The 72,089-nt window shown below is 34.3% G+C and overlaps 1 protein-coding gene across 1 annotated transcript; it reads left to right on the plus strand.

Moving 5' to 3' along the window:
- Positions 1-462: 462 nt before the first annotated feature.
- LOC142973849 (cyclic GMP-AMP phosphodiesterase SMPDL3A-like) lies at positions 463-53,909 on the plus strand. Its single transcript, XM_076115870.1, has 10 exons — positions 463-637; positions 44,204-44,339; positions 46,643-46,708; positions 47,226-47,379; positions 47,857-48,062; positions 49,180-49,346; positions 50,063-50,261; positions 51,981-52,090; positions 52,330-52,502; positions 53,059-53,909. Exons 2-10 carry the CDS (start codon positions 44,270-44,272, stop codon positions 53,267-53,269), a joined length of 1,356 nt encoding a protein of 451 aa, XP_075971985.1. The 5' UTR covers positions 463-637; positions 44,204-44,269; the 3' UTR covers positions 53,270-53,909.
- The last annotated feature ends 18,180 nt before the right edge of the window (positions 53,910-72,089 follow it).

Genomic DNA, 72,089 nt, shown 5'->3' on the forward strand with positions numbered 1-72,089 from the left:
ACGTCATAGTAACTTCAGTACACACACTCCTAAAAAATGTTAAGAATGTACAGTTCCCAGTTATTTGTATCTCAACAATGCGAGTCAGATTAAATATTCTGGGTAAAAATGTATGCCGCATTTATTCCTAAAAGCAGTCGGTCTTATTACCTACTACGGTATTGATTTCCCAGGTACCAACGTACTCTTACAAACAAATATAACAAAGCAAATACGTATCCTGAACAAAAAATACCAATATAATTGTCCTTTGTACCAAAGCGAAATAATACGAAACTAACCACTCACACAGCGATCGCAAAAATATCAATTTACAAAATACCTTCGTATACTCGTACATATTTATTAGTCAACTCAGATTACAAGAAATGTCCTCCCAATCCGAATATATCACGGAGCGACAGCCTATTCCCGCGTCGCACTTCGCACCTGAAAACCGGACAGGCACTCGCCGTCCGACCGCCGAGCTGAACGGACGTCGCCACGAATATAACCGATCTTACCCGAACGCGATCGGCCGCGAGTGCGTGAATTTTGAATCGACGGTGTTTATGTTCCAATTCCGTGATTTGTGACTTTTTTTATTGTCCTGGAATTTTGTTCAGAGAACATGCATAGCCGATGGAAGGCACCAAACGTGAGTTTTTTCACCTCATAGGATATTTTTTTTACGTGTTTTACCTCATTAATGTTCCGTGTTATTGCGAGTTCGGAACGTTACAATAATGGTTTTTGTGCTTTCTTCATAGCCAGTAATCTGCGTAACCACAAGGTTGTTTCGCAATATTGTCAAATCGTGAAAGGAATATCATATAACGCTACTTTACTTGAATAATGGAACAATCATACGTAAGGATTTATTATACGTGCTCGTAGTTGCTACGGCGTAGAGGTGCTACGGAACTACTGTGGAGGAAAAATGTAAAAACTATTTTCTAACACATCCTTCTATAATAATCTTTTCATACATTTTGTACGAGCGTTGCCAAGGTTCTTTTAACCGTTTGGCGTAAAGTAAGGTAATAAATGAAAGGGAATATTTGTTCGTTTAAATTAGTAACAACAGAATTAAATTCCCAATTTATTTTCCTTTTAATCACCTGGGATACAAAAAGGCAACTAATACAAAAAACGTCGGAAATATATTCGGGCACATGACAATGATGAATTGTGTAATTATCTCCGACATTTTTAGGGTATTTAAGCGGGTTAGGCATTTAAACGATTCGGGTATGTTGCTCTGAATTTTTTTACTTCCAAGCAATTAACTAGAGCAGGTTGATTAGGGTTGTATACGTGAAAAAAAAATGATTACTTTGGAGAACCCTTTTTAGGCTTCTTGGGTTATCTGAAAGGAATCCCTCCATTAAAATTACATTACTTTTTTGCTGAAGAATAATTTCAGGGGTGATTTTGGAATAAAAGGAAAATGTTCGGTGTTCGCTGTCCTTTTCTGTGTTCATTGAATTGGAAGATGACATCTTTTTTCATGTTTCAATTCGACGTTATAAGTGATTTGGATTATTGTTTTGGTGCTCATGCCTTGATTAGGATAAGGTTAAGCTATATGTGATGAGGTTTGTTTTTGGATTTGTAATTCTAACTAAGGTTCTTAGTAAGTTTGACTATGATTCTTGAAGTGGTGTGTTTTTAGAATAGGGGCAGAAGGTTTTACTTTTGTTATCCGGTCTCCTGTTCTGTGCATTGCTACAATGGACTTAAACGATTTTTATAAAAATCTTATTTTAATCTGTTAGGTACAATTAAAATAATTCTTAGGATTTGGCTACTAGGAAATTTGGTACAGGAATTTCATTTCAGTATTGAATACAAGTACTATTCCAAGACAATGGAACTTATTTAAACATTTTTTTCCTTAATCAACTTTTAACAGGAATTACAAATGTAAATTATTGAACAGCCAAAAACACTCGTTTACAGTCCTTAGAAGATTAAATTTACATTTTAAATACGACAATGTCTACACAATTATTCACTCATTTACATACTAATATTATATGAGAAATGTTATGCTAAGTGCCACACTTATACATCGATTTGGAAGCTCTTTGAAAAGAAAATGTTTTGTGGCCGAATGCGGTTAACTACTTGATTTGATAGAGCCTTAAGAGACAACACGGCTGCCTAATTTGGCATACACTATGACATTTTAAACTACTGATGATAATATTATCCAATAACAGTGTTTGTTTAAAATGATATAATCAATGTCACATTCAGTATTCTTTGCTGCCTCTGTGGTTCGGTCCGTAGTGTATTTTACTGCTGATTGTGAGGTCTCGGATTTAGTTCCCCGGGCGGGCAAAGTACTATTATTGGTCTTTTCCATTTATTGATATTTCTCACTATTAGAGTTTGGTAATGTGCCCGGTAAATGACAATTCGCTGGCCATCTATTGCATGTGCCTCACATTGTTAATCGAGATACGTGAGTGTATTACAACTTTGCTAACCCCTTAGCGCTGATATTTTGTATGTATGATGACGTAGACCCATCCTGTTGTATCTTCAAGAGCATATTATTTATTTTATTTATTTATTTAAACTTTATATACAGAGCTGTATAAAGGCGGACTTAATGCCAGGAGCATTTTCTGCCAGTCTACCTTAGGGTGATGCAGAGATTGTTGTGAAGGTTTTTTATTTCTTCTATCTATTCGGTCAGGGAAAAGTCTTTTCGCATTATAGTATGTATGAACTTGTTATAAAATCTATTTGGCTTCAAGAATCACAAATGAGTACACGGTTCATTGGGTTTCTTTCAGTGTGCTTGTGAGGTAACCAAATATCAAGCTTTTTTGTGCAGAGAAAAGATTTAATTGCAAGTTCATACATACTATAATGCGGAAATACTTTTTCCTCGACCTAATATAATATCAATGTCAATCAATAGTATTTACTCAAAATAATAACTTCAGTCGCATTCAGTATTAAAATGTCACATCATTATCTTCACAATGTCACATAATATCTCGTATCAAAATCTTCGCAACACATTCTGACAAACATTACTATAATAAACTGCCAGCCCATTATTCGTGTATTGCTATCTATAATCCGTTAATCGTCTCCACTCCTACACAAAATGATAGCCCGTTCTATTCATAGTAACACTTTCAGATATGAACTATGAACTTTGAATATGTTTGTATCGATTATCTACTAAGGATTATCTAGATAATCTGAGCATTACATAACGTGTTATCTTAGCTTAAGTAAGTGCTTCGAGGGTGTATTTTAAGTGAATATAATATTGGAATATTTAGCTCATTAACGTCAGTCAAATAGACGGGAATTTTCAATGTAAAATGTACTGGGGATAGACGTTGAATATTCTATACGAGGCTTTAAGAAAGCAAACTTTACGGGTATAAAAAACCTCTCATACATATACTACGTAAGTCTTTCAAGATAACAGCCATTCTTGGTATTAACAAAAAATACATATCAATTTTATATTGAACTAATAAAAAATACATTGAATACGAAATTATTGCGAGCAATAAACACTGTTTCTTTTAATTTAGCTGTAACCTGACAATAATCTATTTTTACAAGTATTCCTATAGAAATAACGATCTAAAATATTACAAGAATGCTGACACTAAGATCAATGGAATCAGGAATGACAATATCAGAAAATGGACCAAGATCCCAGAGCTGCCAGACCTACGTCATTTTAGCAAAGCTGAAATTTTGAGGATTGTTAGTATAAAGGGTCTGTTAAGAGGTATGCACATCCACTACCTTGAAAGCGGGGCCGTTTCTGAGGTAGCGCGGAGTGAAGGTGCGTAAATAACGACCCAACCTACGTCATAGTAGCAAAGTTGGTTTTCAGATATGTTTTTAATGATATTATGTAGAATTAAAATTGACTATTGCCAGACCGTTTCCCGGGGCCGTTACTTCTGCCAGACGTCTTAAATGTTTCAAAAAAGTAGGTAAACTACGTTATAGTTACAAGCGTTAATTTTATATGTTATTTTAGGTACAATTTTAAGACCCTTTGTATGCGGACAGACCAATCCGAAGGGCCATTCGTCCCCTAGACGCCTTTAAACTTTCCCTATGAGTGCGAGAGTGTGCGTATGCCCAATGGAAAATATGGAAAATCGTAATTTTAGTTTAATAGGGAATTAGTGTGTGACATAATCATTGTGTAAATGTGTATCTATAGTACAAATTTGTGTATCCACTCACTGCAGTGCTATTCAATAACAGTTTCCGCTGGGACTACGTCATCCCAGCGGTACTTTTTTTTCCATGTGGACGCAGAAGAAAGCAAATACATGAACAAATTAGTGTGAATTTGTGCGTAAATGTGTATGTTAAAATGAAATTTGTGCAACATAAAACTGCGAAGATATTCAAGTTTCCGCTGCGCTGACGTTTGGACATTTGCTGGAAATCATATAAAACGGTTTGATTGTATTTTCATATTCTATTTTCACACACATTATAAACAAATTGAAAGCAGCGTGCATAAAAATATACAACTCTACACTGAACCGTTTTATATAATTTCTAGCAAATGGCCAAACGTCAGCGCAGCGGAAACTGGAATATCTTCGCAGTTTTATGTTGCACAAATTTCATTTTAACATACACATTTACGCACAAATTCACACTAATTTGTTCATATATTTGCTTTCTTCTGCGTCCACATGGAAAAAAAAGTACCGCTGGGATGACGTAGTCCCAGCGGAAACTGTTATTGAATAGCACTGCAGTGGGTGGATACACAAATTTGTACTATAGATACACATTTACACAATGATTATGTTACACACTAATTCCCTATTAAACTAAAATTACGATTTTCCATATTTTCCATACGCACACTCTCGCACTCATAGGGAAAGTTTAAAGGCGTCTAGGGGACGAATGGCCCTTCGGATTGGTCTGTCCGCATACAAAGGGTCTTAAAATTGTACCTAAAATAACATATAAAATTAACGCTTGTAACTATAACGTAGTTTACCTAATTTTTTGAAACATTTAAGTATCTGGCAGAAGTAACGGCCCCGGGAAACGGTCTGGCAATAGTCAATTTTAATTCTACATAATATCATTAAAAACATATCTGAAAACCAACTTTGCTACTATGACGTAGGTTGGGTCGTTATTTACGCACCTTCACTCCGCGCTACCTCAGAAACGGCCCCGCTTTCAAGGTAGTGGATGTGCATACCTCTTAACAGACCCTTTATACTAACAATCCTCAAAATTTCAGCTTTGCTAAAATGACGTAGGTCTGGCAGCTCTGGGATCTTACTCTAAAAGATTTTATCAAAAGTTCGAAAACGTCACCGTATGCATGAAAGTTGAGGAACCGCCGTTTGTCATAGCAGAGAAAGATGCCAAAAGAGAAGACGCATAACGGTTATATAGATTTCAAGGTTTGTGCCTAAGAGATCAATGGAATATACGCAATGAAGCATACGCATTAAGCAAACAGTTTTTAAATCTCCAAGAATTATTAACAAAAACTGTTGTGTCAAGAGTCCTCAACCTAATAGTGTATTATGTGTAAACTTTGAGTACATTGTAAAGTAACCAAAGAAATAAACCAGGACAATAGTGTAAAACAATTTTAAGTCAATATTATAGATGAGTATATACAATGCTATCTATGTTCCGTTTCTACCGATAAACGGTTTATGAAGCCGATTGTGAAAGCCAGTTTGTTATATATTTAGACCACACACTGTATTTTGTGTTAAGCATCTTAAAGAGCTCTTATCCAATGCATTTACCGATCGGTTAACGATTAGCGAGGCTTAACAGCCTGCGACGTTAGTCTCTGCGGATAGATGATCGTTTAGTAGTGTTTAAGTGAGGCTGCGTACTTTAGAGTGTATATAAAAACAAGTTGAATATACTTACGTTACTAAAAAGTATGATAGTTTCATAAATATTAATATATTATGACCATATTTGATGAATATTGAACAGGTATGGGGCAAAATTGATTTTTGCATTGCAAAATAGTGAAATTTACGATTATATTATGTTTTTCTGAGGTCCACAATAATTTTAAGCCAATCGTTGTTTTACCTTGACGTGTTGTCGTTAACCGTCATTTAACTTTTATGCAAATTACTTCGATAACGTATTAAAAATGCGTTTAGTCGACTTTCAATTCATAGTTTAAGTGATACTAGATAATATATTTTGTAATGTTGTATAAAATACATATATTATGTACGACATTGTACGATTTATATAATGAAAAATACTGACAATAAATAAAATACACCGAACTTTGTATTAATGTTACATAACACCTAAACAAGTTACCCGCGCCGCGCGAATTCTATTACCATTTTTACACGACAAAAAACAAAATAGCTATATTTTATTCTGTGTAACACGTTAGACATAATAAAAGCAAACAAATTCAGATTTATGTGTGATATCCCCGCGTGTCAGTCGAAACAAAAAGTTCTGCCGCCTACCAAACTTTGGTCCTGTAAGTGTAATTTCATTTCTCTACCAACTTTAGTATTGAATTTTCTCCCAAGCTTGTTCCCGTTAGATTTTCTTATGTTGGCACAATCATTTTCATTGTTTACTTTGTTATGTTGGTAATGGTACGTTATGATCTCTGAAGTTTGATGTTTTGTACATCGTACGGTTCGTGTATTAAAGTTTTGTGTAAAGATGCTCAGAGTTTGTTTGTGCATACATTTGATGGGAAGTTTCGAACTTGAATTGATTTAGATAATGTGAAGTTCGGATTATGTAATATGTGAAAAGATGTTTGGCTTTGTAAAATTAGCTGCTGCCTGCTACATCCATGATATCATAGCTTTCTGTACAAAAAAAACTATTCATAATTTCAGAAATAAATAATTGCTTTACAGGTACAATTGAAATTGAAAATACAAGACTTACCTATCTTCCACAATATTTCAAAATAAACTTGCTCAATTATGGAATTTCATTGCGCGTATAATATTTCACGATAGCCAGACAATTACGTACTTATTAGTGGTTTTATTCTGTTTCTCTCATTTCTTTCTCGTGGTTAGTGGTCGATAACGTTCAGACTGCATTCATTCTTCTTTCTTTTTTGTATTGTGATTCATGAATAAATGGTTAAAATCGTATTATAGTTGTTGTTACAGTTTATAATTAGTGTATATAAGGTTTTGAGTAATTTCCTAACAAAAGATATCGCAGCAGTCAGAATATAATATATTATTTTTTTATTGAATATTTATTTTGATGTTCTAGAATCTAGTGTTTGCACCCGTGTTTTTTCAAATACAGCGAATAAAATTATGAGCGGATGTTTCCACCAATAAAAAATCAACGTCATGCTCGGGCTTACTAAATTATTTTTAAAAATTGAAATGCATTAGGGCCTTAGGCAAAAATGGTTTTTGGATTTCCATTTCCAGGTCGCGCGAAATCATAATTGGATTTTAGTGTTAAAAGTATCGGTAAAATTGTTCGTCCGTTGATGCGTGTAAAATAAAGTAGTGAACAATTTCGTGCACATTTTTTGGTATTGAAAAAATTGTTGATACTATTTTGCGAAATTAAATTTTAATCAGCTTTGTAGAATAATTTTAAAATAATCCAGGAAAAGATAACTTTAATCTGTATCCTTTTACATATTTTTTTCCGTTTTTCAATATTATAGTGTACACTTTTCAGAATAATTAGGTAATCAATACGGGGTATCCAATTTAAACACAGCCAAGGTTATTTCCTTAAAACCGTCATGCCCGGCAACTAGCAACCATTCTCGAACATGACGCTGAACACAGCCTACTTAGGCTTGTCATTCCAATTATTTCACTCCACTTTCTCAAAACCTACGACTTTTACAAGGCATCCTTTGATTACGGCGAAATTACTTTGTATTTCAGGCTTAATTAGTTTTCTATTACAAATAGGCAAGGAAAATAAATTGTTCCCTTTTGTGAGGAACCCTAATTGGTTATTGGAGGGGACTCTCGTCGAGAATAAACTGAACGAGTGATTGGGTTTTCAGGAGATCTTATCGGGTTGATAGAGGATTAAAAGTGTATAAAGACTAGGGTTTGAGTCATGTAAATTTAGATTTACTTAGAGTATCTTTGGTTTGATGTTTTTTTGTCGTAGCTTTTGTTGCTTAAAGAAAACTTGTGAAACTTTTTTTAAGTTTATATCAGAATTTTTGGAACACTGTTGTGTATCTGTATAATGGGAAATGTTTATGAGATTTTTGGAACATTTTGTAAGGTTTTAAATATTCATAAGACTTAAATTTTTATTTAACATGTACATATATAAAGCAATCAATATAATTTTTGCGATAGATAAACTGGCATCAGAAATCATCATCATTTGAAATACGTTTTTCGCCGTTTAGAAATACAAATAAATTAAGTACGATTATTTTAGTTTTAAAACCAAATATTTTTCAATCATCGTAGCTTAAATCCCATAGCCATGTTTTCCATATAACACATATCTGTTATTAATTTGCGGTCACAACCGCTAATATTATTGTAAATGAATACGTTATTACATTGACCACTGAAAATACGGCTGTATACAATAAATTAATTATGCAAGGTTTAGTTAATAGAGATTAGGACTTTGATATGTTATAATTAACCAGTGTCGAGAATTGTTTACTTGAATTAAATTTTCATCGTAATTGACATAATATTGTGAATGATTTATTGCATATTTGACGTTTGTTTTCATATGATGATACCAATACTGAGTCAAGTATAACATAGTTATATATAAAGTTGTTCATAGGTTTTTTTAGACTACTCAGTGAAAGCCTGCTGTTAGCTCGTTGTGCTGTGTGAGCGACGAACGCAATACGATGCGATACATTTCCGCACAATGTCATAGAAAAAGCCCTACCTCATAAACTTGTGCCCTTAAAAGGCTGTCAGCAACGGATCTTCAAGATTCTGAATAATAGTAAGTAATTAAGTGAACTATAGCTACCGTTTATTCAAAACTGTTATTGTATTGCATTTGTTTTAACAATAGAACTAATAAGAAAACGGGTTATTTATCCTACTAATATTATAAACGCAAAAGTTTGTTAGTATGTATGGATGTTTGTTACTGTTTCACGCAAGGTTTCCACGCGGACGAAGTCGTGGGCAGCCTTTAGTACGTTATACTTTTATCATAAAAAATTAATAATTGTCTTAAGCATTCAACTAGGTTTAATAAAACGTCTAAAACCGTACAAGAACAATGACACTTCATTTGTTTAAGTCGGTACACCCTTGTATCGCATTACATCTGTTACAAATGTAATAAAATAAACACGACGGATTATTTGTAAATGTCTTTAGTACTTTATTGTACTTTTCTTGAACAATCTAGGGATTTGTTTAGGTTATTCTAGTGTTTAATAAATGGCTGGTATAAGTTTTAGTAATTAATTGTTTTAGTACCTAGTGTAGAAAAATAAACGTTTGTCAAAATTTACAATGAAAGTAAATCTTAAGTGTTATATTTAAAGTATTAGTTACAATGATTAATCTACTACTACATGATAGAATAAAATGGAAGATTTGTAATAATTCCATGAAGAATGAACCCTTTTAAGGTGAATTCCATAAATAACGAACACAACGTCCCATCCAACCTGGAAACGATTATTTGAGTACCCTAGGATGATTTGTTTTAAGCTACAATCCGCAAGCCTGAATTACCTATGATACCTATTTGAGTACCCTAGGATGATTTGTTTTAAGCTACAATCCGCAACTGGTTGTAAACGTCACTAAGACCACTCAAACCACTGCATTTCGTAGGCTGCCTAAAAGAAAAAAAAAACACGTTTCGTGTGTTTCTTACTACAACAGTAGCGCGATTTTGTACAGTCGGTACTGTGGAGTATCGAAATTTTGACATTCAGAAAATGTACTGACAAAATATTTCCTACGACGTCCGACAGAGGCGCTGATCAGATTTTCATACAAAATTTTTCGATGACACGTCGGTTGTCGGTAGTCGATAGTAGTAGAGAATCGAGCTGCTGCACTTGTTATAAAATTGGTAGCGTGATTCAAATAAATGTATTCTAAATTCCTGCTCCACATTCGTAAAACATAATGTAATAGAGAGTAATAAAAAAAAAGGATTTCGTTTTCGAGATTTCGATTTGAAAGGACAAAAGTAGTGGCCCCACTGGTCTGTGCGATAGCACTCACAGTTCCCTAAACCATGCTAATGGCGATGCATCCATCTTAATTTAATTTAATTTGACGCCTCTATTAAACTTGGAAGGCACTGGCTCTGTTCCCGTAATATAAGGTATAACACTATTCTTACTCTGCTGGCAAGTGATGAAAAGCAAGTCTATTTTTTTGTTTTTATTGAACATTGGAAATATAAAACTAACCAGTTACTATCAAACTAGGTGATATCCTTTAATGAACTTAAAAGCTAGAGCCTTGAGTCTAAACTTTATAAATCACAGCGCAAAATTAAATACTTTTAGCAAGCGTATTGTGGGAATCAGTCTATCAGTTCACAACTAATGCAGTACATTACTACTTTGACGTGACATCTATCTAATGTCATCAATCACATATACGCAGATACATGTCGACGCCCCCAAGGAATAAACCGGTATTATACTATTACCGACTTTTTATTGTTATTACATTTTCGGTATCTATGGGTGTGAATACACCTATACAATTTTTTTCAGATTTTTTCTCCCAAAATTTTCAATGATTTCCGTTATGACATGTTTGTTCCATGGATTCTTTTTTATTTTTATTTACGTGAAAAATACCGCTCTACCTTATTACAAATTAAATTATATGCCCAAATTTCGGTAAAGAAATATTACTGTAAAATATTCCCTAAAATCTTCTGGCTAACGCGATTACGGGTTTATTCTCGTAAATTTTTAGGCCGACATTTTCGGTAATACTCTATTACAGTAATCATTTGAGACCTTAAGATATGTATTGGCGTTAACTGGCCCGCGCTCGACGAATCAAGAACATGTCGCTACATGTAATGCACATTACTCACACCGAGACAAATACAGGGCGTACGCGATAACTGTTACAATTATTTACACTTCTATGGTTATTAATTTTTCACCGTAATAAGTCGGTAACTGAATATTACAATCACCCTCTGTAATGTAAAAACACGTTCGATAATTCAGTAAACTTATATTATGTCTATGATTTTTAAGAAATTCACAAGAATAACTCGGTAAGTAAACATTGCTGGAATAATATTAATAAGTGAAGATCCTAATATATCATTACCTTTAAAAGTGTTTGAAACCATTTTCGGTATTATGTATTTTGGCGATTTACTAATCCTGTGTATATACAATAATTTCACAGGTTATGTTTAACTATTAGAAAAAAAATTAGCTTTCCCTCCATATGACAATGTTGTCATAATTACCTTTTATAGAAAAGTTATACCTGAAAAACACTAAAACATTTCTCCTGTAAAATTAGATTTTTGCGATTACCGGTTTATTCCTTGGGGGCGTCGATGTGTATCAATCACATGAATCTAAGAGCAAAAACAATGTACACCATAGTAGTTTCCAAATAGTTGTCAACAGAGATACACAAGAGCCTCCCAGGACTCTACTGGTCAATGCTCCATTCAAAATAGCCGTTAATTGCTTCGTACTAAGAAGTCTCAGTACTATTAAAACAGAAAATGGAACCCAGTCTCAGTATAAAATAGCCACACGTTTAAAAAAGCTGGGACTTAAATCTCTTCGCCACAAACGGTGACCACACATTAGCTTGGAGCAATAAATCCGGGACAGACAGAGCCAACGTTGTCTTACCCGCAATGAATTTAAAGGCAAGACAAATAGACACTGCCACTGATTCACACACTGTTTGTTTTGTTAAGAAAATATCAGCGAATTTATAAGAGCTGTTTTGTACTATTCATACTTAGGTGGTTTCAATTAGGTGTACTTGCGAAGGTCTAGTCTGTTACTCGATTAGACTACTACAGTTTTGAGACTCGCCAGTTAGACGGTCTCCATAGCACAGCGATTAAAGTGGTCGTCGTGCCAATTATAATACCATTGCTTCGGTAGGTAGGAAACTCGATTCCTACAGGGTACAAATGTTTATACGATCAGCGAATAACTACATTTTGGGTCTTGTTCCATAATATGTAAACTTTTATTTTTAGAATGCATTTTTAAGCTAAGACCTTTAAGAGTCTTGTAGTTTTGGCATTCTCTTTCTTGAAAAAAAAACTGCCTGAACATTAAAGTACGAATTGCATGATATTTAAAGCTCCCCTCAAACTTATCGAAGTACTTAATACCACATTATAAAATTGAAGACCATCCAAACTCGAACCAAATTGAAACAGTTTACAAACTAAATAGTTCTATGACTAATTTAACATAAAACAACTATCGCTCCACTCAAGATAAACCAAGTTTAAACCTAAGTTTTAAATGATAAACTGTTACCTAACTAAAGGTCTAGTGGTAACTAGTTTGGAGTTTAGTCTCTAAGGTTTATTATTAAGTGCGTTAAGGCACTTGAAGCTTATCACCGTGAATACAAAGAGCTTTTAACTTGGTTAACCTCGTTTTGATAGGCTAGGTTTAGTTATGTAATACATAGGCTATAGTTTACTAATACCTGACCTCAAAATTATGTATAGAACTAACATTTCAACCGGTAGAATTGGACTGACCGATTAAAATAAATTGCAATGATGAAACGCTATATACTTTTAATTTGTACAACACTTGTATTAAAATAAAGAGAATCATTTTATTTGAGCAGAAATGTATGAAATACACACATGCTTTGTCATTTACACTGTTAATCTCGCGTGATGGGGGAAATCCTTTTGCCATATCTCAGGCTTGTTACTTTACTCTGTGCTACTATTGTCTATATTTCAATATGAATTGACCTGGGACCTTGACCCGGGAAGAGAAACTGAGCCCTCGTGATCAGCAGTTGTGTACCCTAACAAGATAGTAATAGACGTTCATAGCATTCATGGTCCTACTGCAATTCGTAAAGTGTTTTGTCAATCATCTTTGTTTAAGGACTTAAAGCACTTTGAAGAATGGTCAAGTCGGTAGAGTTTGAATTTGACATTTATACTTAATTTATTCAGTTTATATATACAGAAAAAAGCCAAAAAGAAAATTAATATTACAAAGGAAGACTCACAGATTTTGACAACAACTGAACAAAAACTTTTATTATGAGAATACATTAAACATGTAATGAAGTGACCTTTCCAAACTTTTTGTAAATATACTTGACATTTGAAGTTTTGTAGTGAAATAATTCTCTTTTTAATATTGATCTTCTGAGCCAGTTTTGCGTAATTCATATTTATATTACTCATACCTGTGAAGTGTATACTTATCTCTCCCTCCCCTCTCTTTTTCTGTCACTGTCTATGCTCACATATGGCAGTGGGATCAGCCTTGCTAATCTTTCTCCTCTACTTTGCTCTATCTTGGACATCGTCTTCGGAAACCTCACAGTCACTCAAGTCTTTCTGCATAACAGGTAAAAAAAACTAGTAGTATTGCAAACTTCTATGCTATTTCCTCTTTAAAAATTATTACTTTAACAAAAATATGACAGAAATGCATCTGTTACGTCTTATTTTCCTCGAAAGAAAAGAGATATATCCATAAATCCTCATTGCAGTTCCATATAATAGGTGGTGACTGGCGAATCTATTCCCATTACTTGTCTTGTTCATTACCTTCCCAAAGAGACGCAACAATTTATAATGTCTCATTAAAGAGGTAAACAAATCACATTTTTCAAGGGATTCGTCTCAATTTGTGTGAAAATATCTACGAAAGGCAAAAGGTTGTACTACAAAGATCCTTTATTGCAAATTGGCTGTGAAATTGGGGCATGTATACATTTGAATGTTCGCGTATATGCAATGTTGATTCCTTTTATTTGGTATTTTGTCGAATATATGGTGTTTTGATATTTCTGCGAAGGCTCATTCAAATGTAATGATGTGAATCCTTAAGCCAATGTTTTATCATTATTATTTATTTGAATGTACTGTTCTTTTAAAGACTTGTTCTGTAGAAAAGTTAATTTTGAAATATATATGAATTTTGATATGACATATCCAGGGCACATCACCATTTTAATTTTCAGTCTTGTTTGTTAACTGTTTCAGGCTTTGTATTTTACTGTTTTTTTTCTTTTTTTCCAAAACATTCGTCGACTATTGAACAAATATAAAAGCCATTTTATACACCTACCGACTATCGACAGTGCAAATGTACAAAAAAGCACTACTGCTGTAAAATATCAGATTACTTAAAGCTAAAGCATCTACATACACACGTCACACCTGTTATATCTGAAAGTGTAAGCAGAGGTGTATGAAAATATGTCCACGTTTCACCATTTACTATCTCAAATCTCTATCCGTATCTTATGACCAAGATATACTAAACACATATTCCATTCAGCTACTACTATCTTCGTCATATGCACCAAAAGACATCCACTATATATACACCTCTATCGCAGAATTTCCACAGAGCTCAGATCTTTAGTTTCAATAGTATAGGGCAACTATAACCACCTCTTATTACAGACTCTACTTCCTTTCTATGTCTGTATGTATGTATGTATGTATGTATGCTACAGAAGGGCCTTTGTAATCGTCCACGTAGCCAGTAGGTACGGCTGTAATACGGCCCTGTATTTGAGTCATTTGTGGCGAAACGTTCGGGTTTCGGTCTTAGTTGAACATCGCTCCGAATCAAAGCGATTGATTGACAATCTTTGTACGTGGGGGGCGTTTTTTAAAAGTGTTCTGGAGTTTGGAGGTAGACTTATTTAGTTTAATTCTGGGGTCAAATGCTGACTTACCTTTTTCATGGTTTTTTATTAGTACTTTTATATTTATTGCTTCGAACGTTAAAATTACCTTAATTCTAATTTCTAGGGCTAGTTCAGACTTTTTTTCCCAAACATAAAGCAATTATTGTCATTTTATTTTGCCACGTCTGCCCTAAAAAAATACAATAATATTGTTTCACTGAACAAAGTCAAGTTTAAATAATAAATTATCAAAATAAAAAGAAGCACTTCTCGTGTACATTTGAAATGCGAAATGTTTTTACTTTCCAATCCAAAACACCCATTGTTTCACCAAAACGCTAACTTAAAACAAAAACCTTTCTTAAAAAACGCCCCAAAGGTTATATTTTTCTTGGGAAAAAATTCAAGAGAAATCCTAATTAAATATGCAAAAATAACGACAATGGCCGCTGGGACCCTTACAATGACAGTTGAAGCGTTTAGTGTAATCTTCCTTAGAAGGTCTAAAACGAGGATAATATAATATAATGGACCTCGGGGTGTTTTGGCCAAAATACCCAAATGCTCTAATGAAATAGGCTTTGGGTACCTAGGTTTAGGTCGTAACATTACTTATGTGTTTAGAATAGATTAGTGTTGTGATAGTGTTTGGTAACTGACGTTTAGTTTTTTTGAAACTAAAATATAATGTTTCTTTTAGTATTTTTTTATTTTTTTTATTATAAGGCGTTACTGAAATAAAGAATTTTATAAATACAAGATAATTTAAAAATATATATATATATCAAGCTAATGTGTAACTAACATGAGATTATAATCTTTAATACACGTTGCTATAAATATGATACAAATATGACTACTTTAATTCATATACGGTAGAAAATATTTAATAAATATCCTAGCAGATACATATATGATACTGTTTACAAAGCTTGTTACTAGTTAAAATACGATCGTAATACCCAACATTAGCAAAATAATTATACCAAACAATTCGAAATAATCCTTTGTAGTTAACATAAACTACGTTCATTACTCTAAAACTCATTTATACAACAAAATGTCCTGTAAAGCGATTCGTATTCAAATAACAAATCTCAAGATATATCCAACATTCATGCGAGAGCATCGTCGTCTAAACCCGTTTCATTTATTAATCCGAAACAAGATATTTCATTAAACACGAAACAAATAAAACGTTTTATTTCAAAGAACAACAACTTAATTAGTTTCTATAAAAGTTTAAAATTAAAACAGAAAACGGTCCGCTACGTATTAAACTCGTAGAGGGCTACGGTGCTACGGCGTAGCATTGCTACGAAGTGTACTTAGTAACTTTGTAATGCGCTTACAACCGGAACTCAAATAGCTTGTAACCGGTTCAAATGAAAAACCGCTGCTAAACTATAAATTAAATTGTAGAGTCGGTTTTTTCTTCTACCGTAAACATCGTTATTACCGTTTTTTCTGGTTTGAAAGAAAAATAGAGTTGCTGTGAAGTTTTAAGAGAGTTCGTTAGCTAATAAGACTAAGTATTGTTTCGTTGTTTTTAATGTAGAGTACATAATTACTGCAAAGCCTCGGTGGTTTCACTGTTACAAAGATTTTTTAGTATTTAAGTTTGACTTACAAAAGTAACACGGTGCTATTCACTTACAGTGCTTAATTAAAATAATGTTGGGCATAAGTTTATACAAAGTTATAAAAAGATTGTTTTGAACGTTACTATTGTATATAAAATCACCTAGTAACTAATTTTAAAATAATATATAGCAGCATGAAAAATACGTTTAGAACCTTAAATTGTTTATACACTTTCGCTAAATTAAATAATATAACGTACTGAACAATAGAAAATGGAATTAATAGGGAATTCACTTGACGCTAAAGTTATTATGAAAACATACCCGTATATTACACAACATCAAATAATTGAAAACCTACCTTCATAAGAAAATAATTTCATCTTAAAACATTCCCAACTCTACCTATTTCCATATGATTGGGGTTCAAACGAGAAAGCTTCAAGGTACTTGAACAAGAAATACAGACTCTACCCAATAAGAGAGCCTAAGTAATCAATATTTACCCCTGAACGCCGTAAAAAGGGGCCAAGCTCTACCAAAACATGTCTCTATTTGTAGCGGTGTAAAAGTTTCGTATGGGGTAGAGTGTTGTAGTAAAGTATGGCTTATTTCCGTTCAAACACCCGCTGTGAGAGCAATAGATTGCAGTCTCTATGTAGAGTTTGAGAATACCGATTCTTTTATATAAGTTTATGTTTTGGTTATGTAATATAGCAGTATATAATTCACATTTTTGTTCAAGAGAATTTGGTAAGGTTATTATTTCATTAGTCTTGTATTGATTCAAGTGATTTTAAAGTCTATTCGGTTTTCAGGTTGAGTTAAATCTTACTGTTTTATGATGTAAAACATAGTTAAACTTAACAGTTTAGTCCTAAAAGTGTAACAGACTAACTAACAAACTTTCGTATGCAATATGTTATTACGTTATTGTAATTTTTTTTGCCTCTACTTTTAAAAAGCAACCAAAGTATTATGAAAAACAATTTCACATTACACACAGGATGTTCAAAATAGGTCACGTTTACAATTCACCTCACACCTTCGCAACAATGGGTATTAAGAGATAATAGGCAAATAACATAATCGTACCCAATTTACATACAAACAAACCGAAGCATTTACTTTTGTGTATTTTTTCATGCTTTTGCTGAAACGTGGTGGACATATGTATAAAAAGTGCGTGAAGCGTGACCAAGAGGTTCTGTATAGTTATTTTACAATTGACGATCAGTTTTATTTATAGTTGTATCCTTCGTACTTTTAAAATAACAATGTGTTCGTTTCATAATTTGATAAAGAATCATCTTCATGTTTTGAAAGCTTATGTTTAAAAGGAAATCGATTGAAAAATTTTTTGCATCTAATGAAGTAAAAAAAATACTATGGACTAGTATAAATTGTACTCGAGATATTTGTATGTATTAATAAAGAATTTTCAAATACACATATTCTTTTAAATCATAAAGTTACACGTTACTCGTAACCAAAAATACTAGATACATTACTAACATCTGTTTCAATTTCAATACAAATACAGATCCCTAAAAATACACGGAATATTACGAGCAGTACTAGGAAAGGGTTCGTGTAATAAAATATATATTTATCGCCCTAAAAACCTGAACATAAATATAAGTGTCAAAAGCAGTACTGAAAAGAATTTCAGGATTTAAAGAATTTTTATGTAAATATGGTAATTATTTATGCTATATTCAACAGAAAGGTCGGGACAATATTTTGTAAACGGGGTATGATCTCAAGTAACAAGTCGAGTTTTTTACAGAAATTGAAATACAATGTTGAATTTTTTGGCGAATTAAAACAAGGAAAAGACGTTTCTTGGAATCTTGACTGTGTTTCAGGATGTAGTAGCAGCTGCCTTCGTGCAATTTCTCATAACAAAAATCATATTTGCTTTACAAAATATAGCGATATTTGTTAGAATAACCTATTGTCATACAATAATAAGTGTTACCTCAGATGGCTAACGTCAACGGACAATTCATCTTAAAATAGAGCAAAACAGTTTCACAACAAGTGACTATACGTAAAGGTCAAACATTTCACTTAAAACTTCAAACGGTCCAGTAACAGTTTTCCGTGCTATTTTTAACTTAAATCAGGAAAAGACATACCTACGCATTATCCCTCCAAAAATAATTAAGTTACATAAACTCGTACGACGTTCAAACGTTACATAACAAAGTATATACCTTTCTCATCAAACAAAAAGAAAAATCGAGGAACCCCTTATTAATCCCTTTAATCGAGTTCTTTATTCCTACATACATCCTTTTGCGAAGAAAAGTATACCTTCCAAAGGTATTCAGAGGATTTGTATCTCGCATAAAACGAAGTAATAAGCTTGATATATGAATGTTATAAAATGATAGTTCCGCTGCTGAAAGGGTGAATTGAAATATGAATATGGAAGTGTTTTGTTTGAAATTATTTGGTTATGTTTGTTGCTGTGAACTTTGAAGGTCGTGACCTTAGTTCTTTAGAGTAAGTATTCTATGTCGCGGCCAATCTTACGCTTGTTGCAACTTAAGTATTTATGTTTGGTTATTGACAGTATTTTGTAATAGTTTCTGTTTCATTTTTTTTCTGTTGTAAATAACTAAAATATCACACTACACGCATTTTTAATGTGACTGATATAACTTAAAAGTACATGCCGCTTTTCACAATCCCAAACAGCAGTTGTTAGTTTGTTTCAAATTCAGATTCAAATTCCCTCTTTTTACTTCTACCGCTTACGATATAAGATTTAACTTGATTGAAATCTTTACCACATTTGGTACATTTTTGATCGATGGTAGATAAAGTTAATTAATCGATATTCGATTGATCATCAATAAATAGCCTCCATCAATTTGTTAGGTAAAACTTTAAGTTAAAGTTTTAACCTTCAATAAAATAGTGATAGATTCCCACAATTTGCGTTTAAACCTATATAGAAACGGGACTACTAGTATCACATTATACATTTGTAGTACTCCAAATAGTTTCTAGGAATAATTCGATCCACATTGAACAGGTATTATTTGGAATTGACAGTTCACTATTAGCTGATCCCAAATATTTTACGCGGAAACATTCAGTTCAAATGAGCACCATATTCTACTTGCAACAGTACATCGAGCGATTCTGGGTATAAGCGTTTAGAATAACTGTAGAGGCACTCGATATGATATAGTAGGTAGTGTTACTATGATATAGTCATGAGAATAAAAGTAATAAACAGCGTAGTTTGACAGTGTATTGACCCATAATTTTTCATATTTTAGAAGGTAGGACGGGTTAAAAATTGCTTTTAAATATGGCAACCATTATTTGTCTTGAAAGTTTTCAATATATGCAACTTTTTTTGTCTGAAATAACAAGGCATCATAATGCAGGCACAGATTAGACACTCCATAGAAATATCTATGGAGTGTCAAATGTAAATTACTATAAAAAGCAACAAATCTGATTACACTTTTATAATTTAATAATAATCTACATAAAGTAAAGCCAAATTTTATTAGCTGTTTGTATAATACCTGGGTTTCTTTGTCAAGTCATACCACTCCACCTACATTCTACATATTTACAAAACTTCATACTATTTTGAATACATAGCAGTCCATTAAAGCGCAACTTTGACACACGTCCATAAAGCTTTGAGCAATAAAACCTTAGTTTCTGAAGTAAAACAACGGCCTGTATAGTTTTAGTTGTGCCGTGATTTTTCGCTTGGGACCTTGGCCGACCCCTCAGATTTGTGAGGTCGTTTACTCACAAACTGAAGTCGGAAAGTTCCAAGTTCTGTTCCCCTTTTAATGTTGTCTTATGAGTTTAGTGCAAGGTAGAGTTTTATCTGAGGGTAGAAGAAAAACAATAAGGTGGGTAATTATCTCGTTAGAAGATTAAGAGTTTTCTGCTATTTCAACAGCCACAAACTTAGTTTTAAAAGAGTATTTAAGTACTTCTTCAGTGTTGTTTGCTTAGATTATTGTTACCCCACAGATAAGCTATTTTTACTTTTATAGTAACATTGAATTACATACATACAACATAGGTTATGTTTGGGATATTTCTTTTAATGAGCCTTATTAGTAAACCTCTTTTTCACCCCAAGCGAAATTCCGAACGAAAAAATATTATGTATATTTTCAGTACGAGATGAACATATTTGTTTGTTTATATGTACATTAATCTCTAGAACTACTGGATTTGAAAATAATATATTTTGATTACTGTTATTTGTTTTCGCGAAGAAAGATGTTGAAGGCTTCTTCACCTTACGCGACGACTTTCTAAAGTGGAGAAACTATTTTTTTTCCAGAGTGGAGAAGTTACTGTTACAATTAAAAAACGATTGGAGAAAATCTCTAGAACTGTTGATTTTGAAAATATATTTCTATGTTTGATACCCACATCTAAAACGAAAGCTATAGAGCTACTATACAACATCCCAAGACTTACGAGAGTGGACTTACCAAATTAAACGCAAGTAAAACCCCAGCAACAATCAGTAACAATTAAAATCCGAACCGAAATATTTCAACCAGAAAAACTAAATTAAATTTGCTTTAACTTCAAGTTGCAATGAAGTGCTTTCAAATAAAACGTTGAAGCAGCCAGGTCAGGCTCTTAACAAATTTCGCAGTTTTTAGTCTATTAATCTGAAATCAGCAATGGCATCCAATGTGGCAATGCTGCCAGCTTTTTGGACTGGCTCCAACTGGCAACGGATTGCAACCACCTCTATGATTAATTGTTGTTTAATTTCATTCATATTTGTGTAGGGTGTACTTTGTTCTACCAAGTATGATTTAAGAATAGAAATTAATGAGATTTTTTATAATTTTCGTGAAATTAAGAACCAATAATTTCCCCTTTCTTCTACTTGGGTATTCGTTCTTTGCGATCTGTCAGGTAGTGATTAGATCTAGGCAATTGGCGTAGCTTACCACTTGTTGGGTTACCTTATCATTTTTATTTACAAAATATTATTATTGGATGATAGAAATATAAGAGCCAGAAAGTATAAAAATAAATAATAGAGGTTTGAAACTTTATTAAGATAATTTTAATTAGAACCAGAAAAGGTCTAAAAACCGAACAATAATTAATTACATTCCACAAAACTGGAGACCGGCCTTAGTACCTAAAAACGTAGACAAAATAAGTCAATGACCTGCCAAAAGACTTAAAGCCTACTATCGGCTCCAGTGAACACAAAAGCTAGATTAATTGCCGTACATTGACAAATTAGTAAGTAAACATTCCCCTTGAATTCCTCATACAATTTTTCAAACACTAATTAAGAAGAAACAGTAATTTGGCTTGTGTTCAACACCCTGTCATTACTAAGTTTCACCGCGGAACAACTTTACAACTTAACTCAACGGCAAATAGTTTAAATTCGAGTGACAAGGAAAATTAGGTTAATTATTATTAGGTGACCCTCTATTGTGAGGTTAGAGAGTAAGGCGCCTGCCACACGTACAAACATCATTGCTGTTTTGTTTGCGAAGACCGAATTCAACTCGTGTTTTTATTATTGTGGATGAAGTAATGTACCAATGTGCCGTCGTTTCGTCATTTACAATATTAGTGAATGTAATAAGGACTATTAAGAAGATTATAAAAAAAGTTACTAAGGCCCAATACTCTGCCGAACCTAGGAATTGAAACCAAAATAATATAGTGAGCAGTTCTACTATCGCCTAGTCCACACAAAAATTGCATGTAGTTGCTTAAGTATATCGTGTGCACATTTAATCCCTGAAGAAGATCTACAATTCAATTAACCGAAGCTTTGAAGGGTATTTTAAAGCCTAAACGATCAATGATATCGCACAATATTATTGGCTCCTTAGAGCTTATACTGTGCAATATTTTCGTCAGTTTAATCACAAAGTCCTACTCTTAGTTTAAAGGCGGCCTAACAAACGAAACTGTGGTTAAGGTTGTATTTGTTGAAGCTGCTTTACAACCTTTTATTTGTAAGGTATTTTAAGAGTTTTAATTAAGGAATAATGCCACTAGTTTATGGACAATAAAACTTAGGAGTAACTAGTTTCGTTTATTTTACTTTTATGTGACGTTATTACTTTTATTTCATCTTTAAAGTTTAAACGTAATTGTGTGGTCGTTAACTGGTTGGCTTTAAAAGCATTTTGAAATGAAAATAGTAAACAGTAAAAAATATTGCTCTATCGAGTTTTAAAAGCTTATTGTTGGCTCTGGGAAGTAATATTATGCAACTGGTAATTAGAATATGTTATAGGAAGTTAGTCATATTTTGTGATCGATTTCGATAATGTTGCAATTAGAAGTTAATATTTGTATCGTTTGGTATACCATTTAATACGATTCTACTTTGCTGTAAAAACAGGAAATAGACGTTACTGAACGACTCCAAGTAGTAAATAATGTCATTTTGTTTGTACAGTTTTTCTCGACAAACTTGACATGAAAAATAAAAAAAACATTAATTTAGACTCACGTTATATTAGAGAAAGAAAACATAGTCATTGAATTAACGCAAACATTTCAAAACACAACTAAATTTAACTACACAACGACACAATATCTCATTTTCACAACACCCTCTATATATGTATGTAGGTATGCATGTATGAATGTATGTATGTATTATTATCACAACCACTCGCAATCTTAGGACACAGGAAATGGGGAGACGGTCTCATACCATTCAAAGGCAGGATCTATGTAATAACGTGTTGTGACAACGCGTTATGTGAATAATGAGTTTGTAACGTTAATACTTCAAGTACAAATTGAAATATAATATACAAGGAAGTTGATAACATTACGATGGTCCGTAGTTTAGACTAGTGTTTCCGAACATAAATATATATATATATTTTTTTTTTATATTCGCTTAGCCTTTTGTTCCAAACTATGTTGGAGTCGGCTTCCAGTCTCACCGGATGCAGCTGGATACCAGTGTTTTACATGGAGCGACTGCCTATCTGACCTCCACAACCCAGTTACTTGGGTATTAACACGATACCCTTCGGTAAGACTGGTTGTCAGACTTTCAAGCTTCTGACTACTGTTAACGACTGTCAAAGATCTTCGAAAATGGCAGCCGGGACCCACAATTTAACGTGCCTTCCGAAACACGGAGGAACTCGATATGTATAAGATGGTCACCCATCCACGGAACAACCTCGGCAAGCGTAGCTTAACCTAAGAGATCGATCCGTGCGGCTGTTGTAAACTAAGCCACGAGCTCCTCATGTTTCCGAACATAAATATTTTATTTAATTTGATGTATCAATTTGATCAACTTGTGCGGTCGTCCTTTATGTTCACGTTAATTTTTTTTTCTTTAAACTCTCATGATTCGAATCTCAGTTATAATCTTTAATTAATTAATTTCTAACTAAAGACTAACTAAATTTCAATCTCCTATACCTAAACAAAAGAAACATTCCCATTTATCAGTCTACTCTCATTCTTAGAACCTTTGCGGGTTAAGTATATTGAAATATTTCAGATGGTTAACAACAAACTTATTACATGGTTAACAACAAACGCATGCCTCTTATTGTCAGTCTTTCCAACACAATCCGTCAAATATCTGCAAGCAATAAAACCGAGAACAACACGAGTTTTTACAACAAAATTGAAACAAAGCATGAATCGTGAAAAAATCAAAACCTTATTTACACGAACAACGTCACCCTTACGAAAATTAATTTTTATAATTTAACTTTTCAAAGGCGAAATATGACGCTGAAAAATTGTAGCTTATATTTTTGTTCAGCCATTTTTCAGCTCCCCTCCTGAAAAATGTCCAAATAACAAAATTAATTCAACGTTCCCCGGCCGAGATTAAATTAAATCGTTTCCTTGCTCGCCCCTACGACTAGTCCCTTTAATACGCATTGTACCGATGAGAATTCATTCTGTTTTTGTCAGTTTTCGTGTTCTTACAAAAGATGTAATAGTATTTCTCTGCGGGGCTCGGCTTTGTAAACATACGGTGGATCAGTAGACACGTGACGGCTTGTGACGTTTGGAAATGTATTGCCATGTGTATAATTTTATCCAAACTGAGGTCGATCTTTGATTTTAAGAGCGAAAATCTGATAACGGATAAGTGTTCTTTTACAAATCTTTTCTTTAAAAATACATCTTAATTTAGCGAAATTATAACCACCTAGTGATTATTTACACCGCTAAAAAATTTTAAATGTTTTTACGTTAGATGTTCATCAACTCTATCAAAATGCTTTTGAAGCTATTGTAAAAGGTGAACTCGTTACATAAACATTTATTAGTAATATCTTTCCTCATCGTACCGATATAATGTAAAACTATATAATATTTTACGTGTTGCACAAAATGTTAAATCAAAGAGTTTTAAACGTTTTCACGTATACTGTTGGAACAATTCCAAGACTTAAAATACTATTTAAAATACAATGCAATTACATTGATTGTGGTGTACTTTTTAATAACGTACGTAGAATTTCGAAATAATGTTTAATTTGTGTAACGGGACTTGAGCAGAAACAACTAAGTAAATACATCATTACCAGTTTTATGTGGTCAAATTAGTGCTTTTGCTTTTTAACCCATATTTTTCGATGCAAAATGTGATTCTTCATATTTTTTGCAACTTAATGCTATCTTATTGTAATATCTTGTTTTATGAATCTCTACATCTCTGTAAGTCTAATTACACAGCGTTCTGGACGCTTTATTTAGACACTGAAGTAAGATATAAATGTATTCACTTTCATCATATTACTAACTAGCTGACCCGCGCAACTTTGCTTGCGTCACATAAGAGAGCATGGGTCAATTTTTTTCCCCGTTTTTGTAACATTTTTCCTTGCTACTCCGCTCCTATTGGTTGTAGCGCAATGATATATAGCCTATAGCCTTCTTCAATAAATAGGCTATCTAACATTGAAAGAATTTTTCAAATCGGATCAGTAGTTCCTGAGATTAGCGCGTTCAAACAAACAATTAAACAAACAAACTCTTCAGCTTTATAATAATAGTATAGATTAGTATAGATAATAACTTACTAACGAACGAACGAATACGATACGATACAAATTCACGGACAGAATCTAGTCTAGGTATAATATAATAAAATTGTGTTAACTTCATCAAAATATTTTTGTTCTAAATAATATCTAGTAAAATATACGCTAGATATTTTATTTGTAGTCTGCGTTTATTTTCTTTATTATAATTTTATAAGCGTTGCTAGATCTTATTACAATTTATTATAACATTTAATTATAATACATTGTTCATTTACTGCCCATCGTAGCGTTTAGAAAAAAGGCTTTTGAGATAGTTTCATGTTTATATCGTGCTATAAATTAAGCACATACCCGACCCATATTTTAATTAATTTTGTGAAGCATATTTTCTGAAAACTAGGCTTGAGCCCTTGAAGTTTTCACGGAGAAATTATTCAGAAAATATATTATTATAAAGAATTACAAAGATTATATATGAACATAAATCAATTTAATGTGATAGAAAAAGATATTATTCACTCAGTTTATTTAGTTAATTCGATTTTATAATTAAAACACAATAAACCAGTAACGATTCTTAAATTAAACATGAACTGAGGTGATATTATGACAGTATAAGTCACAATCTACATAGAAACATTTTCGAACTTCATTTCTTTCTACAACACAAACTACTGTCCTTTTCACAACAGTCCGAAGGGACACATAGTAGGGACCTTAGTACTAAATACACAATGACAAATTCCAGTGTCGAAATGATTGATGAGCTTCGGATATTAAGACCCAAGACGCCATTCACAAATGTTTGCTGAAAGTAAAAAGGTAAAATTGAAGTAGGCAGGTCGACAAAGTTGTAAGAATGTTAAAGAAGAAAATAACTAGGTTTGTACTTACGAACAAGATACATAGGATCACCGTTATAGTCGAAGGTGTAGGCAGAGAACAGAGTAGAGGTGTACAAAATACGCCCGTGCTTCACCGGGATGACAGGGTGCAAGTTTTGCTACCAAACTCCCGGCTACTATTGACACAAATTAGAAAAGACCGTATAACACTTTTCCCGATTTGTAGGTTCATTTTAGCCCTAGACTTTGAGATCAGCAGTCACATAATATATATTATACACCCACACAGATACACTTATTAAGGAATGACTAGACTTGGCGATGAGATTAGTTGTGACGATTTCCTTGACAAATTGTACCTCAATTAGTTCAACCGTTTACAATGGAAGAAGGACAAACAAACACACTTACATTTAAGTATAGATGTTTTAATCATCCGTTCAAGCCTTAACTTTCGATTTTTGTTTTTTTGTTTCTCGAAAAAATATAATCATAGCACTTAAACCTGGCAACAAGTGTTCTACAAACCCTTAAAGCTCTTAAAACCCTTAAAGCTCTTACGTAAATTGGCATACAATAATCTCGCACTGCTATTAATTATCTTACTTCGAAATAATTCAAAAACAAAATAAGCATGCAACCGGCATATTTACCTTGGTAATTAACATATATCATGGCGAATCCATTCATAAATTGTACCGGGACATGTGTATATTGTCCTGCGATAAACAGTTATGATACATGGACGTGTTGTTCGCAAGTTTGTAACGATGCTAATTATTTTATGGACTTATTAGACGAGGTAATGAGAGTATTAAGTTTAAGTAGGTTAGGAGGGTCGAGAATGTGTGTGATGGTCAAAGAAGAGGAAGTTATATGCATAGATGAGATTATTTTTTTATATAGGCACTGGTGCACCCTTGATTCCTGTTGTTGTTGTTTTTTTTTAATTAGTTATAATTATACAAATAGTTTGAACTGAGAACGATTTCAGACAGTAATTTATTTTAGTAATTATATTGTTTTTTACGTATCATACCAATATTGTATGATACGTAAAAATATAATATACCAATATAATAACATAAAACCTGTTTCATAATTTGTAACGATATGATGACTGGATAGTTCAACCGGTATAGAAAAAACTGTCATATTTACATTGAAAATATAATAAGGATACATAGGCACTATAGTAACTTAACATTTAGAAAAAATCATTTATACGTAATAATTGTTCTGTGGTCTATAATTTTTCAAATAAACAATACCCCAATTTTAAATACACATACTAACGCAACGTTTTTCACACAAACACACGCTTGTGTATTCACCAAAACAAAACCAGTTCCTCGCAATAGCATTACATATTAATTTATTTCCTTAGCGCGCCTACACAGATAGCCTCCCGTATGTTTTAATAAAACATCATAGTTGCAGCACTTTTTAGCGCTTGAAGGCTTACACTAACATACAAACTTTTTATATAGTAATATAATCAATGATGGTTTTCCATTGACCTTTATAGTATAGTAATGTATCCGTACTATACTAATATTATAAATACGAAAGTAACTCTGCCTGTCTGTCGGTTACTCAAACACGCCTAAACAACTCGACCAAATAAAATTGGGTACGGACATATTTTGATACCCGAGAAAGGATATAGGCTACTTTATACCCCGAAAACTGTGAAAATAACACAAAATAACGCTATGGGAAAATTCAGGTGGCGGACGAAGTCGCGAGTAAAAGCTAGTCTTATATAAAGAATTAAAGGTTCACGAACGCCTACTCCATTTATTATAGTGCTAAACACTTAAGATATTAAATATATTTAAACCATTAATGTCCCACTGCTGGGCAAGGGTCTCCATAGGGTGTAATGTGGCACGGGTTAGGTCTTGAGTATAAATATGAAAGGAGAAAACAAGCAAAACATAGTTTTCAGATCATTTCAGGCAGCCTTGTCAGATAGCTGCGCTATTTCTACTAAAGTATTTTAACGGTGATTTTGATGTTTCAGTTCAAAATCAAAAGTTCGAAAAGTGTACATATTTCTTTGCCCTTGACTGTACATACCTACATAATGCTTGTTCAACATTCTTAAGGATACATTGTCTTTTTAAGATGTTCGCATAATATTTCGCTTAAAAAATTCTTATCCGGATTTTTTATCCGGTTTTTTGCCAAGATGTTATGCATTTGTCCGTGTTTTTATCGTTAGGGCAGCGTTTTTGTTTAAAAATGCCGTTTGCTGTACCTTATTTGCTTAACGAGGGCTGTTTTATTATTTTTGGTTGTCTTAAGGAGTGTTGAATATTTTGGGACTGTAACCAAAATATTGCTTTTCATGGAAGGAACAGTGAAATTTTTATTCGGAAAATTTTTATTTCGAAGGATGGGAAAGGATTTAATATGACTTGTTTTTCAAAATGTATGTCTGTTCTAATATTGAGTAGAGTTTAACCTCAATGTCAGTTGGTAGGAGCTAACTATTTTTTAAATAAATTTTATCAGTATTTCACATGTTTACACTTTCAAGGATATTTCTAGTTTTACTTTTTACTTTACTCTTTAGACGTATTCAAGACAAAATTTACACTTTTGGCGTCATCTCGCACAAACGTTGTATCCTAAAAGATTTTTCCGATTTTCCCGTAATCTTGCAAAACATGGCGTCATAATAAATAGCATAGAATTTGAATCGCATAATACAAGTACGTTTTGAAGCACAAAAAGTACAGACAAACACATCAAGCTTTCGCAACGATGATAGGGGAGCAATAACAGAACATTTTTTGCACAAAAAATTTCACATTCCGGTGGTTCGGAAAAAATAACGACATTTTTATGTTGATCGTAAAAGATTTAACCCGTAGTCGACTTAAAAGCGTCATCAATGCAGTACTTGAGCGATAAGCCATTAAGGCCCTAATGGGTATGCTAATAAGGTTGAGAATCGATCATCCTAATTTTATTCTTAATGGTGAAGCTTAGTGACTTCATAGCTGGCTTTAAGGGTGGTTTTGGCACCCGATGAGAAGCTTAAGTCAAAATTTAAATCGTGGAAACTAAATTTGCATATAGAGTTTTGTTCTGGCATATGTGAGTTCACGGTGTGTTAGTTACGGAATATATAAAAGTGGAATTTTACATTGCTCTTAGGCCGTTTTCATATGATATTGTGTAAAACTGCAGTGCGGCGCGGTAGAGGAATGATAATAACGTTACGACGACGTGTTTCCGTGCTTGCGTAATGTCTTCTAAGTCTTTTAGTTATTTTTATATTTTCTCTCCATCTGTTTTGTTTACGAGTAGGCTTAAGTCTCTTTTGCTTGTAATTGGAGATGTTTCATTTGAATTCGTACTTGTTATGTCATTATTTTGAGAGCAACACAGTAAACATAAGCTTACATTTGCTCACGACGTTAATGTATTGTCGATTTCTATGTTTCTAATGGTTTATTAGAAACAATCGTACGTGTTACTTAATAATAATAGTTAAGCCGTTAATATATGACGATAGATCTATACTCTGGTGTATAAATACATTTTGTCAAAGTTAAATTCAAATATGCATTGTCAAATAAGCATTTTTTTCGAAATTAAGAAGGCACGTTATCAAAACATCGACATTGTTACCAATAATACCAATTAATTTACCAATTTCGATTTATTTGTGACAGCCTTTCCTTTATTATTTCCCTTTTAAAGACAACTCCCGCTCATTTGCTCTTGCGTCTCGGGAACTTTTGCAAACATACAAACAAATTACACTATCACCTAACCACAATTATTTTACCGTATTGGACTCGTACTCACGTACTCCCATGCACTGGTACTGACGTGGCAACCAGCTGAACACAAAAACACATTCAATAATAAGGCAGCTTTATACCAGGAAAGTATCTGTAGTTTGAGAGTCTCACATAGTATGTAGTCAATTATCAACAAAACACTAGTATTAGTTTGACCTATTTGCAATGTTTCATCTGAAATTCGGTTAATAACATTTCAATTCGATGCCAATGCAATAGCTTACGCTTTGACTTGTTAACTCAATACAGAAGATAGAATACGATGTATTGTTTCAAACGTGAGATCATGGCTTTGTGGTACTATAAACCTGTTAATAATATAAAGGGGATAAATATTTACAACATATTTATAAGACTACTATAAACAAAAGTATCTCTTCTTAATGTATACAGTTATTATTTAAGAAACGAAGTGAGATATTTTTTTCTACTAGAGGTATACTAATATGTCTTTAACGGAAATATTGTATTTATATAATAATTGGTCTCATTTTCGTGCAAGCTTGATCTTTTAATACAAATGCTAAGTAAATGCTTGTGTCTTTATTGCAGCTATTTTTGGATCTTTTACTTTTATTTTTTTAAACGGGATGCTTGTGACATGGACAATTTAGAGAAAACTTGAACTGCATAAATCGTGAATGGTTGAAAAGTTGATTTTGGAGTTCCAAAATTTGTCAAAATATAATATGAACATCTCATTTCGTAATACGACAGGTATGATGCTATTTTCACATTCTTAACATCAACGTAAATAACATGATCCCCGTTACAAAATTTGCAAGGGATAATTCAATCCGCGAGCGAAATCATAAATAAGGTAAAATTAAATAAAAATTCAATATCCTTTGCATGTAGGACCGTACCTGTATCCTTTTAAATTAACTTGATAAACTTGAGACGTCTAGTTCGTTGAAAATTGAGTTTTTATATGAAAGCTTATGAACTTATGTATATGTATTACATGCATCAATACAATTTATTATAATATATTTTATTTATTCAAGTATTATTATTATGTTATTTTTAAACGATTACATTCTATAAATATCTTAAGCGTATAGAAAATTTGTACTATATTTGTTGTAACCGTTTCTGTGTTCTATTTGAATCGATTGCTAATATACAGGCCTCAGGTTCAATACCGATAAATAATAATTAATAACGAACTATTAAGTAACTAATAACTAAACGCCTTTGATTCTTCTTTTGAAAAACAACGCTTAAGTCAGATATATGGCAACTGTTTATAAACTCAACAAGGTAACAAACATGGTACATGTAAATTTCATAAATAAACCTACAAAAATACAAATTGTAATAAAAAAGTCTTTGTATAAAACCTAAAAAACACACTGCAGCGTGCTGTCAACTTTACATTCCTCTCTTTGCATTCCTCAACATTTATGAGTCCATTCATTCAGGGTCCGGCTACAAATGCCTTTCATATTCTTAGTGCACTTTCTGTGAGTGTACCGGGTCTTTAGGTCGAGATATTGTTGTAGTTTTGGTAGTATTTAAAGCAAAGTTTTTATACATTTTGGTAATTTATAAGTTTATGTACGTTTTTGCCGTTCCTTTGCGAAATTTATTAAGGTTTCAAGGGTGCAACCACTGAGATAACTAAGACTATAGAAATGTATTAAAACTCGGTTTGCTTTCGCGGGTAAAAATAATACTAAGGATACTGAAGAATTTACTTGAAATACAAAAAGTCTAATTATTATTAGAGGATACAGAAACGGTATTAACAGTCGAATTTAAAAAGACATTTCAACTTTTAAACAATCTGCAATCGCAGCCTCTATCTCTTTCCTTAAAATAAAGTAGCTAAAAACAATCGGAAATCCCATCAATTCTTAATACCTTCACGTTCGTAAAAATAAACTCAAATTAATAGCCATTCCTGTGACCACGGGTAAGCGGTTAAAAATAATAAATCAATACAGTGTTCCGGGAACGGTGTGTGACCTGTATATTAATTTGTTCAAATACAAGATCAAATTATATTTTTTTCGGCCCTCGGTTCGCACGTGTTTTGATGGCGTAAATGCGTGCGCCCTTTTACTAAGGGTTGTTGGTTTGTGATATTGGGTCTACGGTGTTATATTTTTTTGGTATTTTCAGCTACGTGAACTGTTATGGAGTTAAGGTATCGATTTGCTTGTTGTAACGTTTGTTGTAGCGTAAATATTATTTAAACGCTGAAGAGATTTTAGCAGTTTCAATAGTTAGTATAAATATATATTTTCATTATTGATAACAACCTAACAATTCAAGTAATTAAGATATTATTTTCAAAATAAGTCGAAATTGCGAAGATTTATACAGAAGTAAAACACTATCTGACAAAAACAACGTTTTACTAAACTTCACAAACTAATAGTAAACAAATTTCTAGGTTTTTACTTATCTTACTATCTGTAATAAGCAATTTTGATACAATAATTCAAAACCAAATCAAGTAAAAAAAGAATCATTAATAAATATTTATAATACATTTTCTTTTGTGAAAACATTCCTCAGATTATGTAAACAAGACAAAATGAATATAACACTTTTATCTATTAGCTAGCCCTCCTTGAGACTTTACTTTTTTACGATTATTTTGAAAGCGCCTAAAGGGATCCCTTTTTGGAGTGGTGAAAGTTTTAAGAGTTGGGCGTTGAAACAACATTATCTCGCGCTAAAAGGCCCGTCGTTACCACATCTGGACATGGAGTTTTGACAAGAAAAGGTTTGTTGAACTTGGTTTCACTGCCGACGTAAACCGTGTTAGTCTATTTGAACTTATGGTTTGTTTATTTGAGGTGTAGTGAGTGAGTGCCTTTGAAAAAAGATAATAGGAATACAGGTTTACTAGGGATATAATTTTACTTTTGATACTCCGCTTGTTTCAATAAAAATATTGTCCATCATTTCCAACTAAATGAGCATTTAAAATTAAAAACCTTGGCTTATAATCTTTGGCCCTTTTTTGTGATAATTTAAACAAATACAGTCAAAATTATTTGTGTGCATCTGTTATTGAAGTATCCAAATATAAACCTGTACAACAAAATTACTTAAGACAAGAACTTAGACAATTTACACTCTTTTCAAATTTAATTTAGCCTATCAGACACCCCACAAAATAGATAGTTTCACGCACCCATCAGCACAAATTAAGCACATATAAGTGCAGCATTAAATACCACGTAGTAACCTCAGTGAGTAACCCCAATTCCATTCAACAGTGAACGACAAATATGCAGTATTGTACAAAGCTCCCTTCACTTTCTCCCGCACAAGCCCAGCTTAAATAATAAATGACTTGGACGCGAGCACACCTGGGACTCAACCGGACTCACTGAAATAATGTCCATGTTTATTTTTACGTCGACATTAAGTCCCCTAAGATTAGTGGTGAGATTCGTTCTGTTCTTTGGACAGTCTAGGTTCTTTTAAGCGTGGCTGCTGATTTGAATTGATAGCAATGAGACAAAAGATAGTTTATCCTAAAACCTAATAGAATTCGTAAAATATCGTATATTTGAAAGTTCTTTTTCTTTTGCTTGTGTATATCTGTTTCTTGTTCTCTTGTTTATACTTCAACCGCTGAACCGATTTTTATTTTGATATGAATGTAATCAAAGTTCCGAATAAAAATGAGCACATAAAAAATACGGAAACATATACACGAACAGTTGAGCAGGTAGTTAGTCTAAATGGAAATATTTTCTTTCACTAAAAATATAAACGGCAGTTAAGTATTCTCATTCTACTCTAATAAGAAGTTTGTGTTGACACTTATATGGAAAGTGCTGCACTACTAGCATATTAAACTAAACCCGCAGTAAAACTGATTTTCAAATTTCAAACATAAGATATTCGAGACAGCGCCATCGCAGATACAGAATTTAATATAAGTCTTATATAAAGATTTATGAAGATAATACAGATTTTCTTAGAAAAATAATCCACGGTGTTTTTAAAAGGATCCGTGACAGGATTAAAACAAAAGGAACGTTGGAAGCTTCGAGAAAACGATGTTTACGAGTTGTTGAGTTTTAATGGAATACTGTTTGTTCCTAGAAACGACATTACTAGTAGGAAATGTTATAAACTTTATATACGTGAAGAACTACTGCTAACGATAATCGGAAAACTTTGAGAGGTCTCCGAAGGAAATTGAAGTGATATTCAATATTTAATTAGAAATTATTGCTTATTTTATTATTCTTGATCTTTTTGGCCTTAGTGGTCAATTACATTTGTACGAGTAGAAGACAATTGCGTAAGATCATGTTGCCTTATTAGTGGCCAAACGTGTGCAATTAATAAAATCAATAAATCAAATCATTTATTAATTTAGGTCAAATATTGACACTTATGATAGTCGTTACAATTACTGAATCTATTACTAGCTCGAAAAGGCAATACACACAACCCTCTTAATGAAACGCTATTTCATCAGGACTGGCTTCAGTCTTTGGGTGCATAAAATTTTAATTACACTTTAATATCTATACAAAATTCAATATATCTATATATAAAAGAATCAAACCCAGAAACGCTCACTTAAGTGACTAACATTTCACCCACTGCCAACAGCCATAAATTACGCAAAAAAAATAGTGCGATGAAAAATTATAATAGAGTTCTAAAAGAATCCAACTATCATAATATTAACTTAACACAAACTGTTCCACAAAGTTTCAACAGCACTGAAATAAAGAGTCAGCCACTTATTAGTTGAAGTTTTTTGTGAGTAAATTGTGCAGAGTAAGTAGTTAAAACAATAGAGCACTCGAGCGGAAAATTGTAAGCCCTCTGCATGTTGTTTATCTTACTATTTCTTATTTAAATGCTGTATTTTAAATGAATTTTGCCGGGATAGTTGGCAATTTATTTTGCGAATTTAATTCTGTGGAAGAAATATAACATTTCGTTCTGATGATTTTAGCTTATAAATGGTTTTATATTGTTAATTATTCGAAATGGGATTTAAAATAAAAAATGAATAGCTTGACGCTGAAAATATTACTATAATTCAGTGCAGTATTTATATACTTACCAAAATATAATTATTATGCATTCTTGTGTTCCAAGTCTTTAGTATTTTTGTGTTTCAATGTAACCTTTGCAATAACCCGTTAACAAAAAACCCATTTTCAATAACCCCTACATAACCCAGATACAAAAATACCACGACATTAATGAGTAACTTAATACGAAGCTAGGTATTCGTGATAGGTCGACTATTAATGTATAACTATCCTTATTTGTAGGAAAATCAATGAACAACCCTTGTTAGTACGTGATAATTGTTTGTATTGGAGTGGTGGTGCTCTAGTTTAGAATTGGTGGATAATTCTTACTATACTATCGTGGAAAATGGTTTAAATGATTTTAGTAAAACCACTTTTTAATTGCAAGCATTTTGTCTTGAAAATCCTTTTTGCTGGCGTGTCTTCCTTCCTTTTTTATTTTTTTTATTAATAAGACAAAAAAATTAAGACTAAATGGCTTTTTATCTTTTACCTTATAGATTTCGATAACATCAAGTCCACAGAATAATATAGCTTTATCAAGGTAGACAAAATCGCCATCAATATTATTCATCATAACTAATTAACTCACGAAACCTAGTTTTAACCAAAATTTACTACCACGAATCATTTTTTAACTTACTGAAATGTATTTATTTTATTTTAAAATGACCTTATTTGTGCCAAGCTCCAATCATTCTCATACTGGAAAGTTATAGAACTAGTTTCAATTTATTAATATCACTAAAATAACTATTCAAAATTAAATAAGAGACTTAAGACATTAATGTAATTTATCAATTTCAACTAACAAAAGTAGTAGAAGCAAACCGCGTGATAATTAACACTATTCAGTATAAAAATTGAATTGAAAGTCTTAATGAAAGAGTCTATTGTTAACATTTCTTTTAAACAAAGTACTCGATCCGTTTGAAAGAAATATTCTTTTTGACCATCCAATTAAAAGTTGCTGACCTATTCACGGGGTTTTACAGTGGGTTGTTACGGGTTATAGTCGGGTTATAGTTTTGAATAGTGGTTAGTTAAATGGCAATGGTTTTTGTGTTTGCTACCTGTTGAAACTGTTTTGATTTGATTTCTTTGTCTTCATAGTTTGCGGAAGAACAGAATTTGTTTCAGACTTAATTATCCATATTTTTTTATAACTGTGTGAATAAGTTTTAAACTAAAATAAATAGCACGGATGATTAAATTGATTGCATTTTAATGCAAAATTAAACTTTTTCAAAATTGCATAATAAATGGTGAGTTACATTTACCTCTACTCTATATCTATGTAACAGAACAGTAACTTGAAGTAAACTATTCTCATATAATTCAAATCAAATATTGGACACTGACACTAAAACTGATACCAAATTCGCCAATACAATCACAAAATCAGCGTAACAATATATCATCAACCTCTCACTCCTTCACTCTCATTTCATAACACATACCGATTTATTTACAACTCAAAGGCAAAAGCATCGCATTTAAACAAAGCACACAGAACATAACTCTTCTCGACTGTACAGAATCGACCTACATTACCGAGTGTACTAGGTACAGTTAACAAAAAAACTCATTTGCACTCAAACACACTACAACTGCTGTACGACGAGCGTCAATCTCTCAGAACAACGATCGGTATGTTTTGTTTAAGTTATAAGAGGTAGCGGGAGCGATTTTGAATATGATTATGAAACAATACTTTTGAGGGCCTTATGAGGATATGTCGTATGCTGGGCGTTTTAAATATTTTTTCTCATTAAATACTGAACTATGGCCCTCAATCTTTGGATCATGAAAATCTGTCTAAAGTTTGATTTAATGACTTATGACATTCAGGTATTTATCTGACTGTCTCTTACACAGCTTTTGACAAAAATCAAATAAAAACATATCTTTTTGAACAAAATTGTATGCAACAAATTCATGACTTTCAATGACATATTAAAGTTCGAACTATCTTTATTCTCCATTCGGTATATACTCTACTTGTGTAAGAAACTATTATCACTAATTCGTTTCAAACATCGTAATATTCCCCGCTGATCTCTCATCACTTAAACGGTAGGAAAACTTCTAGTGGCTCCAGTAACTCGCTTCGAGTGCCCATTTGTCCGTCACTGACCGTTACAAGTGCCTACCGAGTGTTGTCCCGTATATTTGTTTAGTTAGGGCCCACATAAACATAGCAACAACTTAATTGCATCTGTTAACACCGAAGAACCCCTAAAATAATTACTTTTTATTGTTATAAAGACAACTACCGCACTAAGAATTATTGCTCTAGTGTTGCCTTTTACAAATATACAAACAACGGGCAAAAAGTACACCAAGAAACAATTGTTCCGTATGGGAATCGAACCCACGACCTCCCGACGCAATGGCAGCAGCGCGGCGACCTAAACCACTACTTTTATTTTAATGTGTCGATTATTGCCCTTATGGGTGGTTTTAAGTACCGTAATTGTATGAACTTTATGGAGTATATTGCAAAAGGTTATTGTGGTCTTGTTAGTAGTGTTTATGGATTATTGCACTAGAACGTTGAAAGAGTTTCTTACTTTTAATGTTCCTAAGAGACCGATATTACCTCCAGTCGGCAAACCTTGTAGTAAATAACAGTCACAATTGAAAAGTAGAATGTTATGGGATGATTTTGACATTCTCTGCTGTTTAGTATTCCTGCGGACATTCTAAAATATCAATGAAACAGATCTATGAATTAAATTGTGGTAAAATATCCTCATATTTTAAACTGATTCTTTAAAGCTATTTTGATTGTAAAGGAAAGCAGCAGTGCTTTTAGATAAAAAATATCTCTAACCAACCATTAGAAATAAAAAAACAACACGTTTTTGTTTCATTAATCAAACCTAAAACAACTTGGAACGTTATACGTTACAGTTTTCAAAATATTCCTAAATATAAAGCTACTAAAACACTACATCGTAACATTCACACGATGTTACACAGAAATTAGCGTTCTAACGCTAAGTTGCATCAAACGGCAGCTTGTTTGTAAACTACTTACGACGCGAAGGTATGTAACCCAATTACTTTAGACGTGTCCGAACGTACAAACAACTCTTGTAGATTGAAATAAGCTGCACCGATTTCTGTTAACTTTGGCCTCTTGCTTTTGAGCTATTGATAGGAAAAAGAGATTGCCTTTTGGGCTTAATATCTATAGGTATAGTACACAACCTTTTGCGTCCCGGTTGTTTTTATATATTTTAACAATGTTTTCTTAAAATTAAATATATAGTTGCCAAAGTCCAGTTTCATTGCCAGCCCTTTCATTTTGTAAATTTTCGTACGATATATTAGTTCATGTGATAATTTATCGTCATCTCGTAATTTACTATTCATTTACCTCTCATTGCTAAGAATTATGATACGTTTGAATAAGAAATTCTTTATTTATTTTACTTGCTAAATTTCAAGTTGCACACTAAAACGGTAAGTGGTTTTTAATACACGTTTAATCCTTAACGTAAAATAAAGCTCAAGAGAACAAAATACTGCACCGCGTGGGTGTGCACTTACCTTTATAGTCATTTAAGTAATTAAGACATTTTAGTAGAGCCCTTTCAGGTGTTATGCTTAATGAAAATATCTCGTTTCTGTGTAAAATTGTGCGTAGGTATGAAAGGAAAATATTTAATTAACAGATGTAATACTTGAAATTTTGAGAGAATGGTATAGTTCAAAATGGTGACTAGGAAACGAAATACTGTAGAGTTTATAATCTAGGCTGTAATATTGAAATAATTATTTGAATATGGAAGAATTTTCTTCTTACATCAACTTTATCCTCAGCCTTACATTACATTAGCCTTCAAGTTTAACTGAAAGATTGGTAAATACTCATTTTCAAGATCTTTAAATAAGAAAATCCTATCTCTAAAAACTGTCGGTTCAAACTAAGAAATTGCGCTGGGAGTGACAAGAACGACGATTTTTAAATCACACAAAGATTTTTCATCATTAAATAGTTTAAACCATTAAAATCAATAAACAGACAATGAAAAATACATTATAACCTGGCACTAATCATAAAAAAGATTAACTTAAACTTAACACAGTTCTGAAATTCCCCTACAAAATCGCTTAGCCTCACAAGCCTAGATTGTCGCCAGTACCGAACCGAGTTAATTCAAACATGTCTTAGCCAGCACAGAACTAAATAGATCAATAGCTCTCGAGTAAAGTTCAAGCGAACATATCCCTCGGTAACTTGACATTCATGGCTGAATGGATTTTGTGTATTGATTGTGTTTGTATCGCTATAGGTATGAACCCGAAATATGTCAATACCAAGAAATATACATATATCACAATGATCACAATGATGTATTCTATACTAGCTGACCCGCGCAACTTCGCTTGCGTCACATAAGAGAGAATGGGCCAAAATGTTTCCCGTTTTTGTAACGTAGCGTTTCGTAGCGTAATGATATATAGCCTATAGCCTTCCTCGATAAATGGACTATCTAACACTGAAAGATTTTTTTCAAATCGGACCAGTAGTTCCTGAGATTAGCGCGTTCAAACAAACAAACAAAATCTTCAGCTTTATAATATTGAGAAACGGAATTGATATTATCACGATCCCTAAACTTCTTACGATTCATCAAACTGTAGCTCGTTTTTCTAAATGAGTACTACAAGGTATCGACGAGACTGATATTATAAAAAATGTTTCCTTTAAAATAAGCTGGGGTCGCTGCTCGATACAACCTTTCGACGGATTTAGTCTGTTGTCGATAGTTAATAGTGGTATGAATTACAAAACTTTATCGTGCAAGGAACGCTAATTTAGTAACGAATCAATTTTTATATATGACAAATTAGGCATTTAGATTTTTACCAACATCACTTAATAGTATTATTACTGCCTTACATTGAAATGTTGCTTCTCACCAATCACTGTAGCGATGTTAACAATGTTTACTGGTCTTAGAATTTATTCACAAACCAATAAGAACCCTCTATACTAACTTAGAAAACTTGTTTTGTAACTTAAAGTAAAAAAGTAGGTAAACCATCAAAACCCCTTCTTCGACCTACTGACACAGAAACAGGTCAATGCCCTCTTATTTAAAATTCTGTCACCAAAAGAAACCCAAATCACTCTGTAAAACCTACGTCAGAATACAACATTAGCTATGGGATACCCTTTTTGGATTTTCGAAAAAGGGACTGCATTTCTGTCTAGCTTCGTTTTGGATCAATTATGTTTTAAATTATAAAAGACGTATCTCGCTTGCATAAAAATGTGTTTTATAGCATTGTTTTTTGGGAACATAGAATATGCTATCAAGAAAATACGAATGTGTTTGATCAGTCTATACGTATGCCTTTATATGTAGGCTGTAAAACCTGTAGTTGTATTCACTGAAGCAAATTCAAATAACCAATTTTATCTCAAAATCCCTGATCTTTGCCTAACCCTATGGAAAAAATGCGTGATTATATGTGTATCTATTTTCTAAAAGGCTATTTAAATGTATCTAAAAGGCTAAACTGTTAATACCATAATCTTTAACAAAGTAACATAAAAAAGTGGCCTTCAGAGGCCTCATACATCGTCCCAATACCCCAACAAATCAACTGTCATTTTTCTCTCTTTCCTGTCGTTATAGTTTCAAAACACATTCATTTTTGTTGACACGGCTTTGAAAAAATGTTTAGATCCTAACCCGATAAGTTATAGCGGTTGTCATCCTAATATTTATTTATATTATTTTGTTTAGGATTTGATATATATACGGTCAGTTTTGTTGTCAAAGTTTACATGAAATAGATGGAGATTTAGTTGATATAAATGTGATTTTTTTGGAGATATTCTAAAACTTGAAATGTGATGGTGACTGTGTGCAACGGCATAACACGGGTTTTAGGTTTGATTCCTATTGTGAGGCTGTGAGCATGTAAATGAGCTTTCAGTTTTCATTTCAAATGTTCTCAATCAAATGATTGTGTTGATTGCGATTTTACCGGCTAAATGAGCTACCAAATATGTTGCAAAGCGCCACACTCAAGTATGGCTCAACCCGTTCAAAAAGTGAAGAATAAAATCGTCAAGAAAGCTGCGCGGGTCCGTTAATTCATAATAAAATAAAAACATGACCAACATCACAAATTAACGCCAAAAATGTAAGCTCGAATTCTTAAAGAAAAACATTTTCTACAAGTTCAAGGACTCCCAATACTACTAGTAATTTACTCAACAAATTTATTTCCAAGAACTTATAACTTACTAAACATTGTTAGTTAACTTCAACGGCCAAATGCCTATAAAATATAACCTTAATGTTTTCCTCAACGTAAGTGTAAACGACAAACGTTCTCGATTGCGGAAATAAAACCGGAGATGGCTGGTGAAACCGAATTTCAGTTTCAAAACGTTAGAAATGTGAGGAAAAGACATCGATTTTCATATCGAAAAAATATTTTATAAAATATACATATGGATAGTTTTTTCTGTTGTAATTATTGTTTCGAATACACAAGAACTAAAATAGCTCAAATGCTGGATAGTAAAACAATTTTTTTTTTATTATACAGTTATTTTTAATGCGTAAACTTAAATATTGCTGGATACGAAAAGGATCAAGCAGACCTAATCTTAATTTACTATTTAACCAAAAAATAACGCTAAATTTGACAAGGCAAACCTTATTTATATGCACTGTAGTTTTGTAAAAAAAAAACAATTTAATAACCAACTATTTGCATAAAAAACCTTAGTCGAGGAAAGATCAGGTATTTGATATGTACAAAACATAGAAAACTGACATGATGTAAACGATAGCTCAGGAAGTAGCACAAATACATCTTTGTGTCAAACGTAAACAATGATCATCAACCCCTGACCATCGATAAACGGACCACCATAACTCCTGAACTGCGAAGATAAGCCCAAATACATCACAACGGCTGCATAAACTTCATAACACACACATTTTGCTATTACTACCATGACAGTAAGGGTGCTTCCACATCCAAGTCTAGTCGGGCCGGCATTGTCGGGTTGGCAGTATTTGTCGAATAACAAGTCTGATCTAAAGCAATTATTACTTGCATACATTTATAAAACATGCCTGATTCCTAAAACGGCAGGCAGTGACCAAACAACGCCACTATAATCTCTGAAAACTTGCATTGATTAATGAATTATAATATATTATCACAGTTGTTCTTTATCATTCAGCATGCCTGTAACGTCCTCATTTAATCAACACAAGTAAGCCGATCGGCATAAGTCGGCAGTTGCCAATGTGTGCCAAATGTGTGTGAGTGCGGCAGAAGTATTTGATTCTTGAACATGCATCTACATTCAATTTCACAGCCCGGCTTTGCCGATTAATGCTAGCCCACTATGTGAAGCAACCTTAAACGCAAAGGGACAGCCTCTTGACAAAATTAATGCATCTACGTAAATTAATTAAAAGGCAGCCCTACGTGCTCCCTTAAGAAGCGTGAAGGGTTAAGAGGAGGTTACAAGGGTTTGTTTAAGATACGACAAGGCTGCTACTTATGTTTACTGCCGTTAGATTGTTTTGTATTTGTACTGGACCCGGTTTTAGGGTACGTGGAATTATGGAGTTTGTTATGTGAGGAAAAATAGGTGCTGTGCTGTAAAAATGATGAGGGTTTTTCGGTACTTAGTTGTTTTATGGTTTCGTTTATTATACTTACATTTTTTAGCATTTATTTCATTATATGTAAGATATTAGTTCCGAATAAATTTGAGTAAGCCAACATCTTGAATTCAATAATATAAATCACGGGAGCAATTGAATACAAACATTAATTGAATTTAGTAAAAATACGAATTTAACCCGTCTCTGTCCCACTACTAGGCAGGGGAGAATAAAAAAGGGTGTCGGAATAAGAGAAGGGGGTGAGCCCCTAAGTCAGCGTATCAAAATACGACAAAAAAATCAATCGGCACGTTTTTGCTCCGAACAAAAACAAATCCATAATCTTTGTCCAAATCAACAACTCAAAGAATAAACAGGAAAGCAAAATGTATCACATAAGAAATGTATCTAAGTTCATTGAACCAAAAATAAACCACGGTTCGCGCTTAACCGGAATTTTTCCAGCTGTTCAAATAAGAGTAAGTCGACCGAACACTGTTGACTTTTACCACAGTTACTTTGTAAATACATAGTTCAGTTTCTATTAAAATAGAAAAAATATCTGAATGTATTTTGTTTTTCTACGTTCTATTTATTTTGTCGGCGCCTTTGTTTTACAACGATTAGAATGCTTCAAGGTAGAATTGTATTGTTTTTTCTTTTCTTTTGAATTGAAGATCTAGGTCTTCTTTATTTAGACGTAAATGTCATTTTGTTGTTTTATACTACGCCTTTTTTCTCGAACAAGTGAAAACCTACGCATTGTAACAAGTACAACATAAAAATTTCATTAACTGTGTTCTACATTTGCTCGTACCTGAAACAATGTTATATAAGTACAGCCTTGCCTGAGGTAAAACAAAAGCTACCGTGTCTTTAAAAAAAGAAAAGGAGACTGCAAGAATGCAAAACTGCCAGAAACACTAGCAAAAAGTGATAAAAAAGTGTGATATTCAAATAATCAAAAAGCTAATAAACGTTGATAATATTTCGAATGACAGCCATTGGTCCCAAATACGGTGTTCTCACTCATTCCAATAACGACTCTTATAAAACTTGAATTGACTGCAAATTGACGAGCGCTAGAGCTACAGCTTGTGCTACCGTAACTAGACAACTGATAACCCATAGCTAAATTCTTATAAATACATACTTTTATAGATACATTTACAACCAGGCTCTGAACAAATAGTCGTGCTCGTCACACAAATATTTTTCCCGGGTGGAATTCGAACCCAACACAGTCTGCACCACGGCTAATGCAGCACGGTGACCACGTTAATCACTGAGTCAGACGTGCAGTTTATATTATACCAGTCCTAAGTAACTTGATACTTTAGTCATCGAGAATATTGCATGTCAAACTAATAATGTAATTTTGTCCTCAGACGCCGTGATGGAGGAAATGAACCAGAGCCACATAGTGCAGTGCCGGCGTCATGTAACTTTTTAATATGAATCTACGTAACTTCGTCGTGTACATCACTAGCCTGCTGTGGCTGAATCTTACTGACGCTAAGATAGGTAAGTTTTAAAACTATTAAACAAACATTTTGTAACTTTAAGGTTGATTCAATTTGCTGAAATAATAATAGTTATATTATTAACTAATATAACTTTTATCAGTTATCAAAATGCTTTTGTGTTCATTCTATATTATAAAGTGTTTTTAAAGATTACACGTTTAATTTTATTACTAAAAAAACTATAGTAAATACTATGTAACATTTCGATTACATAGAATGTACACAAATATAATTTGCCCAGTAAAAAAAACGGAATCATTGTTCTAGATCTACATTTCTCAATTTGGGTCGTTTATATCCGAAACCTACAAAAAATATTATTACAGCACTTAAACATAAAACCTGACTCAGTAAGCTATCTTTTTCCAAACGGATTCGTAAAGACTGACTTTGTATTCATCCCTTCAAAGCAAAACGTTCTCGCCCTTGAACGAGAGCTTCAATTAAACTCATTCAATAAAATTAATCGACTTCATTTTTTGTCCAAAGTTTGATTGGTGTCACTTGGAGCAAATAAATTGAATAAATTTTTGACGTTTTCAGCTCGAATTTGAAATGAAAATTAATTTATTATTTTAACCTTGGATGAAATGAAATACTAGATTAGGATTATTGTAAACGAGTTCAAAGGAATGGATGAATAAGATAGTAAAAGATTGATAAATATTATGATAAATACCAAGATAGTGATGTATATAGTTATTAAAAAATACTTATGGTTTATGGTACAGTGTACCTGTAGCATAAAGACCGACGAAAGGTTGAGGTTAACGGCGAGCGTATTTAGCCGAAAGCCAGAAGTTACCAGTGTTTTCAAGCTTAGGCTCAAAATTTTCAAGACGCTAGTTTCTAAGATGTGTCGTAAAAAGCTTGTAACATTCGTCTAGAGCAGTTGAAAATGTATTGAAATGTTAAATAAATATTCATTCTTGATAGCAACTTCGTTACATAAGTTCCAAAAAATAAGTCGAATTCATCCCAGCATTTATCCCGATCTTATGATAGACAAATAACTTGCAATTTATAAAACAAAAACACACTACAAAACAGAGAAGGCTCACTTCGTTTCTCAAAATAGCGGAGTCCATATTACTTAACATCAACATCGTACAAAGTGTCAGTTCTATCGATCAATACATCCATTCAATCTATTTAGCTTGTCAGTTTTCTATTCTCATGTGACGCGAAAATCCTTGAGATGATCACTTATGTAACTGTGTGGAATATTGTTTGTTTTGTCTAAGATATTGACTATAATTTTTTTGTCACACACAATCTTTATATTCCAAACTAAGCAGAGCTGTGCTTTGGTAACTAAATAACAGATAAACATACTTATTTACTTTTAAATTCAAACTTATATGTATAGATAATTAACAACCAGGCTCAGAACAGATTCTTGTGCTCATCATGCAAATATTTCTCACGGGTGGCATTCGAACCCACGACTCGATTTTGCAATACAAGCCGTGGTTTCTCCTATATACATTTTTGTTTAATAACTAACTTCTGCTCCCACTTTCGTAAGGATAGAAAGGTTTTACTTAAGTAATAAGAGTTGAGTAATAATTAAGATTATAATATACCCCTGTGCTAAATTTCATCAAAATATACGTAGTAGTTTTCCAACTCACACTTGGCCAGCGGTGTAGACTCAAGGTCTAATCCTCTCTCATTCCGAGAGGAGACCTTTGCCCAACATTAATTGGCTTAATTTATTTTTCAATTGTAGTTTTAGTATGAAAGAATTACACTAATATGTGTTTCTCTATGTAGTCGAATACAAGTAGAGTAGTCGCAGACTGCCCGAGTAGTAATGTTAAAACATTAATAATATTCTAAGATACTCAATCAATCCAGATTATCGTACCCACATCTCAATAGCTCGATTGATAGGTCTTACACACAAACTAATCAATCTAAATCTCAGCCTAACAATTCATACACATTGCAATACGCTATAATTTCAAGGCTCCTACTAATACCTTGTTGTATCAGACGTTTATATAATCTCTTAGAATAGATACCTGCTAAATATAGGCATCGTCTCATGTTTAAATGTCATAAAGGTTAAGACCGCCTCAAATAAACTTAAAACCACCTTATGCGAACGTAGGCGCTTACCCTCTTAATATAATTCTTTAATCGCGTCTTAAAATACACTCCAGTGACGCCGTACTCCGCCAACACCGCAAGGAAGAATAAACCTGTCCGGAAACCAAAAAATATTATCGCAAACTTCGCAGCGGAAGTTTTTCCGTTAAAAAACTATGAAAAAACTCAACTATGATTTTGTTTCAGGGTACTTTTGGCACATCACAGATCTTCATTATGACCCGTTTCACAACTCCCCGGAGCTACATAGAGGTACTTTATTCGTGCACCCCATTATTTTATATGTTGACGACTTTATTATTTTTGCGCAAACTAACGTATTGAAGCAATAAAAATTCATAAAACATGCGCTAGTGTTCATAATTGTGAATTATTTTGGTCGTATACACAGTAATTCATTTACAACAACGCTCTTTTATTTATAGTCACCGTTGTTGGTACATAATGAAATATCCTGAGAATTAATAACTGCTATTTTGGGAATAAGCTCTAATTATAACGGGCGGAGGATATTGGTGTAATTAAGTAGTTAAGAATTAATTAGAGAGGAACTTTTCGAGTGATATATCGCATTGATATTTTAAATTACGAACAGAATACAGTGTTGTTTCTTTCGTTAGCTACTTTAATTGAATGAAACTCATTTCTTTTACTATGTAAATATTCATTCTTGTAAAGAAATGTTTTTAATGAATTTTATAGCAAAGAGATTCAGTTAGTCTCCTATAAATTCAACCAATATTTTTAAAGTTTTTTTTAATGCTATTAGGGTGTCGACACAACCGCGGGAACAACGAACACAGTCATCGCAACGGTCGACATCGGGACCACACGTGCGACAGCTCCTGGCCCCTGATACAAAGCGCGGCCGCTCTCATGGCTGAGCGGCACCCAGACACCTTGGAGTTCGTTCTATGGACTGGGTAAGACTACATGCGTATTACGTATCTCAGTTGACAACTAGTGCACGCCAACTTGATGTTCACTATTCAGCAGCGCTGCTGTGACGTAATCTGTTAATCACTATAATCTAGGGGAAAAAACGATGTACGTTACAATAGGTGCAGATAGCCCCCAAAACAGAATTTAAATAATATAGTAATTTAAATAATTAGAATAAGGCAAGCAAATAATATAATTATCTTTGAACAACAGTATCCTTTTGAGTTGACTTAATTATGTAGCCTCTAGGATTTGCTAAAATGCTGATCGATTGCCGTTAGTGACACGGTAACTAAACACTGTTGCTTGCCGCAATTATTTTATGTTCAGATACCTTGGATTTCTAACCATAATACTACGATGCTTTGCTATAAGTTGTACGTGATCGTGGTCCCTCCAAATTTTCATAATAATATTTCACATTATTTCAAATCAATATTTTCTTTTTCTTCTAACAGGGACATACTCTCCTCATCCATGGAGCATCTAAGCGAGGAAATAAAACTGGAGGCGGTGCGAAACGTCACAGAACTACTGAGCAGAACATTTAGCAGTCAGTTCGTGTTTCCAGCGCTGGGTCACAATGACCCGCCGCCTTCTAAGAAACTGGTAGAAATGTGGATGCAGTGGCTACCTACAGAAGCGCTGCAGACATTTGAAACTGGTAAGTTGACGTGCAAAAAACTATGAAGTGAGGTTTCTGATTTCAGTAAGACGATTTTAGACAGTCAATACCTACTATCGACTAGAATATCTAGAGTTGAAGATATAAAATGTACCCGAATATAATTGCCACGGCTCCCGCTAAAGGCACTAATCAGGTCTTTATACAAAAGTAACCAGCGGCTTATATTTAATATATTATTATAGTAGTTGTAGCAAATCGTGCTGCTGATGTTACAGAAGCTATTTCATGCTGTTCTTATAAACCTATTTATTCCTATTGAGGAATCGGTTTCCAAATACTACAGTATTTTGTTAAACCACAATAATACAATTTGGGACGGTTCTGGGAATACCTTTTTTGATCTATTTTTACAGTCACTGTTTTATCTAGTTTGATCCAAGTGCGTATTCTTCTTGGGCCCTTTTGAATATAAATCTTCTGCAAGAGAAGAAATAGTTTAGGTTAGCACACAAAATGAGGAACGTGGATCAAAAATGGCCAGCCGACTGTCCACCCTTTCAGGGTCTGCCAGTTGACCAGTGCCGATAAAAGTGAAACATGCATGAGTTTTGGAATAATGGTATATGGCCATATTTTTCGGCTAGCCATATTTGACCCAGGTACCTTACACAACAAAATTGCCCGTAATTAGTGAAATAGACATCACGCTGTTCACAGAATCGTGACAACATACCATTCCAAACAGTTTCATTTGTTTGAATGTTTAACTAGACCGTTTACACGGATTAATTATAGCCATTTCGTGAGGTGCCTATATGGCATGTGACTAAATCATATTTTACAAGTGGCAAAATTTCAACAACCGGGATATTAATTCACACCTTGGTTGACCCATTTGCTTTTTATGATATTACTGATTTTTGTATTGACGATGTACAGTTTTGCAAATCGATTTTTTTTTTACTAGTGACAGTACAACTGTTTAAAAGTAACTGTCTATTAAACTATAGGTCTAGTTAAAGTAACAGCTAGTCAATGAAAATAACTCATAATTCCATCTAATAAGCTAATTAATAGATATTTAAAAGTGGTGAAATCAGGCCTTTTTTATCTTATATTATCGATTAGTATTAACATAAAGCTTATTTTCCAGGAGGATATTACACGATAGAGCAATCCCATAGTAGATTGAGGATCGTAGTACTGAACAGTGTGCTCTGGGCGGGCGGGGCAGCAAGGACTGATGGGCCCCACAGAGGAAGGGCCCAGTGGGAGTGGCTGGAGCAAGTGCTTAGTAAAGCAAGGAGAAGAAATGAAATGGTAAGTCAATACTCTATCATGATGATTAGAGACTTTATTAAACGTGACCGTTATATGTAACTGAAACCGGTACAGTCAACTGTGGCATCTTTACTTGGTCACTTTACTTATATACTATTCAATTACAAATATGAATGTTTAATTACAAATATGAATGTAATACTAAGAATGTTTAGTGCTTCAAATATAATTGATCCATAACCCTAACTGCCATTTTATTGACTGACACTTCATAGGTATTGGAAAACGTAAAATCCAAAGTGCGACTGTAAAATATTTAATAAAAGTCATTCGAACAGAGATTGAGAATCGGAATAAATAATTGTATTACTTTTTAGGGGACTGTTATTCTTCTTATGTGTCTGAAATGAGATTGTGAGGATTAAAGGTCCTTAAATTACAATAGTTGGTCGCAACTTGCCATTTAATATAAAACATGTATTTCTTAAACATACATTCTGTAGATTGCTCTAAATGCAAAAAAAAATACAAAAGCTTAAAATGATATAAATATAACGTAGTTTCATATCATAATATAAAATCGTCGTGTAACAATTTTTTTATGAAACATCCATGCATTATAGTTTCTGTCGTAGGAAAATCCTTACAAAGTTTCAAATACGTACATTTGCTTTTGGAATCGCTTAAAAACTAGTACTTTAGGTTGAATGACTAACAACATACGAGGTTTTTAAACCATCATTACATTTTCCTAGGTATACCTAGTAGCTCACGCGGGCCCAGGGGTGGAAGAACGTCACAACGCCGGCAGTTCCTCCGCGGCCGGTGGAGGGGAGCTCACTCCCACGGCTAATGGCAGGCTAGTGCACGTCATCAGAGCGTTCAGCGATGTGATCGCTGGACAATTCTACGGGCACCGACATGCTGACACTTTCAGACTTATTTATAGTGAAGGTTGGTTTCTTTACTATTGTATAAACTAGTATTAAATGAAAGTTTCTTTGCAGTGCCTTTGATTTGTTAGGATCTTCCTAATAAATATTGGGTGACATGGTAATGATTCGTAATTTTCTCTAGCTTTTTGAGATCCTGGATTAGACCTGTGGTTTAGGTACTTTTTCTAAATCAGCCTCTACGTATCTAATCCCACATAATTAAGAAATAGTCGGATTTTTTTATTGTTTAGCTTTGTGCACGTAGTAATTTAAGTCTAGAAATGCAAAAGAGTCTTTTAGGTGAAAACTTTTTCTAAACGGAAATAACCTATACAATTGTAGTACTGATGTGATAATTTCCGTAAACATGTAGCTGCGTTAAATGCCGCATAATATTCATTTGATTGAACCCATATTTTATTTCGTTGCAAAAGTTTTAACGTGTAGGACTGTAAAATTGAAAAATAAACTAACGTAACACTAGAATATGTAAAACTATCCAGTTTACGTTCCAACAAAATTCAGTCACAACTAGCTTTGAATCCGTAACATAAAAATACCAGTGAATTCTTTCGCATTTCATCTGACAAACTCATACGAAATCAAAACAAAAAACCGTTCTGCAGTTCCTAGTAAACCATTGTGATGTAAAAGATATGAATAACATTCTTTTGTGCTGTTTAAAAACATGATTTTTATCTTATTTCTGTTAGTCACTTTACAAAATCTCATTTTTATACAACCAGTTCTGGGAAGAACCGGCCTTTTAAGTTTATAATAAAAACTGTTTTTTCACAATGATAAGCTTGACAGCGTTTAGTTGGAGAAAAAAAACTATTTTAGTAGCAAATATTTAGTTTTATAAAGCGACTTTGTATCAACTCGAGTTTGAAATTAACAAAAGACTTTTATGAAAATTGTACGTTTTATACCTTTTAAAACATATTGTTAGTTCGGGTAACTAATATATTTTATTAGAAAACTTTTTGAGATTTGTAAATCTGTTCATGTTTTGTATAAACTCAAGCATTTTATTCGAGTAACGATATGATCATTACACGGCGTAACTTAAGATTGGTTACTTGGTTCTTTTGAAAATCCTAAAACATTTTAATAGAAACTACAAAATATTACTATTAGACAATATTAAGTGCCGAGGGTTGTCTTTAAAATGCTTTTGATTATTGACTAAAATTACTTAAAAAATACACAATTCCGGAAATTCACAAGCTTAGTTACGATTCATAGGTCACTCAATTTTTATTCCAAGCGGCAAACGTGATACGCGGCTACCGACCACTTTCCCAATGCACTGTACGTGCAGCGATTACGTAATTATTCACACTAACGTAATAAATCGTATCAAATGTATTCTAGTAGAACTAGCCAGTGGAGGACACGGATTTACTCTAATAATCTAGGACATTCTAGAACTATGGAAAAAAATGGAAAAAAAGATGTATTAACCAGATTTTCTAAACGGCAACCAAAATCAATTCAAATTTAAAATATCTTTCTATAAACTTTGTCCAAAGTATTTGAAATAATTATATAATCTTTCGGTCATTTCGGAAAAGCATTACTGATAATATCAGAAGGAAAGGACATGACCTTATTAATAGGTCCACTTATGAACTAAAGCTTATATCAGCGACTCTGCCGCATTTTCTTTTATCTTTGTGTATATTACATATATAATATTATTATAACGATGTTAATACGAGTTTTTCTCTCCTAGGTCGGCCAGTATCATGGGCGCTGCTTGCTCCATCAGTAACGCCTAGAGGTGCTGGCAGCACCTCAAATCCAGGATTGAGACTATACAAATTCGACTCTAATAATGGAAAGGTAAGGTCCTATTTTGATTTTTTCCCCTTCTACTTATCAATACCTACTTTTCTTAATACTTACTTCCTGCTGTCGAGAAATGTTGTCTGAAAATTTGATCAGCGCCTCTAGCAGACATAAGGAACTACTGTTCCTGTACATTTTAACTGTCAAACTCTCGATACTCGATAGTACCGACTGTACAGAATCGCGCTACGGTATTTCTCTATTAGTTATTTTATCAAGTTTTCTTGTTCTAGGTTTTGGATTACACACAGTATTACTTAGATGTAACTAATACTAGAGGGGAAACCCATTGGTCTATTGAGTACAATCTTACTCAATACTATGGACTGAGAGAAGTGAGTGCTGTTTCACTAGATGCTTTGGCAGAGAGGATACGGAACCACCATGATCGCGGTGTGTTTGCCAAGTAAGTATTATTAGTTTAGTATTTTTAATACTTAATACTGGTACTAACTATCGATGCTAGTGACCTTAATATGAAACTTCGAACTGTGAAATAGTCCAATAAGTTTTTCTCAATCAGGCAAACATATTAAGTTCCAATCATAACTTGAGATCGCAGAATATTTAACAAAAGATAGTAAAATAGGTTCTCGTCGTTTTGGCCATGTTCCATCATCAGTTTAAAAAATGATATTGTCATAAAATCAGATTAATTTTCAAACTCCCACTAAATCGGAAATTTTCATACAGCCTTTGACACTTTTGTCTGAGGAGTATCGTGACCGCTTCGATTGTCGAAGCAGATTTATTTTCTTTTATAAAACGGTATTTGAGGTGCACCACAAAACAATAGAATATTATTAACTTGCATCTGCCTTTGTTTTTCATTGATTCGTGACCCATTTCTTTTGACGCTCACTTCAAAAGGTTTTTTTCAAACTGAGAATTTGTTTTGTTTTCATTCCTTTGTTTCTGAATCTAACTTGTTTATTTGAAGTAAATAACGTGTTTTTATACAGGTATTTATCAGCGTTGCGAGTTCGGCATGGAGCTGACGTGTCAGAATGTGATTCAGCATGTGTGCACGTCCACTTTTGTGCAATCACTCGCGCAGACTACCACGAGTTTCGCTCTTGTGTCCGCAACCCTGCGTCGGCGCTAGCGTCGCGCGCCGCTCACAATTCCGCCGCCATATTACTTTACGCCATCTTAATTTTAGTGACGTCATAATTTATTTGCAGTGTAGTACCGAACTTTAAGTGTAAATATAACCTTTGTCATCTGATTAGTTTGTAACTGATGTAAATGTAAATTATAATAGGAACTATCTGGATTTTTGTAGCAGAAAATATAAGGGTTACGTCATATAGAAGCTGTTTTAGAAGCGTGAAGTATCTATGAGTTTTATATTTGCATTATTTGAATATGAAACATTCATAAGAAATTAGGATGAACAGTGAAATATCGTGCCAGCGTCGGAGCGGAACGGCTTCTATATGACGTTGCCTTTATTTTTCTTTCGTTTTGCATTCGTTCAAACATCGCATCATAACAGAATTCCGAAATCATATTGTTTGTGACAAACATAAATCATAGAACATTTTCGTAATTTATTTTACTTTGAAAGTGACAAGATTAATTTGAAAACTTTGCTAAAGGCTATCATTTGTTACACCTGAGTTTTTGTTGTTATTGTAAAATAAATTATCAGACGCTTTAATTTGTATGATAGTAAAGATTATAAATCATTATTGAGTGTAACTAGACATTGTTTGTGATCTTCGTCGCTAATTTGATTGTGATATAATTAACATTTTTGTATATAATGATAAGTGAACTGAATCCGTGTAAGTAAATAAAAATTGAAATATTTGGGAATTACTTATTTTTATTTTCCTTTTTTGCTCCCAATCTCAGTTCCGACTACCTAAATTACAAATAAACCACTTATTTGTATTCATGTTCCAGGACTTCTACCTAGAACTAGTTTTGTCAAAAACGGTAGTTTTAACAAAAGTAGCAAAAATGTTCTATTAAAATGAACCCTTCACACTTTGAAAAAACAATGTTTACAGGTCGTTTTTAGGTCCTAAGCTTCGAAATACATGTCTATCTAAGCTACCAACCTGTATTATATACCAAATTATATCCAGGGTATTAATCTAGGTTAAGAGATAATCACACACACATATACAGTAGATAAACAGCAAACTTCCATTATATTGACAAACACGAAGTTAGCAATTCGATACATTCGATCAACATTCTCTGTAGGCATCTAGTCAAACAAAACAGTAATTGTTCACGGCTAAATGTAGACATGCTTTATATAAAGTTCATGCATATACTAGGGTACCATCCGTGGTGTATATAATTTATTTAAACAGCAAGTACTTAAAAACCAGAAGCAATATAAATATTGTACTATACTATATAATACTATATAATATTATAAAGCTGAACAGTTTTTTGTTTGTTTGAACGCGCTAATCTCAGTAACTACTGGTCCGATTTGAAAAATTCTTTCAGTGTTAGATAGCCCATTTATCGAGGAAGGCTTTAGGTTATATATCATCACGCTACGACCAATAGGAGCATAGCACCAGTGTAAAATGTTACAAAAACAGGAAAAATCATGGCTCTCATATGTGACGCAAGCGAAGCTGCACGGGTCAGCTAGTAAAAGATAAAATTTCCAACACAAAAACAGCCCTTTTCGACTATTGACAAATTTTATAATAAACTGATCAGCGCCCCTAGCGTGTTCTGTAGGAACTATTTTACAAGCAATTTTAAATTTCAAACGTCTGCTAGTATCGATGGAATAAAATCTCGCCTCAGAATACAAAAAATGCTTCGATTTCAGATGTTTAAGTATATTATTTGTTCCGGGAACCGCACCCGCAAAACCCAGCAATGTAGGGCTGACCATTGATTCGCTATTTAAACAATTTATATTTTTCTAAGAAAGTGTATAATTTCTAAGATTTCAGACTTGCGTATTGTTTATTTTAAGACCAAATGTTATAGCTCTTTCTGCGGTTTTACACGTCAAATAATGACGTGTTAAGCCACCACCCATTTGTACCATGATGATTCATTAATTTTATTATATTTCTACATCTACAAATAAAAGTAAACATAAACATTAACAGGTAATACTACCCCAAGGTTTACGCAAACCATTCCGAGTCTCAAAGCTCTCAAAGCATAAAAACTGAAAGTCATACCATAAACACGAACGCTAAAGGTAGAAACATCCCATCCCATTGTAATAACACACAAAAATATTCGCATTCCTATAAATGCCTACATTATTGAACCTTCCAATATCCTTCCAATAACCGAACTCAACATTCATATCCTCGTATTCATACGAATATTTCTAAGGACCGTCCTAGTATTACTAATCTTTAGGGGTGGCCCTAAAACGGCCGAGAAAAATGGGTCATCTGTACCTTTCCTTGAAAGCCTTCACGACCAAAATACCTTGAGCCCCACGGCTCAGTTTTCCTACGAACAATTCCACTGGCATATGATAAAACGGGGGTCGATGTAAATTGGTCGTGAATACGTAGTTTATACCGTATGAATACGTCTCGATGTACGGAAGGGTTAAGTTCGCGTAGAAAAAGTAGTAAAATGGTAGTAAGCATTTATGTGTTGAGAAAAGAGGCATGAAAGGGGAGCGTTACTTCGTAGACCTTTTGTCGTGTTGAGTGACATTTGATGTGTGTAATGTATAATGAACATTTTGTATGGTAAACAAGGCAGCTCGCTTGTCTCCGGGCGAGAGTACAGTACTATGTATGGAGGAAGTGGAATTTTTAGGTGTGTTATTATGTCAATGCAAATGTAGCTTTTTATGACGGGGGAAATTTCGTGGAAATATATTTCTTCCTTATGATAATGGAGACCAGGTAAGGCTGACAGAAGTTGTCTGTTAACTTTTTTTGAATAAATGTTATATAATAACTTGAACGGATTAAAATGGCAATGATAATGATTGTAACTACTGAAAGAACATAAACCCAAAAAATCTAGTATAGTTTTTTTTGCAAGTGCAAAGTTTATTGATCAATCCATGCCGTTGATGCAACATTGCTACCTTTAGTGTCCATTAGACGAAACTAAATAGAAAACGATCTTTCACTATCACTAACTACGGTCAGGATCTGGATGGGACACAATTTCAAAAATTAAAACGATAATTTTTTCACGCATAGAGAATAGACACCTACCATCATGATTTGTATTACAAAACTTTATGAATATATAGATCACTACGGACCTGAAACTCAAATATTTGTTGGAAATAAAACGTATGACCTTACGCTGAATGACTGTAGCAACTTTAACCACGTACCTTAATAATTTACTCAAAAAAATTACACCACGAAAACCAGAAAAGAGAACGAAAATACAAACGACGTTACCTTAAACTGACCCTAGTTCTGTAATCCAATTCGTTGAAGAATTAATGAGATGAATTCAGACCCTTAGATTGTTTGTTATTAAATTAGGTGCCTAATGATCTAAGAAAGGGACCTTTGTTAGGGTCTGACGATTAGGACTGACCTTAAATAAGATGTAATGTGTATTGTAATGGACTTGAATCTTAGTAGTTTAGGATGCTAAATGGACTGTTCGTTGAAGATTATGTCGTCTGGACGCCTAATGGAATGAGATATATCTGGGATGTTTCAAATTGTACATACATTAACAATAATTTCAATTTTTCAAATTTTGTTGTTAACAAAGAATGAAGTTAGTTAAAAATTTTGATTTTTTCCTGATATTCTAAATCAAATCTTTATATCATTTTAAGTTCAAATGTTTGTTAGAGAAATCAAAAATCATAATACTCCTCCACAAATATAGGTACCGAAATTGTTGACTACAAATGATTTATGAATCAAATTCAAGACAAAATAAAATTTTAGATATTTAAAACACATATTGAATTAGGTTAGGTTAGGTTTCCTGGGCTTTTTCCGCACTTAGCCTCTTAAATGGGCCTTTGTGCGTGTATCTACCCTCTCTCATTGTTGCGTTGATTCACCCTCACTCCAGCCATCCTAGTTCTTCCCAGAACTTCAGTAGCTTTTTCAAGTTGCTGCAGGCTTCCTGGAGTGTTGTTGTCAATATTTTTGTTCGCGCTCGTTGGTCCGCCACGCTGTTGCATTCCACGAGTACATGTTGTGGTGTTTCCTCTGCCTCCATGCATCCTCTGCACAGAGGGCTGTCCGTCACGCCTATTGTACATAGATGTTTGTTTAGGGGACAATGGCCGGTTAGGATTCCTATTACCTTGCGTAATTTGTCCCTTTTTAGACTGATAAGGTTGCGGGCAAGATTCTTAGGTGCCACCGGAACTGCAGCCTTAGTTTGCCTGCAACCTTTGCTGTTGTTCCATTCTTTTAGGTGTTTCGCTTCGGTGTTTCTGTTCAGCCAAGATTTAATTTGTGCTTGGGGGATAGGCAGTAGTGGTTCCGGTCCAAGTACTGTTCCATTTGATCCCCTTTTAGCTAGTTCATCAGCTGCATCGTTTCCCATTGAATTGCTGTGCCCTTTGATCCATTGCAGGGTAACTGTGTTCGTACGTGCAATAGCCTGGAGCGCATTATGGCATTCCAGAACAAGGGCAGATGTTATAACGTTATTTTGTAAGGCTTGTAGCATGGATGCACTGTCCGAGACAATTTTTATTTTAAAGTCTCTGACATCTCTGGCTGCGACTGCTTGTGCTGCCTTAGTGATTCCTATACATTCTGCTTGGAAGATTGTATTTAGTTTGTCTAGGGTGGCTGATATTTTGATATTTAGATCGTTCGAGAAGACGCCGGCTCCTGTACCAAATGCGGTTTTGGATCCGTCAGTGTATATCCTAACTTCGTTGATGCCAGAGTCATCTTTAGATTCCTCTTTGAGTTGGATATTGTATCTTCTGTCAAAAACGTGGTGACATGGCGTTTTATCTGTAGGTGCATCGAGAAGTGGTATTTCCTTCAAGATACATTGCAGAATTTTGGTGTGTGTTGTTTCTGGGTTCTGCTGCCATAGCCCGTTTGCTTTTAGTCTTAAGGCAGCCGCTTGTGCCTCCTCCTGTATAACCAAATCTAAGGGCCTGAGGTTTAGGAGGTACTCAAGTGCATTTGATGGAGTGGTTTTCATGCATCCAGTGGTGGCTACACATGCTAGGCGTTGTGTGCTCTGGAGTTTTGTTTTTACCGTTGTCAGTTGTGTTCTGGGCCACCATACAACTGCTCCGTAGGTGATAGAAGGTCTGATAACTGATGTGTATAGCCAGAGTGTTATGTTTGGGTTGAGACCCCATTTGTTACCAACCATTCTTCCAGTGTCCTGAGACCCTTTCGTAGGCGTTCAAGTTCCGGCCCCCACCATGAACTTTTCCCGGGGTCTTTGGATATTGAAGTGGGGCATGCGGAATGATAGCTATTCAGCATGCTTTTGGTTAAAAGTGCTACGTTTAAATCTATATTATTAGTACTGAGAGTGACGTCAGTTACTGGTCCGTCACTTAGTGCTTTAGTAAGTAAGTTTGTGTACCTTGATATATCTGTTTTTCGGGGGTTGCGATATAGGTCAGGGTCTTTTTGCTTGTGTTGAATTTGAAAGCACACGCGGCGGTGGTCTGCCAGTGATGGCTCGTTTGATACGTGCCAGCCCGCAATCAGATTTGCAGCCGCGTGTGTTGCCAAGGTGATGTCTATAATGGTTTGATACCTTGAGCTTACAAAAGTGGGTTCAGTGCCCCTATTTATAATGTTTAGGTTTGTTTGAAATAGGTATTCGGCTAATGACTCACCTCTTTTGTTGGTATCCTTACTTCCCCACAGAGGATGGTGTGCATTACAGTCTGCAGCGATGATCAGCTCCCAGTCTTGTGTTTCGCAGTGTTGTACAAGTTCGGCCAGTTCTCTTGTTGGAGTTTCGCCGTCGCTCGGCATGTACACTGAGGCTAAGACTAGGGTTGTGTTATTTTCTGTGTGGATTGTCACTGCAGTGAGGTCTCTAGAACAGAATTGGTTTAGTAGCGTGGTTGTTATGGTGTTGGGCATGAAAATGCAGGTTCTCGGTTTGTCGACTGAGGGTTTTACCAGTAACTTACCGCAGATATTGCTTAGACCGCAGATTTTGTTGTTTCTGATCCACGGCTCCTGGATCAGGGCGACGGTCTTGTTGTTAACCTCCAGTGCTCTGCGTAGAGTGGCCGCCGCTATTTGTTTGTGCTGGAGGTTGGTTTGTATAACATTTATGTTTAGGGGACTACGGGCTACGCAGGACGTCATCTTCGTCACTGGTAGTCCCCTTGTTCTGCGGCGGCGGGTCTGTCTCCATCTCGCTCGAACCCTGTTGGGGAGCAGAGGTGGACGGCTCGGAACCGGATGCGGCCCCCTCCGTTGACTCCTCCGTCGCCGTTGGTCTGCTGCTGCTCGTGGCTTGTTCCTCCGAGGTGAAGAACCTGATGTAGCCACTCCCAGACATGTGCGCTACTCGGCGATCACGGTCCAGGATGGCTTGCTTCTGGTCCTCAGGAATTCCAAGGATAAGATGCACTATCTTCTCCTTGGAGTTCACCTCTTGTGGTTTGTCATCCACCGTCATGTCGTAACACTGCCAAGAGTCTACTTTGTACCAGGGGTTCTGGGCACAAAGGACTCTCTGCAGTGTAGCAGCTTCGGTGATGCGGGTGTGGATGAGAAGCCCAGCCTTCAGCTTCTTTTTCATTTCTGACTGCTTTATGACAGTCAGAGTGGTTCCGGGGACTGGTGACGCAATGTTCCCTATTTCTTTGCCCAGCCAGTCGAGAGCATTTGTGTCCTCACACCACATCGCTAAAGCCCCGTCCAGAAGGAAAGGGCGGCCGCGGAAAGATGGAGCATGTACACTCGGAGACGGCGGAGCCAGTACAGCTTGCAGGATGCTATCATCGATAGCTTCCCTCAGCTGATCTGCCTGGCTTTGCGAGAGGTCCCTAGGCGGGACGGTGATAATCGCTACTCGCAGATGCGATTTGTTCGCATCCGCGTAGCTCATCGCCCGCTTCGGTTTCGCGTCGGTTTTCGCGCGTTTGGCTTCCCCTCTGGGAGACTGAGTATCGTCCAGACGAGACCGCTTCGAAGAAGCGCGCTCGTCCGGACCATCCCCAGTCCCAGACTGCTCCTTTTCAGGTGCAGTGGGAGCCGTCGCAGCGTTCCGCCGACCACGAGTTCCTCTCGGTGTCCGTCTCTTACTCGACTTGCTGGGTGGTGGTGGTGGTGGTGGTGGTGGTGGTGCCGTTTTAGGCTCTCCTGAGGTGGAGGGCTGAGGGTCGCGCTGCGTTGCCGCTGCTGCGGTTGCCGTCTCGGCTTGTGTTGCGTTTTTGGGCTGAAGGTGTTCCCTTCTCGCGCGCCTGTTGGGGCGACGGCGTTCCGGTAGTTCCTTCAGCCTTTGTTTGGATTTTGCAGGGGCGGTAGGTTCCCTTTTGCAAGGTCGCTTATGAGCGGCTACCGTCCACTGCGAAGTAGTGTTTATTCCCTTTTCGGGTGACGAGGAGATGGCCTCGGCGAGGCCAGAGAGGTCCAGGCTTCCGCCTGGTTTTGGGCACAGTTTGTCCCCCCCAGAATACGTGGGACGGACCGAGCTAGGCTCGGTGAGGGATTCTCCACTATCAGTGGTACCCTCCTGGGGTAATTTTCTATGCGACTGTGCGTTCATTATATTTTGAAGGTTTTTGTTTGGGCGAGATTGGCATAGGATGCCAGAAGAAGAGGGGAGAAAAGAAGAAGAACTCACACTACCCGCCCAAGGTAAGTGTGGTACAATTTTTTGGGGGTATTTGGTGCCCCAAGGCTCTGTGTGCCTGAGTGGATAATGCGCCGCCACGGTTCGGCTATGCGGGATTGGTTTAGGGATAAGTGGGAAAGGAAAAGGTTTGGATATAGAGTACCGGCCAGAGGTTTTTGTTGTGCCAATTACAGAGGGTAATTGGCCAATAACGGGCAGCAACCTCGGGAAGGATAGTCCACTGGCCTTGTTTAGGGGATCTTTGCGACTTGCGCTACTCCCTAAACCATTTGCTAGACCCGGCATCGGACAGATGTCGGGAGTAGGAGAATCATCAAGCATTGTGGTAATGCTTGACCATTCCCCCGCCCTCATATTGAATTAAGGTTTATTAACTGCTAAAGCCACATACAAAACCAAACTCAAATAGTTCCGAACGTGTAATATTCGTAGATCAATTCACTTACACGATGCTTTAGCCACTACAATATGAATACTAAGTAGACAAAAATTAAAGACCTTTATAGCACAAAGTACCTCATTCTCCAGCCCAACATTATTTATGTAAGCTCTCTACCTAAAACGTCTTCTAAGAATTCTCTCACAGTAATTATTTTTTTACATTATTGTCGCAAGATGTAAACAGTAGACAAAAGAAAGGAAAAGATAATAAAATATAAAGATGTGGCGATTAAGAAATGCTAAATTTTCGGATTATTTTTGTGGAGGCCGTGAAAAATATGCTTTATTTTTGGATTTAAAACGGAAACTGTGGAGGTGGAGAAGATGGCATTTTAAAATAAGCTTTGTTCTAGGTACATTGATATAAGTATTTTTCGTTGAAATACCTTGACGTAATAATTGTTACATAGATACATAGATATGTGTCTTGTTATCAATAATGAAAACTCAAATTTAATCATTTTTTGCAGATTGATGAGAATATGAGCAGCGACTAGTAGTTTAATTTAACAAAGTGTAATTCATGTCGAAAAAAAAACATATCTTATAAATTAACATATTTTCTTCAGCCCTCGCTTCATTCAGGTGAAAAATAAAGCACAATTCACAAAAAGACTATCTAAAAATAGCTGTGTGCACTAGAATCCACTGCACTGACGTAGCACTCCGTAGCGCGCCGTAGCACTACGTAGCATCTATTGTGTGTGACCTCCAAAGGTCTACGATATTTCATGTAACGTGGCATTTTCATCGCTACGGTGCTACGGTATTCGAGCTATCTTTTTCATTCCCTGTGATGTTTATAAGCTTAAGGCTTTTATTAGTTTAGTTTCAAGAATGAGCTATGTGAAATAGGCGTGAGTGTATGTAGTAAATCATTTTGTGGTTATACAGAATGAATTTCTAGCGTAGTTCTAATACAAAGCTATAGTAGCTTGATATCTCTATCATATATTATATTAAAAGGTATTTACTACTCTTAGACTATAGAGTTCACATATTATATTTGCAATTAAGGAGTATCTGAGGCAATAAACAATAAGTTTGGCCCTTATTTCAAGAACTCACACTGTAAATCGCAAAATTTGGGGATATTTCATTCATTTCTACCTGCTGATTAGGATTCGTGTGATTTTATGTATGTCATTTTATTTATGAATCACTCAAAGCACTGTCTCCATGCAGAGAACTTGATCTGCGACCACCGAGACATATAAAAAACCGATTTCAAAACAAAAATAGACTAAAACATGCAGTAAACTCAGACTAAGCTTTCACATAAACGACGTGTAAGTCGCATTAAACTCTCTAACGCAGAACGATACATGCAAACGCCAATCGAAATCCTTAAAAATTCACGCTTTGAACTAAAAAAGTACACAACCACACACGAAACCCAACCTTACGTGAACAAGATAAGGTAGGAATTTGCTTGTGGTGATGTAAAATAGTGCTTCATTTGTTTACTTTTCGAGTCACGGGGCAAGACCGCACCGGGCGGACATAAAATCAAATTAGCCCACTAATAAACCAAAAGCAATCCGTTTTTACCGGCCAATTTAATATGGCCGAATTGTGGTGCACATTTCTACTAAGTTTTTTGTACAGAATGGATTACACAACTGTTTTTTGCATTTTTGTAACGAGTTTTGTAACGTTGTAACTAATGTAAAAGCCCAATGTTGGGGTACACTTGCCAATTAGTATGGCAGAATTTTCTTGTGAAAGGTTAAAATTTATTATAAGGAGAAGCCGGCGAGATTGTTAAAATATACACTGCAGTATATCCTAACTCAATTTGTGTTCAGAAACAAGCAAAAAAAAAATATTCCCCCTTTTTTAGAACCTAAATCTTCCGCAACTCCTAAATCACAAGCATATAAAAGAAGAATAAATTACTATCTTTTAACTAAACAAACCGTCTCTATCGTATGAAAAACAAACTTCACTCCATTTTAACACAGGGTTAAAGTCTACTTCTTTAACTATTACACAACAGCCACCAAAACATTAAACATAGGATAATAATAATAATATCAAAATAAGATATAATCTTTTAAATCAAATTAACTCCAATCATACATAGATAAAATCATGATTAATTTAGCAAACAATCTAAATATCCAATACACGATTCAAAATATACTTCTCTCAAAAAATTCGGGTAGCCAAATGTAAAAATAACCACCTAGCGCTTTGTATCGCAATGATTTACCCGCAGTTAAATTGATATGTGCAATGTAATATGCAAATAGGATATCGTATTTAAAAAAAAAACTGTATTTAAAACGATTCCAATAAAATGTTAAAGTTATTTTTTACCAGAAATTGTGTATTCTTAGTACGAGTAAGTACATTGTAAAATAGAGAAACCTTTCTTAATAGAACCTTTCATGAAAAAACTACTCAACGAATTTTAATGAAATTTGACGTACGAATAGTTTATAACCTAGATTAACTCTTAGGATATAATTTACCACGGGAAACCTTTTCACGCAGACGGATGGGTGAAGCTAGTTTGATAATAAATAATTGGACTCCACCAATTTTCTAAATTTACTTCCACACTATGCCAATATAAAATTCCTAGCCTTCAGAAACAAGCGCCTTCCTCAATCGCACACTTTACTCATACAACACACTTCACAATACAAAATAAATACAATACAGGGTGTATACAAAAGTATTTGTATACAGAGTGGATACGTTAAGTGTGGCTAGCCGCATTGTCCCGCGTGTGGACCGGAGCAATTCACCAATGTATATTGGTTCCACCAATAGAAGGTTTACCGCCGGTTCAAATAAGCGGTTAAAGTAAATACGTGGCAAATGATTTTTGTATTCCGTTGCCGATCGATGGTTCCAATACTGATCTATACTAATATAATAAAGCTGAAGAGTTTGTTTGTTTGTTTGTTTGTTTGAACGCGCTAATCTCAGGAACTACGGGTCCGATTTGAAAAAATCTTTCAGTGTTAGATAGCCCATTTATTGAGGAAGGTTATAGGCTATATATCATCACGCTACGATCGATTGGAGCAGAGCAGCAGTAAAAAATGTTACAAAAACGGGGAAAATTTTGATCCATTCTCTCTTATGTGACGCAAGCGAAGTTGCGCGGGTCAGCTAGTTATTAAATAAAAATATTGGTGGTCTTACAATAAGATCAGAGGGCCTACTATTGTTTGTGAAAACTAAATTTCATCAAGTAATGAAGGTGTTTGTTTATGACCTTGTCGTTCTATTTTGACATGAAGTAGGCAGTATCGGATACCTCATTCTCAAAGCATGCCTTATATTATTTCACACAAACTATAACTAGAACAATGTATGAATTATAGTGACGTTCACGAAATGGTGTGGACATAAAATTATTTCAAATATTAACTTGATCAGAGACAAGTAAGTGTTATCTAGGGATATCTAAGGATAACATTGTTAGAAATTGGGTCACTTTCCGATACCAAGAAACATACCTCTAATTAATACAACATTATTACCTTGAAATGCTTCTTAAGGAAAGAGTAAGTAATTATACATCATTAACAGAAATACACGCTACTATTAAGATCTTCTTCTTATCGTATGGTTAGTGGTCAACCTAATGTCAAAGTTGTTTAAGCCGTTCAAATGCCTTTGACGTTGCTTAGCGACTATTATCTTAATTGACAACCACCGGTACCTCGATTCTCTACCACTATCGACTACCGACAACCGGCTAGCTATCGAATTTTGACATTTAGAATGTACTGCCAAAATGTTTCCTACGACACCCGTCAGAGGCGCTGATCAGATTTTCATACAAAATTTCTCGATGACAGTTCGGTTGTCGGTAGTCGATAGTAGAAGAGAATCGAGGCACGGGACCGACCTTTGAATTGTCTATAGTTTTTTGCTAAAATGTCAAGAAACTGGCATTTTATTTATCCTTCTACAGGAATCATTTTTCTAAACTGTAGGTATCATCTGAGTAATCATCAATACGCTGATCAGAAGCAAAACCCATCAAAATTGAATTAAATACAAGAGGTGTTTGATAAAATGAAAAATAATCGGGTGCACCGCAGCGCCATATTGCGCTAATTTAACTTTTGGACCTTCATAACGCTTATAACGCCATAAATTTTGGTACACAGTACCTGTATGTGCAGTAGAGAAAGTGTGTATGATTTGTGATTCGTTGTTTTCAAGGTAAAAACGGGACCCTTTTACAAAATTACCGTTTGTACGTCTGTCTGCCACCAAGTTTTATTTCATGACCCGTGGAAGCTTAATGTTTTGTCGTTTTTTCAAGATAATGGAGCCTGACTCGTACATTTATTTTCTCTTCTTTCAAATTTGATTTTAAGAACAAAACTTTTATCTTTTTCAAATCAATTTGTAATTGAAAAGTGGAAATTTATTAATTCTTATATTTTTAAGAACTTAGTTTATCTTAATGTATAATAGAATACGGGAATTAACGCGAACACTTAGTGCAACCTGCGCCGAAACGTTAGGCATTTTAAGGTAAAATGTGTGTTCGCGTTAATTCCCTTATTCTATTATACAATAAACATGCAACGCGAGAGTTTAAAAGTTATGGTTAGTTTATCTTAGTCGAGTTGACCGAATTGAAAACGAGTAGCTTTTTTAAATTATAATTAGATATAAAAAAAGTTTCACGGAAATTACATTTTATCTTTAAATACCTAGAATTCGTAATCTTAAAATGATTGTTTACTGTTCTACGGCTACTGGGTCTGCTATAAATCGCGGTTACGTTCGTAACAGCGTCGATTTGTTACTTCATACGGTTTCGGTTATAACGTTATTATAACTTTATCGTCACAATATTCTGCTTGATTAATTAATTATTTAACGATTGAATACATGACGTGTCATATACTGACTGCCTCTGTCACCTATGTGGGGCGATCGGTAGTGTATCCGACTGCTGATTGTAGTCTTGGGTTCGATTCCTAGGTCGAATGAAGTGCTATAGAACTCCTTTATATTTATTTTAGATTATTCGTAGTCCGGAAGTAAATGGCAATAGGCTCGCCTCCTATGAAATGGGACTACCGCTATCGACAGCTCTGAGTATATAAAATGCCATCAAAAACATTCTGTAAAAACCTCAAGTCTCGCCGTAAAAAGTTGTGAGATCTATGTAATACCAAGTCGATTAATCTATTTAGTCTTTACTTAAAGGACCTTCTGTCTTAAGTTATAACATAAGTTATTATCATGCCAATATTAAAAACAAAATTACGTTTAAAACAAATAGACCGACCTGGCCATCGCATGATTTAATTATTAGTATATGTATAACACTACACCACACTACGAGAAGTTAATGCTCCTGAAATTTTAATGGCCAATTTGTGTTTTCATGCGATGACCAAGTCGATCTTTTTGTTTTAAACGTAATTTTGTTTTTAATATTGGCATGATAATAACTTATGTTATAACTTAAGACAGAAGGTCCTTTAAGTAAAGACTAAATAGATTAATCGACTTGGTATTACATAGATCTCACAACTTTTTACGGCGAGACTTGAGGTTTTTACAGAATGTTTTTGATGGCATCTCACTTCTTTTTGTAGAGCGAACATAAGTCCAATTTGTATGGAAATACGTTTTTTTTTTCATAATTCAACATATTTTCCTATGGGAATGTTGTTCAGTTTCATAGGCTTAACACCCTATACCCCCTCCCGCTATGCCTCATATAGTAGATACCTATCTACACCTATTATTTTCTATTATATTACAGTAATAAGGATTCATTAACTGCATTAACTGCAAATGTAACCTTGTAATCCTCTACATTTATATGGGATTACAACGTTATTCTTGCAGTTGATGTATTTAGAAAACTGGACTGAAATTAGAAAATATTGAATTTTTCCCATGATTAAGACACTAAACCCTATTTGTATTCTAAATTTTAAGCTTCTAAGTCTGCTAGAAGTACCTTAGACTTTTGATGATCGGTGAGTCAGTGAGTCAGTGAGTCAGTGAATCAGTGAGTGACAAAATTCAGAAACTTTAACAAGTTGTCATTCTTAAACTACTGGTTCAAATTGACTGAAATTTTAAATATACTGTGTTTATACAATGACTGATTAGTTGCTGAAAATTCAGGCTTCTTGTTTTATCCACAACGAAATTATAGGGGTGTCGAAAATAGCCCGAATTGCTTCGAGAAAAGGATGTTACGGCCGTGCCGCTTTTTTTTGCTCGACTTGCGGGGGCACTCCCGTGCCCCCAGATAATAAGTTTTTAGTTTCTATTCATTTTTTTTCTGTGGCTATAACCCGTTTGTTACCGACCATTGCATTCATACCAGTAGTAATCCATATACCATATACCACACACCATCTAAATCTCAACTGCAATTACCATCCCTTACCCAGTTCGTATAATTTAATACAAGCTCTATTTATTCCCAACAAAAACACAACATCCTCATTCCTCACACTAAACTGCTGAAAGCGGGTCCATATTTTGAAAAACACGTCACACATTCATAAACAAAAGCCTTTGTAGTATCACTTCATTATTTAATAAAGGTCCTTTATTATAACCGAGTCACACCTTATAATGTAACCAAATTAAAATGCCCACCGGCAATAAAAGCTGAATAATACATAACGGTTCGCAACGTTGTTAATGAAACATTGGCTACGAGTACCTCCCTTAATATGTTGGATAAGGCTTGCTACACATTATATTCGGGACGGCATATTCGGTGTGGCATATTCGGTTTGGAAGATTCGGTTCGGCATATTCGGTTCGGAAGTATTTAAACCGACTTCGAGCAATTGCTATTTATTTTGGCTTGTGCTGCAGTGCGATTCTCTTCCTCTATCGACGATTGACAGAATCTCGAAAATCGAACATGTAAATGTCAAAGTCTCGATACTCGAAAGTACCGACTGAACAGAATCGCGGTACTTATAGGGTAGTTCAATTGGGTTCGGATTGCAATTCGGTTTACCATTCAGGCGTGCTGATGCTGAGCAGCATTTTTCCCATTACATTTTGGGTTATGCCGTCTGGCTAGGCCAATTAATGCCGAACCGAAAATGTGTGCAGCAAGCCTTATAACGTATAGGAACAGATAATGGTATTTCGTGAACTAAATGAGTCGTGGATTGGTTCGGGATTAGTTAATGTGATTTAGTATTTGAATAGATTTCTGTGTTTTAATACGTTCCTAGAATAGGTTTTGAAATTATCATTGCTCGTTATTAGCTGAAATATTGTGCCAGTGTTTCTATCGATAACATTGAATGAATAGATGCGATTGATGTTTACTCCCAAATAACATCAGTAATGATTGTATTATTATGATGGTAAAGTCATTTTTATATAATGTTTTAACCATCGTACACTAACTTTTCTTACACTTGTGCGATGTCGAATAAATTCTATAGCTTTATGCTTGAATTAACTACTACTTCTTTACATAAAATGAAATCGATTTTGTCTGACAATGAAGTTGATTTATTTGCATCACTCGATTTCTACTCAACAATTTTGTTTGCTTCCTTACCTCTTAACTATAGTTTCTGACCATCATAATATATAATACTACTAAATACAAAACATCATAAGTACTCACAAACGCCCTATAGGTATTCACATTGAGATTGACAGGCTAATACCCGTGAGAGCTCAGAATTTCCCCACAAGTAAATTATTAATTACATTCGGTTCACGTTGGCACTCGTAATTCCATCAGGAACACATTACAAGTGCTTCCCTGACATATTATTTGTCGAAATGTACTCGAATATTATAATATTAAATGTATGAATGTGAAGCAAAAGAAGTTGTAAGGGTACTTTGTTGCTATGCTATTGCGTAAATCTTTGACAGTCGTTAACAGTAGTCAGAAGTTTGAAAGCCTGACAACCAGTCTTACCTGTCCTGTTATAACCAAGGTAACTAGGCTGTAGAGTTCCGATAGGCAGCCGCTCCTTGTAAAATACTGGTATCCAGCTACATCCTGAAAGGCTGGCAGCCGACTCCAACATAGGTAGAAGAAAGACTAGACTGACACTATGCTTTAGCGTCAAACATCGTGTTCACATAACTATACATAGGGAATTACTCAGCATTAGAGAATCGTCGGATAATAAATGTATATTGATAGGGACCAATATTAATTAGGTAGTTGTCAAGCAATTGATTTTTGAAAAATTTATTATAACCTTAAAATATTTAAGATTATTACACGACATACGTGCAACGGCATTTTTAGAAACATATAGGTAAATTATCAATGTAAAACTTCCGAAAACATTCCTCTTTCTTTTTATTTTTCTTTTGATATGGCTAGACCAGCCCTTTTGACGTTACTATAACAACAAGTACAATTAATACACAATTAGCATTATTATTACATATATTTATTTACTTAAGAATACAGTTTTTTATGTACTTTAATATTTATTTAATTCATTTTACTACTCACAAAATAAAACAGCATAATAACACAGTAAACAAACCTTTCATACAATAAAGTCTTTCTAGTTTTCAAACCAGTTTCATAAAGTTTCAAAGGTACATAAATTCTATCTAAACATTTGAAAACTCCACAGTAAATACACTTCTCCCATAACTGTCGTGAGATAATATCAGCAAACTATTTGCAGTAAGTGAAAACGTTAAAGTCGGCTAAGTCGGAACGCAATTCTACTCCGTAGCTTATGAAAACAGTATGTGTTTAGAATTCGAATAGTGTATTTTTGAAAATTTAAAAAATATTGGAATGATTTTTTTTAAAACAAGTAAAAAAAGGGCGATTTCGTACATATTACGTATAAAACCGTACTATTTGATGGTTTTAGAAAAAGAAGAAAGCGAATTGCCAGTTCGGTGGGTTAAGCAACTTAATGGGGACAAGGATGGGTGGCTGCTTAGTGGAATACGAGCTCAGCATCTCCGTGCTATAAAAGTCGATCCCGGTCGTCGTTTTCGACACAGTAGCAGTAAATAATCATTCGATCAACATGAATTAAAAAAAATACACTGGTTACTGCACAGAATTTACAAATAACACACCGAAATAGTTCCAGCATTTTAGACATAAGAACCTAACAAAGAGACTTTCTTTGTCAATGACAATAATATATTTGAACACAATTTGTAAACATGTATATTCTGCTATATAGCAGAAAGTACCAGGTGCCGAGGATCCCACAAGGATTGATGAGTGTGTTGGGCTAATGCCTGACCACGAAACTGGTTTATAAATCTAATATAAATTGGGTACAGGATATCGGCAGCCGGGGACCTTTTAATATAGTTTGAAGCTTATTTTAAAGTTTTCGGGCCCCGGTTTGTATATACGCTGCCAATAAGCGCCGTTTCACGAACACAGCGATAAAACAAGTAATGGAGTGAAATACTGTATTCATTGACTAGTAGCCGCTTCTTGCAGTTTTGTCGAGTGAAAGTATTTCGAATAACGAACCTTTATAACTTTGCGACACAATGTCACTAAGGTTCATCATGGTATCATAATTTAGCTGTTTTTTACGCTTATATAACCGTATTTTTTTTCTTTATAACTGGACACATGTCTCACAGCGGACTTGAAGCGATGATAACAGCTAAGATCTCCAGTAGTCTGCTTTGGATTCAGAAGATAAAATTTAAATTGCCTACACAAAAAAGCCAAGAAACCAAATAGTAAGTGCCTCTTTAATCCAATAGTTAAATATCTAAAGTTAAAAGGATTACAACCATCTATTATGTATAAGTTCTTAAGCTCAAAGCTAATGCACTGCAGCATGAAACTAAGGCTTTCTAATACTATTAACGTAAAATGGTATTAATAAAACGTATTATGACTAGACTTCATAAAGCATTTTATTACAACGCAATACTAAGCCGTTAACACGGTATCTGCAAAGGGCAGGACTTAGAATAAACTTCATCAAAATTAAAGGGAAAAAACTGACTAACGGAAAATGACTCAAGGATTTATTGACACGAAACCTCAGGAATATTTTTGTGGCCGGATCCGGGATTCGAACTGTAGACCTCTTAGCAGCAGTAGTCTGGCATAGGACGGACCACACACATAGGCATTCTAACCTATAACGATGAAATAAGAAAACTATATTGAATACTTATGTTCAAAGACATTCTAATCAGCGCTGCAAGGTTTATTGGCCTACGAAAAGTAACTGACGCACCAAAAGTGTAAAATAATTAGATAAATTCCATTAAATATTGCCTTGCATGTTTTGGTAACTTCGCACTTATTGCTGGCACACGCACAGAGAGGTTATCCAGTAGTACATTTTAATAGGTAAGTAGTGATTGATTAATTTGAGCACGTTATATACACATACATAAAGATAAAGGAATTCGCAAAAAGCTAGTTATTAATTTTGATTCGTTGTTTTTGGACCATGGAGTTCGTACCTGTAACTCTTTATACTTAAGACGTTTACAAGCTCAGTGCAAATCTGAGCGGTTTCTTTGATGTTTATCATTAGTTCCTTTGATCTACAAACCGTGAGCTCAAGATGTTCCAGTTTATTTTTAAAGTTGCCATGATCTGAGTTTTATTACAGTGCAAGAAATCTGTATCAAGTCTAATGAATCCTTGTTTATGATTTTGATGAATATTAATTTGTGGATGTTTTATTTCGGTACACGGTACACGGCTTTTTTTATATGATAGAGTGAAATTATAAAGGATATAAAGGTATATTTTTCGACAAAAATCATGCAACAAAGCGATTGAATGTAAAAACAATAAATTTGATTATTATTTGTTAGTAGTCATACG

This window comes from Anticarsia gemmatalis, chromosome 6 (genome assembly GCF_050436995.1).
Source record: "Anticarsia gemmatalis isolate Benzon Research Colony breed Stoneville strain chromosome 6, ilAntGemm2 primary, whole genome shotgun sequence".
In the NCBI taxonomy this organism is placed as follows: domain Eukaryota; kingdom Metazoa; phylum Arthropoda; class Insecta; order Lepidoptera; family Erebidae; genus Anticarsia; species Anticarsia gemmatalis.

Excerpts from the sequence above, each read along its gene's own strand:
- LOC142973849 (XM_076115870.1), top strand. The coding sequence starts at position 44,270 with ATGAATCTACGTAACTTCGTCGTGTACATCACTAGCCTGCTGTGGCTG. Across the intron at positions 44,340-46,642 it reads TCTTACTGACGCTAAGATAG|GGTACTTTTGGCACATCACA; the intron begins GTAAGTTTTAAA and ends ATTTTGTTTCAG. Across the intron at positions 52,091-52,329 it reads TCGACTCTAATAATGGAAAG|GTTTTGGATTACACACAGTA; the intron begins GTAAGGTCCTAT and ends TTCTTGTTCTAG.